The 67,657-nt window shown below is 50.6% G+C and overlaps 5 protein-coding genes across 13 annotated transcripts; 3 read left to right on the top strand and 2 right to left on the bottom strand.

Moving 5' to 3' along the window:
* Positions 1 to 10,022: 10,022 nt before the first annotated feature.
* Positions 10,023 to 17,210, bottom strand: FSCN3 (fascin actin-bundling protein 3). Its single transcript, XM_035127214.2, has 6 exons — positions 17,112 to 17,210; positions 15,454 to 16,150; positions 12,735 to 12,853; positions 12,370 to 12,529; positions 11,025 to 11,195; positions 10,023 to 10,228 (listed from the first exon to the last, which is right to left on the bottom strand). Exons 1-6 carry the CDS (start codon positions 17,208 to 17,210, stop codon positions 10,023 to 10,025), a joined length of 1,452 nt encoding a protein of 483 aa, XP_034983105.2.
* A 1,681-nt stretch (positions 17,211 to 18,891) lies between these two features.
* Positions 18,892 to 25,014, top strand: GCC1 (GRIP and coiled-coil domain containing 1). Of its 2 annotated transcripts, none has more exons than XM_035127196.2 (3): positions 18,892 to 18,980; positions 21,320 to 22,392; positions 23,361 to 25,014. In XM_035127196.2, the coding sequence occupies exons 2-3, from the start codon at positions 21,349 to 21,351 to the stop codon at positions 24,678 to 24,680; spliced, it is 2,364 nt and encodes a 787-aa protein (XP_034983087.2). In that variant the 5' UTR covers positions 18,892 to 18,980; positions 21,320 to 21,348; the 3' UTR covers positions 24,681 to 25,014. The 2 variants fall into 2 exon arrangements, with proteins under 2 accessions (XP_034983087.2, XP_034983086.2); XM_035127195.2 differs by lacking the exon at positions 18,892 to 18,980 and adding an exon at positions 19,067 to 19,327.
* A 1,804-nt stretch (positions 25,015 to 26,818) lies between these two features.
* LOC118090886 (uncharacterized) lies at positions 26,819 to 34,531 on the top strand. Of its 3 annotated transcripts, none has more exons than XM_035127218.2 (12): positions 26,819 to 27,207; positions 27,843 to 27,886; positions 28,431 to 28,494; positions 28,972 to 29,112; positions 29,534 to 29,635; positions 30,197 to 30,255; positions 30,414 to 30,554; positions 30,658 to 30,700; positions 31,349 to 31,429; positions 31,908 to 32,067; positions 32,664 to 32,734; positions 33,542 to 34,531. In XM_035127218.2, exons 1-12 carry the CDS (start codon positions 27,130 to 27,132, stop codon positions 33,701 to 33,703), a joined length of 1,146 nt encoding a protein of 381 aa, XP_034983109.2. In that variant the 5' UTR covers positions 26,819 to 27,129; the 3' UTR covers positions 33,704 to 34,531. The 3 variants fall into 3 exon arrangements, with proteins under 3 accessions (XP_034983109.2, XP_060135336.1, XP_060135337.1); XM_060279353.1 differs by having other exon boundaries at positions 30,384 to 30,554; XM_060279354.1 differs by lacking the exons at positions 27,843 to 27,886; positions 28,431 to 28,494 and having other exon boundaries at positions 30,384 to 30,554.
* Positions 34,532 to 40,783: 6,252 nt separating this feature from the next.
* On the bottom strand, positions 40,784 to 52,923 carry LOC118090887 (zinc finger protein 883-like). 4 transcript variants are annotated; one of them, XM_060279348.1, is made up of 6 exons: positions 52,665 to 52,923; positions 47,470 to 47,962; positions 47,207 to 47,288; positions 45,915 to 45,997; positions 44,481 to 44,607; positions 40,784 to 43,175 (listed from the first exon to the last, which is right to left on the bottom strand). In XM_060279348.1, exons 2-6 carry the CDS (start codon positions 47,911 to 47,913, stop codon positions 42,073 to 42,075), a joined length of 1,839 nt encoding a protein of 612 aa, XP_060135331.1. In that variant the 5' UTR covers positions 47,914 to 47,962; positions 52,665 to 52,923; the 3' UTR covers positions 40,784 to 42,072. The 4 variants fall into 4 exon arrangements, with proteins under 4 accessions (XP_060135331.1, XP_060135334.1, XP_060135332.1 ...); XM_060279351.1 differs by having other exon boundaries at positions 47,470 to 47,934; XM_060279349.1 differs by lacking the exon at positions 52,665 to 52,923 and adding an exon at positions 49,819 to 50,279.
* A 4,206-nt stretch (positions 52,924 to 57,129) lies between these two features.
* On the top strand, positions 57,130 to 65,540 carry LOC118090875 (oocyte zinc finger protein XlCOF6-like). Of its 3 annotated transcripts, none has more exons than XR_009558236.1 (4): positions 57,130 to 57,353; positions 58,161 to 58,320; positions 60,821 to 60,965; positions 61,195 to 61,594. XR_009558236.1 is itself a non-coding variant. In XM_060279345.1 (4 exons), the coding sequence occupies exon 4, from the start codon at positions 62,630 to 62,632 to the stop codon at positions 64,613 to 64,615; it is 1,986 nt and encodes a 661-aa protein (XP_060135328.1). In that variant the 5' UTR covers positions 57,130 to 57,353; positions 58,161 to 58,320; positions 60,821 to 60,965; positions 62,526 to 62,629; the 3' UTR covers positions 64,616 to 65,540. The 3 variants fall into 3 exon arrangements, 2 of the variants coding, with proteins under 2 accessions (XP_060135328.1, XP_060135329.1); XM_060279345.1 differs by lacking the exon at positions 61,195 to 61,594 and adding an exon at positions 62,526 to 65,540; XM_060279346.1 differs by lacking the exons at positions 57,130 to 57,353; positions 58,161 to 58,320; positions 61,195 to 61,594 and adding exons at positions 58,344 to 59,089; positions 62,526 to 65,540.
* Positions 65,541 to 67,657: the final 2,117 nt, after the last annotated feature.

Here is a 67,657-nt window from a genome sequence, read left to right as displayed (position 1 = left end):
GCATGCACGGCTTTCCTCCCTCCCCCCCCCCACACCTCATTTAATCCCAACAATAGCCCTGTGAGGTAGGTTAGGCTGAGAGGCAGTGACGGTCCCTCAAGGCCACACCTAGTGGGCTTCATGGCTGAGCAGAGGATTCCATCCCCGGTTTCTGCCAGGTCCTAATCTGATATTCTAACCACCACACCACCTCGGGCTCTGCAGTGTGATCCTCCTAAATGTGTCAGAAGAAAACCACACTGAGTTGAGGGCTTATATCAGGATCAGAAGCTGGACCTGCCAGAAGAGGCCTTTGAGGCCCCTTCCAGCCACCGTCTGTTTTCTCCTTCCCTCCCTCCCTCTCCAGGTGTCCTCCATCAACCGAATCCTAAGAAGTCTACCAGTGGGGATGCCCTTCGCAGAGCAGGCTGCGTTCCTCAAGCCTCTGCAATCAGGTGAGAGATGTTGTGTAAAGGCTCCAGGACATGGGTAGGCAAATTAAGGCCTGGGGGGCAGATTAGACCCAATCGCCTAATCAATCTGGCCCACGGACGGTCCGGGAATCAGCATGTTTTTACATGAGTAGAAGGTGTGCTTTTGTTTAAAATGCATCTCTGGGTTATTTGTGGGGCATAGGAATTCATTCATTATTATTTTTTCCAAAATATACTCTGGGGACAAGGTCTGAGGGACAGTGGACCGGCCCCCTGCTGAAAAAGTTTGCTGACCCCTGCTCTAGGAGCGTCTCCAGGTGTCAGGATCTCTCCCCGTTTTGAGCTACTAAGAAGGGTTTATGTGGGGTTGTTTCTCAGCTCCTATCATGTGCCTATCTAGCAAAACATGAATTGTTGGTTTGGCTGCATTTAAATATCCCACACTTTCCTCATTCCTGGATTAATCAGACTTCTTATAGCTGCTATGAGAAAATGCCCACTTCATGGCCGTGCAAGGCACTGGGATTTTCATCCAAAGAGGCTTTATTATTATTATTTTTTAAGTAAACAGTGACATTGCCAGCAGCATTCTGAATTCCCCACTTATTTCTGCAAATGCACTTGTGATTCCTGCATTGCAGGGGGTTGGATTAGATGTCCCTTGGGGGTCCCTTCCAACTCTACCACTCTACGATTGTAGGATTCTGTGACTTGCTTTGGGGTCCCTGCTTCCAAGGATCTCACTGCACAGACACCCACACTTGGTTTGCACTCCCACTCTTCTGTAGGTCTCACCTTGCCTTCGGAGAGGAGCCCCCAGGGTTCAGGGGGGAGGACAGAGGCCCCGGCTCCCCCCGAGGAGCTGCAGGAGGTGGCGAGGCCCCCCAAAGCAGGCAAGGAAGGCCGGAACAGGAGCCGGACCGTCTTCTCCAAGCAGCAGCTGGAGGTCTTGGAACAAGGTGAGTTCCTGGGACTGTGCAAGATCTTGGGAACTGGAGGGGCTTTGCAAGGCAGCCTGCCTCCTCTTGGGTGCTTCTGAGGGGAGGCAGAGAGTCTACGGCAGGCATGTTCAAAGTCCAGCCTGTGGGCCTAATCTGGCCCACCAGTCAGTTTAATCTGGCCCACAGGCGCTGCGGCTTGCTCACCTGCCCGTCGGTCAGCTCTTGCAGCCACTCGCCGTGTGGCTCCTGGGACCGCCCACTTGTCTGCTCACACATGCGCCCGGCTCTCTGTTGGGCGACTCGCGCATGCGCCCTGAGTGCAGCTCTAGGACCTGTCCACCGGCTACCTCGCACATGGTGAGCAACTTTGTGCTGATTAATCCTAAAATGGTCCACAATTTTGGGATTAAATCACATAAAAAGGTCATAAACTTCAATCCTAAAAAAAGGGTCAACAGCTTTGGTCAGCCCTCATGCATGTTCACTTCATCAGAGAGCCAGTGTGGTGTAGTGGTTAAGAGCGGTAGACTCGTAATCTGGGGAACTGGGTTCGCGTCTCCGCTCCTCCACATGCAGCTGCTGGGTGACCTTGGGCTAGTCACACTTCTCTGAAGTCTCTCAGCCTCACTCACCTCGCAGAGTGTTTGTTGTGGAGGAGGAAGGGAAAGGAGAATGTTAGCCGCTTTGAGACTCCTTAGGGTTCTGATAAAGCGGGATATCAAATCCAAACTCTTCTTCTTCTTCCTCTTCATCAAATCTGGCCCTCTTTGTAAAAAGTTTGGACACCCCTGGTCTAGGGTCATCATCACAGCAGCATCTCCACCTGAGGGGTCCTGTCAATCACATTGTGGTGCTTTGGGAGCTGGGCAAGGGGGGCAAGTGGATGTAATTCCCAAACTCCCTTCCAGCATTCCAGAGAGGGCAGTATCCAGAGACGGCTGCCCGAGAGGAGCTGGCTTCTGCTACCGGGCTCCCTGCCGACACCATCAGAGTAAGTGAAGCTCCTCCTGCGGCCTCCTCCCTCACAAAGGCTTTTCTCCCACAAGCACCACTGTGCAAAGCAACCTCAAGGCCACAGGATCCTCCCCCAGCCACTGAAAACATAAGAACATGCTGTTATAAGGGGGGGGAGACCCACAACTGCTCCTTTTCCCTTATGGGGTACCCAAGAACCCGTATAGAGTCCTTAAGTAGGTTCCCTATCGGTAGGAGAAAATAACAGAGGCCAGCCAGAGAATATTGAGAAGCAAAGCTGCTAGTGAGCCTGGTCTTTATTAAACTGTTGCAACAGGGTCCCCCACTCCCCCCACGCAGGAGGGAGGAGAGGAACCCAGAACATTGGACACGGAGCAATGGATTCAAACTACAAGAAAGAAGATTCCACCTCAACATTAGGAAGAACTTCCTGACAGTAAGAGCTGTTCGACAGTGGAATTTGCTGCCAAGGAGTGTGGTGGAGTCTCCTTCTTTGGAGGTCTTTAAACGGAAGCTTGACAGGCATATGTCAAGAATGCTTTGATGGTGTTTCCTGCTTGGCAGGGGGTTGGACTGGATGGCCCTTGTGGTCTCTTCCAACTCTATGGTGTGCAAGCCCTTATATAGACTTTCGAAATTTCCTCCCCTGTAGCTCGAGACCACCCCCCAAAACATCATTCATACATCACAGAAGGAAGCGGTCTCCAACAGAAATACATCACAGGAGGGTGCCTGCCACAGAAATTCTGTTTGTCAGGATACAATGGTCACTGATTGCATTCCTTTTGAGATGCTAAATATTTAGTTCCGGAATCCAGGTCCCAGGCTCACCCTATTCATACACAAATACCGTACACCCTTGAGACAGGATTTGAGCAAAGGGACAATGGGAGGCTTCTCCATTTCCTTCCTCACGGCAGAGAATATTTGAGGTCACTGGAAGAGTCCAAATGGCTTCAAGGTGGCTATCCTGCACTGTTTCAGACACGTGGTTTATATACTTTTTGTATGTGTTTGCCTTGTACATCTATGAACGTATGATTTTTATATGTGAGACCTTAGAATTCCTATAACAATGCAAAGAGGCCGCTGGATCAGGCCAATGGCCTCTCTGGTCCAGCATCCTGTTCTCTCGGTGGCCAAACAGATGCCCTTTATGGGAAGCCTTGCAAGCAGGATCCAAGCACAAGGGCAACTCTCCCCTCCTGCAGTTTCCAGCAACCGGCATTCAGAAGCGTTGCTGCCTCCAGCTGTGGAGGGCAGAGCAGAGCCATTCACCGCCCTCTCCTCCTCCTTGAATTTGCCCAATCCTCTTTCAGAGACATCCGATTGGTGGCCATCCCTGCTTCCTGTGGCAGTGAGTTCCATAGCTGAACCCTGTGCTGCATCTTCTGACGTTCCGCTTCATGGGATTTCCGGGAGTTCTGGGGCAGGGTGTGGCCCCAACCCAGACCGCCTGTGACTTTGTCTTCGTTCCCACTAGGTTTGGTTCTCAAATCGGAGAGCGAGGCAGCAGCGAGAGGCCAAGGCCACGCTGGACCCGGGACACGCAGGTTCTGGCCTGACCCCCTCCCCAATTCCAGGTGTTCTCGTCCTGCCCTAAGGGAAATGTAGGGGGGCTTCAAAAAAAAGTCTGTGTGCTGACTTCTCACAAGGCTCCCCCCCCCAAAAGAAAACCATGAGTCCGTGGCTCCTGTGTCTTCCCTGCACCCTTTTTCTCTTAGGGCATTTTGGGAGGGAAAATGAGCTGTGGGGCAGGACCCCTAGGGTAGCAGGCAGCTGCTCTCCCAGTTTCCCCTGGCAGCTGTGGGGAGAGCAAGTGGAACAAACCCTCCTGGGGCAAATGGCAAACAGCTCTCCCTCTCTGTCTCCTTCCTAGGACCCCTGTGGGAGTGCTGCCCCCCTCCTGCAGCACCAGCCCCCCAAGGCTTTGCTGCAGCCGACTCTGATGCACCAACAGCCACTGCCCTCTGCCACCAGGTAGGTGGGCGCCCAGAAGTCTCAAGACCGGACTCTCCTTCCTTGGAGGTTTTCAAGCAGAGGTTGGATGGCCTCTGCCAGGGGTTCTGTCAGGGACCGTGCTGTGGAAGGCTGCACTGAGGAGGAATAGTGGGAGCCTCCCCCTGATCCGGATCCGGATCCTGAATCTCCCAAGAGAAGGAGTATAGATTGGAACAGTGGTTTGCAGAGGGGCATAGTTCAGAAGGCAGAAGCTGGGAAATACTGGATGGGGAACAGCTAGGAGAAGAAACACTGGGAGGGAGAGGGTTAACAGATTCACTATCTCTGGAAAGCATTCCTCCCCTCTCCCCAAGGTGAAGAAGAGCTCAAAGTCTTAGAACAAAATGCACACAAAGCACAAACTCAGATTGCAAGACATAGGAGTGACGTAGATTAATAGGGACAGAAGGAGGTGGAATCCTTATTTGGGAGCACCGCCATTCCTAGGAGATGGGCTCTTTGTTCTCTCACTGTGATTCTTAAAGTTTCTAACTGGTAAGATAAAAAAATTCCTTCAGTAGCACCTTAACTGGTAAGAAGTCCCTTTCTTTCATCTTCTTATCTACTGCCACGGGGGGGGGGGGGAGGAAGCCATTTCCCCGAAGTCTGACAAATTCTTTAGTTGTGATTCCTGCATTGCAGGGGGTTGGACTAGAGGACCCTCAGGGTTCCCTTCCAACTCCACAACTTTAAGAAAGGCGACAGCAGGATGGGCCAGGGAGCGGTGCAGGGGGTTGGGCTGGATGACCCTTGGGGGTCCCTTCCAACCCTATGTTTCCATGATTCCTCTTGCCTCCACAGCTTTCCCCTCCCAGCCTTGCCCCTCGCCTCAAGGTCAGCGGCTGCAAAACCTTTTTGCCCCACCTGCATCCACCTGGCCCCCCACCCTGTGCCTGGACAGAGGGGCCCTTCTGTGGTAAGAGAGGTCTCCAGCTGGTTTGGCTCCTCATGGGATAGGAGGAGGGCATCACCAGCCAGGGGGTCAGGGTAGAGCCAGTTGCCCTTCGAGCGCCCCTTCCTTTTGGAGTGGGGTTTTGGGCATCCAAAGCAGGAGGGGCGCACTCTTCACAAGGGCCCTTAACCTTTGCCTGACCCCTGGCTCTTTCTCTGCAGGGCTGGGGTCTGGAGGGGCTACTCCTGCCCCACCCTGGAGCCCAGACTTGCCTTCTTTTGTGGGGCTCCCGCCATCCTCAGCCGTCGGGGGCCCTGGAAGACCCTTCTCCCCCGCCAGCCCTGGGCCGCTGCCAGTGCCTCCTCCTCAAGGACCAGGGAGCCTGATTCTGGGGGGCTGCCCAGACCCAAAGAGACCACTGGGAATATCTGCTCTTGAAGAGACGCCGCCGTGGGGTGTGCCCACACCTGCTGCTCTTTGGGCCTCCCTGAGGACTCCAGGGTCGGGATTCTCCACTCCATGTTGACTTCCTCCAAAAAGACCTTGCTTGGACTGGACTGAGGCATTCTGCTAGCACAGAAGACCTGGAGAAGAACCAGCTGGATCAGGCCCAAGGAGGGTCTACCGAGTCCGGCAGCCTGTTCTTCTCCTAGTGGCCAATGATGGGAAACCAGCAAGCAGGATCCGAGCCCAAGAGGGCAAAGCAGAGCCCTCCTGGCTAGTAAGTCATCGATAGCCCTCTCTTCCATGAATTCGTCTAATCCTTCCAGAACCTTTTCGCTGGGCCAACAGCAAAATCCTTTGGGATAATGTGTGCATGTATTGAGGGGGTGTGATTTGGAGAAGAGCAAGACAGCAACATGAAGAAAGAGACGGGGGAGGCGATGGCTGGCTGTGCGGAGCCTCCTGCCCATGGCATGGCTATAAGGACCATTCCTAGCACTCCCACCCCACAAGTGTTGCTGCTTCAGCTGTGGCCCTCTCTTCTGTGCCCCTCTCTTCCGTGGACCTCCACCCCACCCCTCTTTCCTTGCATGCCTTGCCTGGGGGGGGGGTGGAAGCTGCAGGAAGTTTGGGGGTGGCTGCCTGCCGTAGCCCCAAATCAGGTGCCCACCTCAGCCCCACCCTCCTTTCTGTGGGTGCTTCGGGAACAGACTCAGAGGACCTCAGCCTTGCAATGCCTTCCCAGGCTTCCTCCTCCTTTCCCCTCAGCCTCTCTTGCACTCATCCAGTAGACCAAAAGCAGAATCTGGAGACTTCCAAGGAGGGCAGGATGTTCCACGGGGACCTCTTGGATTTGAGCTATGGGACAGAGGGAGCGTTTTCTAATCGTGTGTGATTCTGCAATATATTTCTGCCATGCTAATTGGTCTGCCATTCATTACAAGAGACGGCGCCTTTCTCTCTGCAAGAACCTCAGGAGATACATGCCCAAGACCTAGCAAGGCATCCCTGGCAAGGCAGGGGGAGCAGGGAAAGGAAGATCCCTCCCAGTCCCAGGCCAGGGCCCTCAAATGCCTAGGAGGCTCTTGAGAGTTTCCCCAAAAGGAGGCAAATTACAGTACAAAAGGGGAGGGATTAATTTTATAAAACAAAACCTCACTTTCCAACTGCCCATCTAGTGCAGCCTCCTGTTCTCACAGTGGTCAACCAGGTGCCCCAACGGGAAACCCGTAAGCAGGATCTGTGCGCAAGAGCAACTCTCCCCTCCCGCGGTTTCCAGCAACTGGCATTCAGAAACATGGCGGCCTCCGACTGGGGAGGCAGAGCAGAGCCATCCATATCCCTTTCCTCCTTTGTGGATTTGCCCAATCCCCTTTTATAGCCACCCAAGTTGGTGCCCATCCCTGTCTCCAGTGGGAGGGAGTTCCGTAGCTCGGCTGCCTCCATCCCCGGGAGTTTTTGGGAAAGGGCCACTGGGGGAGGTGAGGGGAGGAGAGGAGCCCATGCTTAGGGTATAGCCCTGGGGCTGAAGAGGCTGGGCTGGGTGCCCTTCTCCCCATCCAGTGGCGAAGCTGCATGCTCTGGCACTGGGGGGGGGCAGATAGCAGGTGGGGGCATGGCTGGCACACGTCCGGGGGCATGGTACACCGCCTGGCACGGTGAGGGGTGCATGGCGCGTGTCCGGGGGGTGTGTGGCCGCGATGGTACCCCCCTCCCTGATGGTGCCGGGGGCTGCGCGCTCCCCCTGCCGCCCCTGTTCTTCCGCTAGTGTCCCCACCCGAAGTTGGTGGTGGAGGGGCGGGTGGTTGTAGCTACTTCTTGAAGCCAGACATACACCCTGCACATGCCCAGAGGCACCTCTGTTGGCATCTGGGCTCAGGGATTTGTACTTGGCCCAAATAAATTCTGGGGGCACCCCGCCCGCCCACCCACCCTTCTTCCCCCCTTCCTGACCTTCTGGAGCCCACGGTCATCCCCCCCCATTGAAACAGGCAGAGGCCGGGGGCTTTTTGCTTTAAAGAACGGCTCCTTTTTAGAAGACATGAGTGGTCCTGTGGGGGGGGTGGACACACCCCTGCCCCAAATCCTCCTCCGGCGTCATCTGCCCCTTCACCTCAATGGGGGAGAACGGCAGCGGGTGAGACCCCCCTTTGTGGGTGGGAGGGAGGGAAGAGCCCCCCTCCTCCTTTTCCTCTGCTGCTGCTTTCAGGCCTCTTGCTGATGTGTCCGGATGAGGCCGTGGAGAGAAGGCCAAGGCACTCGGACATCTTGGGCGGCCCAACAAGGGCTCTGCTGGGTTTCTGGGTCCTCCTCTCCTGCAGAGACCTGTGAACAATGACCTCCTGGTTAGCCCTCCCAGAGTCACTGGGGGCCAGAATCCTGCCTGGTTTAGTTCATAAAATCATAGACTCACAGATTGGGTTGGCACCTTGAGGCTCATCTAGTCCAGCCCCCAGAAATTCCTTTGTTTCATAAAATTTATACACTACTTGGATGTAAAACACACACACACACACACACACACACACACACACACACACCTCAAAACAACTTACAAAAAGGATAAAACAATAATATTGTCAGTAAGCACAACTCTTCAATACGCTTGCAGGATGACACCAGCAATAAACTAAAAACAGATGAAGAAACACGCCCACATTTCACAGGCCTGGTTAGAAATGTTTTTAGCAGGTGCCAGGAAAAATGCAGTTGAAGGTGCCAGCCTGATTTCAATAGGCAGGGAGTTCCAAAGTGCTCTCAAAATGATTTGGGTTCTTACCAATGAGAAACAGGTATTATGTGTCCCCCATGGGAGCACCAGTTCCATCTGAAGGCAGCCCTGTTTAGGGAAGCTTTTAATGTTTAATTCTGTATTGTATTTTTAATTTTTGGTTGGGAGATGCCCAGAGTGCCTGGGGAAACCCAGCCAAATGGGCAGGGTATAAATAATAAATTCTTATTCTTATTCTCCCCAATCAATGGGGTCAAGTGGAGCCAGGCCACCTCACAGGGAAACTGGTCCCAAGTTTTTCTGAGCTTTATTGTACAGTGGAACCTCAGTTTTTGAGCATCTCTGAAGCCAAACGTTTCAGCTTTTGAATGCCGAAAACCCGAAAGTTTCTCCTGTCCCTATCAATAATTGCTTCCATTTACGAACGCGCCTTGGAAGTCGAACGGCTTCCGCTGCATGTTTTCCAGTCTTCACCATTGAAATTGACACTCTCCCTTTGCGCCTCGGTTTTCAAATGTTTTGGAAGATGAACAGTCTTCCAGAACAGATTACGTTCGAAAACCGAGGTACCACTGTATAGCCTAGCAAAATACTAATACAAATGACACTGATAACACATTGTGTATACAGTGGAACCTCCGGCCGCAAACGGGATCCGTTCCGGAGTCCCGTTCACAATGTGAAAAGCCTGCAGCCTGAAAATGAATAAATGCTAGGATCAAAGCACAAGCTGAGGGGGGATTCCTGTGTTCCTGGCCATCAAGGAACACTAAGGAGCAAGTGAGGGACATTAAGATTACAGGAGAGCTGCGTGCCCCCCTTGCCCTGAGGGGTGAACAGAGACAGGGGTTTGAAAGGCTGTCGGGGTAACTGTGCCGGAGGTGACAGCAAAAGGGGGTCAGGCAGGAAGGGTTGCTGAGAAGAAGCAGGAAGAGGAGCTGAGAGAGCCCCATAAACTCTGCTCTGCTTTGGGGAACAAGCTGTAAGTTCTGGACTCCCTCCATGCAGACTGAAGGTGTAAACAGGTGAATAAACCATATATCTTAAAGCCACGACAGTCTCCGCTGCATCTTCTATTCCTCTAGATGAGCACAGACCCCAGGTGGGTGCCTGGGACCCCAAGGGCTTTTGCCACTGCTTGGCAGAGAGGGGAGCAGGCACCCCCACTTTTGTTAACAAGACTAAAAGTAACACCTTGAACATGGCCCAGTAGCAAATCAGGAACCAGTTCGGATCTCGGATCTCTGTTCACTGGCGGAGGAAGGGGTGGTGCAGGGGGTGCGTTCTGCCCTGGGTGTCACCCCCCACCCCACCCCCTGGCTCTGCTTCTGTCTCTGTTGACACGCAGTGGGTGGTCCTGGAGCCTTTGGTGGCAGAGAGACCTCCAGGGGAGTCCGAACTGCATCTGGGGATCTGCAAGCCAAAAACGTCACACACCCCTCCAGGTGCCACAGCGGGGTCTGGGGTCTGTGCTGGTGGCTGAGTGAGCAAGGAGCGTTGGACGTCTCTCGGGCGTGGGGAGGGGCCCATATCTCTCTGCCCTCCCATCTCTGCCGGGCTCCTTGCCTCTTCCACTCCCAACCCTGCCAAGGTGACTGCCCCCCTTCTTCTCACCTGCCTGAGACCTAGAACTCCCAGAGGCACTCGTAGGTCACCTCCTCGCTGTCGGCCACGAGGCAGCCCTCCCTGTCCGCACGCAGGAAGTACCCGTTGGGGCCCAGCACGGCCAGGAGGTTGTTCCCTCGGATCTCGACGCAGAAATTCAAGGCAAACTTCCCCCAGGGGCTGAAGGTCCCTTCCGAAGTCAGGCACCAAAAGCTCTTGCCGCGGCCTGGAAAGCGAAATGACGGCGGGAAAGTGGTGGGCATCCAACAACAACAGACGTTGGGAGATTCAAGACAGGTGAAAGAAATGGCTTTTTCGCGCAGTGCAGACTGTGGAACTCCCTGCCACGGGAGGCAACAATGGCCCCCAACTGGGATGGCTCAAGAACAGAATTAGAGGAACTCACAGGGGAGAGGGTTATCAATGGCTAGTAAAGGTAAAGGACCCCTGGACGGTTAAATCCAGTCAAAGGCGACGATGGGGTTGTGGTGCTCATCTCACTTTCAGGCTGAGGGAGCCAGCGTTTGTCCACAGACAGCTTTCTGGGCCATGTGGCCAGCAGGACTAAACTGCTTCTGGCACAACGGAACACCGTGACAGAAACCAGAGCACACGGAAATGCCGTTTACCTTCCCGTCACAGTGGTACCTATTTATCTACTTGCACTAGTGTGCTTTCGAACTGCTAGGCTGGCAGGAGCTGAGACAGAGCAACGGGAGCTCACCCTGTCACGGGGATTCAAACCGCCAACCTTCTTATCGGCAAGCTCAAGAGTCTCAGTGGTTTAGACCACAGCGTCACCCGGATCCCTCAGTGGCTAGTAGCCAGGATGGCTCTGCTCTGCCACTACGGTCGGAGGCAGCAATGCTTCGTAATACCAGTTTCTGGAAACAGCAGGAGGGGAGAGCTGCCCTTGTGCTCAAATCCTGTTTGTGGGTCTCCCTTTGGAGCAATAGGATGCTGGAGCAGATGGGCCCTGGGCCTGACCCCCTGGCATGTCCCCCCTCCCCCCCTTCACCTACTCTGGAAGTGGTAGATGCCCTCCTTGCAGGGCAGCAGCTCGATGCAGTCAGGCTCCAGGAGGTTGCACTGCAAGGCCTCGTGGCAGGAGGAGCTCCCCACATAGCCGTAGCAGCCACGCAGCAGCAGGAAGGAGCGGTTAGCCAGGCGCAGGCCAAACTCCTCGTGGGGCCCTGCAATGCAAGCGGGGCAGGAGGTCAGCTGGGAGCTGGCAAGGAGATTGAGATCCCTGAGGCATCGGCAGACCTTTGGTCCTGGCCTCTCTTTGCAGCCAGCCTGGGCGAGGATGGGGGCTGCTCTCGTTCCTTTGAGGTCTGGGGGTGGAGGAGGACCCCTTTTCCAAAAGAGCCAGAAGGGGAGGGATGCGTGGGATATTTGAAGTGCAGTCCAAACCAACAATTCAAGTTTTGCAAGATAGGAGTTGAAGCTCACAGAGCTTTCCTGTTTGTTTGCTAGAAAGAAACTCTGCGAGAGATGCTCCCTACACTGTGCCCTGGCAGGCAGAGGAGGGCATAGCAATATATTCTCTTACCTGCCTGGGCACACCCTTTCCCCATCTCTTTATGATCTGCCAGCAAAAGGGTAACATTTGCTAAGTCGGAGCTCCAACGCTCAGGCACCATTTTAAGCTAGACCTCGGTATGTCTTTACCACTGAATCGCCATTTCAAGCCTGCCTGTCTCTATTAATCTTCTGTTACTCTGCTGTATCTGTTACTCTCCAACAAGTATTCTGAGTACAGTAAGTGCTATTTTCAAGAGTGTTAGTGTGATGATTGTTTTAAGGGGGGATTTTGCATCCCCCAAATCCATCTTTTCTATTATCTTCTTCATAAAGGCCCATGAAATATTATCAAAAGCCTTTTCAGCAAGTATAAATATTAAAGCAGCTTATTTATCATTTCTGACCTCCAGATATTCTAGCACATCAATTATATTTCTTATATTATCCTTCATCTGGTATCCTGGTAGGAAAACAGCCTGATCATGATGAATTCTTTCTACCAAAACTCCTTTCATTTGGTTGGCCAGTATATTGGCAAATAGCTTATAATCATTGTTTAAACACTTCCCTTTTAAGCTGCAAAGGGATGACAAAAATGTGAGGAAGGATAATTTCTAATAAATATATCCTCTCCTAGCATCTGTTCACATTTCTACAGGGTTTGTGTCCCCAGGCCAGACTCCTCACCCTCCAGCAGGGGCAGGTGAGACATCACATAAGGTCAGGGGGTTTCCTTGGGATCCCAGGAGAGATGCTTCCTTCCTGTCCCACCTCCCCCAGCCAGAGACCCTCCTTGTTCCAGGGAGTGGCTCATCCTCTCTTCCCCCTCCCCCTCCTCCTCACCAGGATGCATGGCTCTGGCAACCACCAGCCCGACAGGGAGGGTGCCCAGGTAGCGGCCGTTGAGCGCCCTCAGGAAGATTTTCCCATAATGCCACAAGATGCTGAACTGGGTCTCGGGTTCTTTGCTGCAGCCGTCAGCCATCACACTCTGGAACTCCCTCTGGGGAGAGAAGACCCAGGTCAGCAGTGGGGGGGGGATAAAACCAGCTACTCTGCCCCATGGGAATGAAAGCCCCCCCCCCGATATAGCAGGTGGTAATGCTCTTTGGGACAAGACCAACATGGCCCCTCCACTGTGGGACTGGGCACCCCACCTCCTGGCCCTCACAGGGACCCTTTTTTGGAGGGAGGAGCCCCTAACTTACCTGCGCCAGGTACTTGTGGTTGATGTCTTTCAGCTGCACGGTTTGGGCATCGGGACTGACATGAAAGAGGAACGTGGACATGGGGGTCGGCTTTTTGGAGCCTGCGTAGACCTCAGAGTCTGAGGGGAGAGAGGAGAAGCTCAGCAGGGGCAGCACGGGGAGCTGCTGCCTGCCTTGCACTGAGTCGGCTTCATCTAGCTCAGAACACTGACTGGCAGCAGCGTCTCTCCAAGATTTTGCGGGATGTAATCCATTGGAGCAGTCAAGTACAACATTCCTTGTTTGCCTAGAGTGGACATGCAGGGGGATGTTGATCCAGCCAGTTGAACTTCCTGTTCCACCTGGTCTGGAGCATCCTCCCCCTGCGTGTGGCCAGGTAGATGGGCGTGACCCTGGCAGACCCCACAGTAGGCCCAGTCACGCAGCCATCTCCCTCCTTCCATTTTCTTCTCTTGGACTGCACTGCTGGCTCTCAGCCAGCAGCATATGGGATGAAGAGTTTCCCCTATGGGATGAGCTCAAACCCTCTTCTGTAACTCTAAGCGAAAGCCTGCCTTCAGGGATCCAACTGTGAGCTGAATGTGAATAAACTTCTTGCTACTATACTTTTAAAAGAAGCTTATTGTGTCTTTATTCTTTTTAGGAGGGATGAAAGGGGCCTTACCAGGAACATACTCCAATCTGAAGAAAGCCAGATTGGATTGTATAAAGAGATTCAAATTAATCTACCAACTAGCTTCCTGCTATATATTGGGGAATGTTGCTCTGCTGCTTGTGGGATGTGATACATACATGGCAGTCAAATACAACATTCCTTGTTTTCCTAGAGTGGACATGCAAGGGGATGTTTGCTCCAGCCAGTTGGAAATTCCTGTTTCCTCCTGGGCTGGGACAAACTTCCTTTAGCATGTGGCTAGAGGTGGGCGTGACCTTACCTGTGCAGGTAACAAAAGCACAGGGCACGCAGCACCCCCCTCTCTTTCTCCATCTTCCTTTTGTTGTGTGAGCTGCAGTGACTGCCAGTGTGCGGTCACTGGGATTAACCCCCCCATATGGGGTAGATCCACATGTACATATTTGTAACTAAGTCTGCCTTCAGTGAATTTGAAGTGAATGTGTGAGTAAACTTGTTTTATATACTTTAAACAAGATTGTGTCGTGTCTATTCTTTTAAAGAGGGATATAAGGGAACTTACCAGGAATCTTACATTGAGAAGCTTAACCACTGTGTGTTTAAAAGGGGAATGCAAAACTCTGCTAAGTTACAGAACTTGCTAGCGCAAGTTAGGAAGGATATTAATAAACAATATATCCTCTCCTGCCTCCCTGAACGTTCCCACACTGCTGACTCACAAGCATGAGTGAGGAAGGATACTATTAAATCAATATATCCATATACCCACCCCTAAAACAACATTCCCAGAGATTTCAGGCAAGGCTCATTCCCAGCCAGACCCAGAGATGCTGCTGGAGATGGAACCGGGGACCTTCTCCATGCAGGGCAAGTGCTCTACCCACTAGGCTACAACCCTTTTTTTCTGCCAGGGGAGCGGGAGCCATTTCCAAAGAGGGGGTGACAAATGGCAGAAACACCTGGATCATGTTCACCCCATGAATTGAAGCTCACCAATTCCTTTTAATTAGAACTGCCTCTTGCCAAAAAGAGTTCCGTGCTGTTGGCGTTTGTTTCCCAAAACCGTTCTCTCCCACCGAAGGCATCTCTTTGAGCAGAAAACCACTGCCCTTCTTCCTAACAATTTCATAAATAACAGGATTTAAATATGACCGTGGTAGGAGAAATCAAGAGCTACAATCATTAAGTCAGGTGGTAAATAGCTGGAATTGTCTTTAGGATTGAACATGTTCTGAAGCAACAAGTGGGAGGTGGGGGATCTGGGACTCCCAGATGAAAATGGCCAAGTGGCCACTGGGACCACATAACACCGGTCCTGAAAGACCTACATTGACTCCCAGGACATTTCCAAGCACAATTCAAAGTGTTGGTGTTGACCTTTAAAGCCCTAAACAACCTCAGCCCTGAAACCTGAAGGAGCGTCTCCAACCCCATCGTTCTGCCTGGACACTGAGGTCCAGCTCCAAGGGCGGTTCCCTCCCTGCGAGAAGCCAAGTTATAGGGAACCAGGCAGAGGGCCTTCTCGGTGGTGGCGCCTGCCCTGTGGTACGCCCTTCCACCAGAGGTCAAGGAGATAAAGAATTATCTGATGTTTAGAAGACATCTGAAGCCAGCCCTGTTTAGGGAAGTTTTTTAATGTTTGATGTTTTATTGCGTTTTTAATATTTTGTTGGAAGCCTCCCAGAGTGGCTGGGGAAACCCAGTAAGATGAGCGGGGTATGTATTTATAAATAAATAAACATCCCCCAGCCCCCTCTGTAGGCAGAGGGTCCACGCAGCTTCTTAGCGAAGGGCCAGAGCCCAGAGGGGGAGCACCCCCTTGCATGCAGAAGCTCCCAGGCTCAATCCCTACGGGCAGCATCTCCCGGAAGGCCAGGGACGGACCCTGACTGAAACCCTGGAGAGCCACGGCTGCCAGCCAGGGTTGACAATAGTGAGCTAGATGGAACCAGAGAACTGTGGAAGGGACCTCCAGGGGTCATCAAGCCCCACCCCCCGAATCTGAACTGAATCACCCCGGACATGAGTCAAAGGGGCCCTGGGCCCCTGGCCTGGCCCCTGCTGCTCCCCCCGGGGTTTACTTGCCACAGAGGATGCCCAGGTATTTCTTGGCCCTGGTTCTCAGGCTGACCCACTGCGGGCACCTCTTGATGACAAACCACTCCTCGTTGTCTTCGGGGCAGTCTCCGAGGCACAGGAGCCCCCGGCTGCCCTGCGGGTACAGGATGCGCCCCTCCCTGTCGGTCAGGAAGGCCAGGCAGCCGGGCCTCAGGTTCAGGTGGAAGGCCGTCTCGTCCGAGGGCTTCTTGGCCAGCTTCTCCAGCCGGGAGACGAACTTGTGGTTGGAGGTCTCCAGGTGGCAGACGCCACACCGGAGCCTCAGAACGAAGCCACACTCCTCGCAGTAAGGCACCGGCGTGTCCACCCAGACGCGGTTCAGCTCGGGGTCGGCCCGCGCGTACAGCCGGCTGCTGGGGTTGAAGAGGACCACGTGGGCATGCATGGCCAGGTGAGGCATCCACATGTTGCGCCCTGTCAGGTCTTTGCAGGTGCAGAAGACGTCCTCCCCGTCCGACTCCAGGAACTTCTTGCTCTCCAGATGCTGGAGGCTCCAGGCCCCGCTGGAGTGCACCTCCAGCAGAAACTGGCTCTGCCGCCCTGAGGTCGGGTGACCACACCGGACGGTGCCATCTGCGTCCACCAGGAGGCACCGCCCTTGCTGGCCCTTCAGGACGGCCACCGTCAACTTCCCTGGCCTCGTGGTCACCTGCAGCTCCCAGGTCTACAGGGGGCGAGAGGGGCAAGTCAACAGGGATCCCAAAGGAATGTCCCTGAGTATTTCTCTGGACTGATTAGATGGATCATATTTCTGCACCATTTGCACGAATCACAAAGTGGCTTACTGTACAAGCAATAAATCACACATATGACACAAATCATGCAGAATAATTAACAAATCATCGGCAAAACAATCGATGAAATGCTACTAACAAAGCAACTAAAAAAATAAGCTAAACAGCACAGATACAACAAAAGTCAGAAGTGCTACAGCACTCATCATCTATAGAACAATATTACAACATTAACAAAATTTAGAAAACATCTGAAGGCAGCCCTGTTTAGGGAAGCTTTTAATGTTTGATGTTCTGCTGTGTTTTTAATTCTGTTGGGAGCTGCCCAGAGTGGCTGGGGAAACCGAGCCAGATGGGTAGGGTATAAATAATAAATTATTATTAAATAATTACTATAAAATAGCAACTAAAAAGGAAACTAAGCACTGCTTTTTGATGGTATTAATATAGATAAGAAAGATAGTCAGAAGAAGCGGTCATGCATGATAGCCAGCATAGATAGCCATTAGCAGGGGTGTCCAAACTATTTTCAATGAGGGCCAGATTTGATGAAGTGAACATGTGTGAGGGCCGACCAAAGTGGTTGACCTTTTTTTTAGGATTGAAGTTGTTGAGCTTTCTTGGGGGGTGAAGTACTGGAGCTTGTTTTTGGGATTGGAGTTGTTGAGGGTTTTTTTTAGGATTTTACTCCCTGGAAATAAACTGCCACAGGGACCAGACTAAACCGACTGGCGGGCTGGATTGGGCCCCCAAAAAGAACTTTGGACATGCCTGGCCATTGCAATTCAGTGGAAATTAGCACCAAATCTGACACTGGCTGATAGCACTCATTCTGGAACAGAACTCTAATAAGAGAAAATTAGGCATCATTTGAGGTTTCCGGGAGAATACCTGTTTCTTCCCCAGTGTGTTTCCCAAGACGCTGACGCCGTCGCCGTAGCATTCCCCAGTCAGATACCCGCCTGTCCAGTTTACCAGCCCAATCTGCATGGCTGCGCAGGAGGGGCGGAGCTACCGAGGGCATCAGCAACAGGCAGGCCCCTGCGTTGGACCTTGCGCTGCCCACCGACTGGCCGGCTGTGCCATGGGAGAGGCTTCTGAGGGCGCCGGGGGGGGGGGGAGAGGAAGTTCTTCTTCCTGCGGGAGACGCTGGCCCAGGATTCCAAGGGAAGAAGCTCCATGGCAAGTCTGACCTTTATGACCTCAGAAAGGATCAAGGGGTCTTGGTGGACCACAGGCTGAACACGAGCCTACAGTGTGATGCAGCGGCTAAAAAGGCTAATGCTATTCTAGGCTGTATCCACAGAAGTCGAGTGTCCAGGTCAAGGGAAGTCATAGTCCCACTCTCTTCTGCCTTGGTCAGACCACAGCTGGAATACTGTGTCCAGTTCTGGGTGCAATAATTTAAGAAGGATGTTGACAATGCCATTGGGGGGGGTCTTGTCATCTGGGCAGCCAATCAGGATGCCTGACAATACCTGACAATTGCTCTTCTTGTGCTGACTGAAACATCCTTTTGAAAAGCTTCACACTTTGGCTCCAGAATCCATTGTCACAGGCCTGTTTCATTCACACACAGATACCTGCTCTCTTTTGACCAGTCTGCTGGGGTAGTAATCAATAGTTTGGGGCTCACCAGAAAAATTTCCGGCTACGTGCCAAGATTTGAGGAATGAGATGATCACCCTCTTTTATTGTCCATTCCGGGTCGCCCAGCCACTGCGCCAGTGTCCTTTCTCTTGGCAGATAAAGAGGAGCAGGGGACAGCAAAGGCGGCAAGGTTTTTTAGCTGGGGCAATCAGAATAAGGTCCACTATTTGACTACTGATTCAAAACCCTAAAAGGTATTTTATATAATTGACTTTTTATTTCCTTCCTTCCTTCCTTCCCGGAGGAGTGATGGACATCTTCCGAGCTGGGCTGAGCGCTTCGGCAGGACGCCTCTGCCCAAGGAGCGCCTGCAGGGGGCGCTGTCTGGCCAGGAATTGGCCCCTTGGAACTCGCGGAGCCACAAGGCGGCGCTGCTCCGTCTTCGGAGGCGAACACGTGTCTCGAGACGCGCATCCCGGGAGCATCCATGTGCAGGGGCCCCGCAGGGGGGGGGGGCTTTGCTAGCAGCCCAGAGTAGCTGGGGTATGAATTATTAATAATTTTATTAATATTACAATTACAATTATTATTACAGGCAGGTTGCCGTGTTGGTCTGAGTCGAAACAAAATAAAAAAATTTCCTTCAGTAGCACCTTAAAGACCAACTAAGTTTTTATTTTGGTATGAGCTTTCGTGTGCATGCACACTTCGTCAGATAACTGAAACAGATTATTATTATTATTAGTATTATTATTATCCTTTAAGAAGAGAAATTTAAGAAACAACGAAACTATAACGTGCTAAGTGCCCCCCGCCCCCAAATGCATGGGGGAGGAGTGCCGATGGCCCCCGGGTCCCCACCCCACCCCCTCTCCTCCCGGGCTCCTGCGAGGCAATCCAAACCAACCCTCCCCGGCTCTCAAGACGCAGACGCAGCCTGGGGAGCGGAGGCGACACAGGGACCCCGGAAGCTGCTAGTGCCAGCGTGAGTCTACCCGACGTGAACAAGTCTATGGCGGCGCTCTCGCTGCGCAGGCGCGGCGCGTCCTCCCGGGCATGCGCGGACGGGCGGCGTCGGGAGAAGCGGAGCGGCCCGCGCAGGCGCAGTGCCGGCTGCTGCCTGCTGCTGGGCGAGGGGCTTTTGGCCGGGGCCGCGCGGCGGCCGGAGAGGTGAGCCCCGCCCCCTCCGAAGCCCCGCCCCCTTGGCCCTCCGGGGCGACGCCCCCTCGGACCCCCCGCGAGACCCCCGGCCGGCAGCGGCGCCTCCTCCTCCTGCTGCTGCCAGCCCGTGCCAGGCCGCCCCCTCCGCGTCCCGGGTCCTCCGAGAGGGGCCTCTCCTGCCCCCCGCCCCCCGCCCCATCTGGGGCACCCAACCGGGTCCTTTTCCAAGCGCCCCCCCCCGGCTCGACCCCCCCCCATCCCCATTGGCACCTGACCCTGTAACGTGGGGGGCGGGGGGCGAGGGGCAATAGGAGCAGGGCCGGATTGAGGTTGGATGAGGCCCTCAGCTCCTGAAGGTAATGGGGCCCTTTGGAAGTCCAGTTGTCCTTTGTCAACAACAAATGGTCACTGTTTTTTGTGTTGAATATATGCTATGTGGTAATTTATGGATCTAATATGTATCTAAAGCCATTTGCATATAACAAAATATGTATTTTACCAAATGCAATTAGGATGAAGGATATTAATAGTGAAATAATTATCAAGCTCTAACTTTAAATGACTTTTTATTCATAAGAAACTGAATAATGCAAATCCATTGGCATTGAGCAATAACAAAAGTTCCTTTAGTAACACAGTTTACAAAGTCTCATAATCTAGTCTCTAGAACTTGCTATAACGTGGAATAATAAGAGCTGTAATTATAGGTGAAACTCGGAAAATTAGAATATCGTCGAAAAGTGCATTTATTTCAGTAATGCAACGTATTATTTTTTCTTTTTCTTTTAATTTTGACAAATGCTTTCTTTTGGAAATTCCACAGTAACAAAACAAACAGTTACAATAATACAAAAATAAACATCGCTATTACATTTCATTAATTACATTGCACTTATAATTGACCTGCCTAACGACAAATAATTACAATTACAACAAATAAAGGCTTGACATATCTTGCTTTGCATGTCATGCATCTATCTCATATATTGGTTTCACCTTTTAAGTACCATTACTGAAATAAATGAACTTTTCAACGATATTCTAATTTTCAGAGTTTCACCTGTATATGATGCAAATAATTATAAAGAGCAGAATGTAGGCACCCTATATGTAGAAATGAGCAAACCAGTGATATTTTAGGGAGCAGGCTAGCAGGCGGGGCCCTTGACTTACATCACAGGAGCCTACACAACACAAAACACTTGCTGGATGTAGGTTTTATTTTTTATGTTTTAATCTTATATTTTGGAAATGTACATCCAGTTTTGTTCCTTTAATTGGGGGGGGCAAGAGAGTGGGGCCCTAAACTATAGCTTGTTTAGCTTATACGTAAATCTGGCACTGCATGGAGGGGGAGTGGCGGCAATAGGAGGCAGGGTAGGGCTTACAGATTCTCTCCCCGTCCAAAGCGTGGGTGCTGCTGCAGAAAGCACCTTATGCCCCCCTCTCCGAGTTGGGGGAGAGCCCTGTAGCAAAAGCCTCTGGTGTTCAGGTCAGACGCCGAGAGACCAGGCAGTTGCATGTGTGTGCAAGGTCCCCCCCAAAAAAGGGAGGGAGGGTTTTCTCTTTTAAGTGCCCTGGTGGCGCTGGAATGGCTTCCCAAACTGTCATTGTTTGGCTGGCATTTGTGCTGCGTTTGGGGTCCTCAGGGTCCCCATGAGGTCCAGCAGCCCTTCCTTGCCTGCTCCTGCCTCGGAACTGTTCCTCCAGAATGTGGGAGAGCACCTGCCTGGCATGCAGGAAGTCCCGGCTTCGACCCCCGGCAGAATATCCAGGAAAACCTGGGACAGAACCTGCCCTGAAATCCTGGAGAGACACGACCATCCATCAGTGTGGGCAGTATTGAGCTAGATGGCCTAATTGTGCTTGTTTATTTTCCCAAAGTTATGCACCACTTGAGTGTAGGAAACACACACACAAACACAAACACACACCAGGGTTTCACCGAAAGAGAAGACAGGAAAATTTGACGACCAAATGTCATGCATGTTTTAACTGAGATTCCTGCATCTCATGGGGTTGGACTGGATGACCCTTGGGGGTCCCTTCCAACTCTACAGCTCTGTGGTAGAAAAAGTTAAAATACTGAACCAGGTTAAAATTCACATCAACTTTCTAAGCACCTTGGGCAGCCTTGTCTGCTTGAGCTCAATAGGCAGGGAGTTCCAAAGTGTACTGAAGGTCTGACTTGGTACAGGAAGGCTCTTTTGCTCTTGTTATGAACCCTGCCTGCTAGCCTCCCGTCGGGGCACCTGGTGGGCCTCTGTGGGGACAGGATCCTGGACGAGGCGGGTGGTCAGCCTGAACCAGCTGCATGGCTCTTCTCACGCCCTGGTGTTCCCTTGCAGCTCTCAGAGCCAGCCCAGCCCCCGGGGCCATGGAGAAGTTTGGCATGAACTTTGGGGGCGGCCCCAGCAAGAAGGACCTGCAGGAGACCATCGAGGTGCAGAAGAAGCAACTGTTGCAGTACCAGGGGCGCCTGAAGGACGTGGTGAGAGCCTACAAGAGCCTTCTCAAGGAGAAGGAGGCGCTGGAGGCCAGCTTGAAGGTCCTGTCGGTCTCCCACGAGGTGGATGCCGGCCTGGGCAGCGAGGTGGCCCAGCCCCCGGGGGTGGCCGGCTCCTCCAGCCCGGACCTGAGCGAGGACCAGAGCTCGGTCCACAGCGAGGACAGTCATGGGACGGCTGCCAGCCTGGCCAGCGTGAGGGGGGACCTGGTGGGCACAGAAGACGGGGCGGCGCCAGTGGGGACTGCAGCCTCTCCCTCGAAGCTGGAGGAGACCAGCAGCTCCGAGAGCAGTGGCGTGAGCTCCGGCAGCGGGGAGCTGGTTGCGGGGGGCGCTGGCGAGTCGGACAGGAGGGTCCTGCAGCTGAAGACTCAGCTGGCCACGCTGACCAGCGCCCTGGCCACCGTCACGCAGGAGAAGTCTCGGATGGAGGCCTCCTACCAGGCCGACAAGAAGAAGGCCAAGCAGGAAATGGAGAGCGCCAACCGCAGAGCCGAGGAGGAGAGGAGCCGGCTGGAGGCCGAGGTCAAGGAGGCGCAGGAGCAGCTGGCCGAGGTCAAGGCGCGCCTCATTGCGCAGCAGCACGACCGGGCGCAGGAGCAGGGCGACCATGCCGTCATGCTGCGGGAGCTGCAGCGCCTGCTCCAGAGTGAGCGTGCCCTGCGCCAGGAGGCGGAGCTGGGCCTGGAGGAAGCCCGCGAGGCCCTGGCCGGGAAGGCGGGCATGGCAGACCGGGCGGAGGCGGCTGAGCACCAGGCCCGGCAGCTGGGCTGCGAGGTGGAGGAGCTGAGGCGGGAGCTAAGGGCCCTGCGGGAGGAGAGCTCCCAGCCGGACCCGCAGGTGCAGGAGCTGCAGGCCGAGGCGGCCAGCTTGAGGAGCCACTTCCAGGCGCAGCTGATGCAGGAGATGCGGAAGGTGAGCACAGGGCGGGGAGCGGAAGGGGCTGGATTTGGCTTCCTTGGAGAGCTTGGAGGCCCATCTGCCAGGGATTCTTGCACTGTGATTCTTGCACTACAGAGGTTTGGATTACATGACTTGGGGGTCCCTTCCAGTTCTAGAAGTCTGTGATTCCCTCCTGAGCGGAGCCCCAAAGCAGGCACATTCCTTTACCTACATGGTCCCTTTATTTCTCCAGCTCACCACAGGGTGGGGGTCAGTCTTACTGGCCGGACTGCACCCCCTCCATGGAGGTGTTTGCTGAGGCCTGTGGACGCCATGCCAGCGTGGAGACTTTGGAGGGGAGGAGCAGCCTTCGTCAGCCTGGTGGCCTCTAGATATTTTGGATAGTAGCTCCCGTCCTCTGTGAGGGCAGCAGGTTGGCCCAGGCTGGTGGCGTGACTCCCTGGCAGAGCCAAGCGATGCTCCTTCCCCACTTCCTGGCCAGACTGGAGATTCTCTCAGGCAGGCGGAGAAAGCCTTTGATAGTATTTCTTGGTCATTCTTGATTAAGGTATTTGAGAAAATGGAAATAGGTCATTCTTTCCTGGCTGGAATTGAAGAGATCTATACTGATCAATCCTCAGATATTTTAATAAATAATATTCTTTCGGACAAATGCCAAATAGAAAAAGGAACAAGACGAGGTTGTCCCTTATCTCCATTGTTGTTTGTTATGGCATTAGAAATTGTGCTTCAGAATATAAGGAGAAACAGGGAACTTAAAGAGATTGAGGTGGGACGTAGAGTCCATAAAATCATGGTGTTTGCTGATGGTCCGGTGTTGACATTGGAGCAGCCTTGGGTAGAGTGTTCCGAAAGCATGAGAAGAAATCAAAAGCTTTGGAGAAGTGGCAGGTTTTAAAATAAAACCAGGCTGGGTGGATTCCCACTGGCCTCGTCCAGCAGCCTCTTCTCATGTCCTTCTGTTTCTCCTCCCCCCGCAGACGGCTCAAGCGGAGGATCGGATCCAGTTGGAGGAGCAGCGGGTGGCCGGCTTGGAGGCCCAGATCTCGGAGGTCTCTGAGCTCCTGGGCACCTACGAGAAAGCCAAACAGAAGGACCAGCTGGCCATCCAGAAGCTGAAGGACCGCATCGCCCAGCTGGACCTGGAGAACAAGACCCTGGCCATGGCTGCCTCTGGCCGCTCCCCTCTGGACGTCGTGGCCTTTGAGGGGAGCAGCCTGGACGTCAACGTCCTGAAGGACCGCATGGAGAAGCTGAAGGAGATGCTGCAGGAGGCCACCAAGGACAGCCCGGCGTCCGCCCGGGAGATCGAAGCCTTCTGCAGGCTGGAGCCTCCCAAGGGCGGCACGGAGACGGGGGACGGCGAGAAGGCCACGGCGGCCTACTACCAGCAGGAGCTGAAGCAGCTGAAGGAGGAGTTTGAGAGGTACAAGCAGAGGGCCCAGGTGGTCCTCAAGAACAAGTCGGCCAAGGACGGGAGCTTGGCCAAGGAGCTGGAGGCGGCGCAGGAGCAGCTGGCCGAGCTGAAGGAGAAGCACGTCTCCGTGCGGCTCTCCTGCGAGGAGGGCGCCCGGCAGCGTCAGCAGGAGGCAGAGGCCTGGCGCCAGGAGGCGGCCCGCCTGCAGCAGCAGCACCGGCAGGAGCTGGAGAGGAGCCAGCTGGGCTTCCAGGAGAAGGTCCTGCGCCTGGAGGAGGAGATGCACAAGCAGCGCGACCGGGCGCTGGCCGTCCTGGCCGAGAAGGACCAGGAGCTGGAGCAGTTGAGGGCCCTGGTGCTGCCTTACTACGGGCTCCAGGGGCCCAAGCAGGGCCTGGCCCAAGCGGGAGGGCCCCGGAGCGGGGACCCGAAGGGGGACGAGGGCGGCGACGTCTCCCTGGAGACCCTCACGCAGGCTTTGCACCTGGCCGCGCCCAAGGAGCCGGCCTTCCTGCTGTACACGGAGCAGTTGGCCAGGAAGGAGGTGGAGGCCTCGGCCCTGAAGAAGCAGAAGCGCAGCCTGGAGGCGGCTGTACGGCAGCTGCAGGAGAGGCTCCTGGAGGAGGCCGAGCGGCACCGGGAGGAGGTCTCCGGCCTGCAGGGCCGCCTGCAGAAGAGCGCTCGCGACCAGGGTAGGGAAGGCGCCAACCTGGAGTACCTCAAGAACATTTTCTACCGCTTCCTGACACTGACGGACTTGCTGGGGCGGCAGCAGACGCTGACGGCCATCTTGACTATCTTGCATTTCAGCCCGGAGGAGAAGCAGGCCGTGCTCAGCCACGCGGGGGGTGCAGGCAGCTGGTGGCCCTCGGGGAAGAGGTGAGCCCCCTGGGCTGCAGTGGGGCTGGCTGCTTTGCCCAGAGGGTGCCCCTGTGCCAAGGAGGAGGAGGAGGAGGGAGCGGGGCTGGCAGTTCCTCTTCCCGCACCTGTGGGCTCTTGGCGCCTTTCTGCTGCCAGGATCCGCCCAAGAGCCATTTCTTAAAAGGGACCACGATCTGGGAGATGGGGATTTTTAATCAAATGGGGTTTTTTTGGGGGGGTGTCTTCTTTTGCCAAATGGGGGAATTGTTGAAGGCTGCCTTTGGGGTTTCCTTCTTCCTGCCTCTAAAGCTTCAACTTGGTTTGTGATCTGCAAATAAAAAGGACCAGCAACCAGAGACTGTGCTGTGGGCAAATGCCTCTTGGTGTTTGGGGGCATGATGCGGCACGGTGTGGCACCCAGGGGTGGAGCTGAGGGGGGCAGAGGAAGAGGGCCCCTCTCCAGGGCAAAGGGGCTTCATCTCCTTGGGAGCTGGGTGAACTCAGGGAGAGGAGGCCGGGACTTGCCAGCCACTCCACATCCTTGGGGGGAAGGGGCGTGTGGCATCGACAATGCTGACCAGGCTGGCCCCCATTGCAGGAGGGTGGGGGGGCAGAGCACCCCGCGGATTTGCCTGATGAGGGCTCAGCGCTCCACATCCCCAACTAGAGAGGGCCGGGGTGTGTGTGTGTGTGTCAGGGGCTGGGAAGAGCTCCTCCCTGCCTGAGGTCCTGGGCCAGGGGGGGCAGAGAGTTGGGCAATGTCCCGGGATCTGAATCTCATGCAGAACCCTCCAGGGTTTAGGCAGTGGAAGCTGGCATTCCTGCATTGCAGGGGGTTGGGCTAGATGACCGCACGGGTACCTTTCTAAAGTTCTATGAATCTTTGAGCATCTTGCAGGGGACAAGCTCCAGTGGCCATACTCTGGCTGAACGCCCATCCCTGGGATTGGGAAGGCCTCGTTGCGGGTGCCACCCCATAGCCAGGCCTGCTGCTCTGTGGGTCCAGGGTGGGGGGCTGCGCTCTGCCGCCTGACGCTGGTGGCCTGGCTTTGTCAAGCAGGGAAGAAACGGAAAGGAAACATTGCCAGCTCTTGGATTTGCGAGGGAGGTGAAAGAAAGGGGCTCGAAAACACACACCAGCCACTTGAGGGCAGTTTTGAAATGCGCTTTGTCCCTATTGCACTTTTGCAAAACAGCTGTGATTCCCGCACTGCAGGGGTTGGGCTACATGACTCGGGGGGGGGTCCTTTCTGCCTCTGTGATTCTGCAATCCCCTGTAACCTCCCAGTTGCATGATGCCTCTCCCTGGCTTCAGGCCAAGGTTTTTCTGCAGCGCTCAGGGCACCTGTGGAACTCCCTGCTACTAGATGCCCAGAAGCTCAGCAGCGTTATCTGGCTTCCAGAAAGGCAAGGCCTCCCTCCTGCCCCCTGAGTAGCCGCTGCCTCATGCTCCTCAAACCCGCAGCAAGAGCTGTGACGGGTAGCTGCCCCCATACACACATGAGCATGGCTAAAGGGGCCTCTTTCCATGGGTCAACTGTGGGGTTGGGCTGGAGCCCAAGAGATCCTCATCCTTCACCCCTCTGCAGGCCCCTGGCTGACGTCCTGCAATCCTTTGGGATTCGCCTCCTCTGGGGAATCTGAGGACCCACCCTGACCATTGGCTGGCCTGCCGTGATGTCACGAGGTGTTCCCCTGCGCAGGATCGGACCTGGGGAGGTTGCCGCCGGGTGCCCACAGAGCTGCAGCAGGAAAAGGCAGTTTGGCCTGAGGAGAGGGGGGAGCCCAGGGATTGCTGGCCTGCTCCCCGCTTGGAGACAGCGAGCAGGGGTGTCTGGGCAGGGGGCTAAGCAGGACCCCTCTTCCTTGGCAGGCTGGCGGGCCCACTTCTGGCACGCGAAAAAGTCTTTATTCTGTGGGTGGGCCGGCAATTTGTTGCACGGGGCCTGCTCCCCGGAAGACCTGTCCAGCAGCCCTACACAGCAGGGCAGGGAGGCGGTTGGGGGGCTTGGCAGGACGTGCCAGGTAAGGCTTTCAGTCTCTGGGCAACCTTTGCCCTTCCCAAAACCCTCCACTGCTTCAGGTTTGGTCTGAAGCATTCTGTGCCTTGATTGCTCTCAAGGGGAAACGGAGGCAGGGCTGCTGCTAGCGGGGGGGGGGGGGAGAGCTGCCAGCTGTTCTTTCTCCCCACAGGAAGGTGAAGGTGGGTTTTTTTGTGGCCCCAGGGGGGCACTGCAGCTCTGCCCTGGCAGGAAGAGGGGTGGCTGGCGCAGCCTTAACTCTGCTGCTGCTTTTGGGGTGCAGGAAGAGTGCCAGACTCCTCCTCCTCCTCCTCCTCCTCTACTTGGGCATGAAGTGGCGCATCTCCTGCTTGGCTCCCTCCTCCTCCTGAGCCCAAGGAAAACACCTTGTGCAAACAAAGTCAGCTGAGCGGCTGGCGGGGAGGAGCCCAGAGGGAGGGAGGGCAGGCGATGCTCTGTGGCCCCTCCAGCTGTAGCCCCACCATGGCCGAGCGAGGCAGGAGTGGAACTGCCCTTCCAGACGAAAAGGTACCCCCCCATTCAACCCCCACCCACCCCGGGCAATTCTCCTGCTCCTCCGCCCACCCTTGGCTTGGGAGGAATCCGCCTGACGTGCCTTAGCCTGCCTGGCTCCAGCTGGGAAAGGCAGCCCCATAGCCTGGGGGGGGCAAGGTGGGTCCTCCAGCAGGTGGGCCCAGAGGTGTCCAGTGGGGGATCGGGGGGGGGAAGCATACCTGGTTTAGCCACTCTGGTGTCTCCCTGCTGGGGGAAATGAAATCTGTTAGCCGCAGGGACTTCCTGTGTTTCTGCTCTTGGCCTGACCTAAGCAGTTTCCCAGGGCAAGAGCGGGCAGGAGCTGTGGGGGGGGGCACCACCCCCACCCCATTTGTGTCTTCCTCTGGCTTGGCATCTCTTGGCACGTGGAAACAGGCAGAGGCGAGAGACCGGATGCTGTGGGGCTGAGGTGGCCTCAGGGCTTGGCCCCCATCCTGGTGGGACCCCCACCCCACCCTGGGGCCCTCATCAGGGATATCTGGTGACTTACAGGGAACAGCAAACTGGAAAGGGGGGGAGACTCTCAGCCGTCTACTCTAGACACACCTTGACTGGTGGGCTTGTGTGGGGGCACCTCCTAACCAAGACCTCTTGCCTGCAACCTCTAGGTCTTGGCCTTGGCGTGGGTCTACCTGGTTGCCCTGGCTCTCAGGTGAGTGGCCAAAGACCACCTTTCCCTCCCACCTTCCCTCCAGCAAGTCCTCTTCTTTCTCCGCCCTCCAAGAACAAGGGGAGCAGCCTGACCCTGTTGCCCTCCTCCTGGCGGGATCTCCAGTCCCACACTCTGTGGGTTGCAGGGAATCCAGGCAGCTTTCGGGGGGTGGGGGCTTTGATGGCAGGGGGTGAGCAAGGGCACCTACCCCACCCACCCCCAGGCTGTGCCCTTTGCCTGGGTGGGTCCCGGCTACTCGCCTGCAGAGTCTCTGCTTGCCTTGGCACCCACCCTCACCCGCCTTCCCTGGAGGCACCCGAGGGTGTCGGGCGCATCTGACAGCTGCAGTTGAGGGCAGAGCATAGGACTCCAAGCAGCTCCTCTCCAAATCCAAATTTGGAGGAAAGGGGGAGCAGACGGCCTCCCTCCCCAGGACGTGACAGGCCAGGCGATGGGAAGCCCATGGCAGGGGGAGCTGGGGGGTGTGGGGTGTGGTGGGGGTCCCCCTCTCCTAAGCTGACTGCTGGCCACCTTTGTCTTGCAGCCTCCTGGGCAGCGGTTCCATTGTGGCTGCCTCCCTCCTCCGAAGGCGATGCTGTCAGGAGCAGGTCTGCCAGGGTGGGGTTTCTGACAATCCTTGGGTTTGAAAGCAAGCAGCCCCCCCCCATGCTCCGCCCCCCCACCCCCGGGCATCCTTCTACAGGAGCCCCCTGGGAGCACTTGAGAACAGCCTCCAAGAGGGTTGGCTCAGAGCAATCTGGGAGTCGTCCCCCCCCCCAGCTCTCCATCCTGCTCAACTCGGGGGGGGGGGAGCCTTTGAAGGGTTAGGGTTGCCGTATTTCAAAAAGTGAAAATCCGGACAGAGAAGTTGTCGAGCTTTTCCCCAGATGTCTGGATTGTGCAGAGGCTGAGCTCTGAGAACGGGGTGCATTGTGTTCTGAGAAGAGAAGCGGGGGCTCCCTGGCCTCCCTGGCCTTTGAGCCCCCTTGATTATCCAGAGGGTGCGCTCTGGGTGCCAGGGGGCAGAGGGGTCCTGCTGGTTGCTGGTTTGGGGTGCTAACCCTGACCCCTCGCTCTCCCCCCAGCTCTGCCCGCTCTTCCTCCTCTCCCTGGCGGATCTCCTGGGTGCCTCGGCCCTCCTCTCCGCAGCTGCCATCCAGCTCCTTCCGCAGCGTCTCTTCGTCTCGGCCTACCAAGCCTGTCCCTACCTGCTGATGCTGGGTCTGGTAAGGCAGCCGTCGTTCTGCCCGGCCTCCATGGCAGAGCTGGCAGGGGCACGTGGGTGGCATGGAATGCAGCCAGCTGCCTTGCACTGAGCCAACTCAGAATTACCTGCCCTGACTGGCAGCCATGGCTCCCCAGGATTTGAACCCAGGACCTTCTGCTTGCAAGGCAGGTGCTCTGCCACCCCTTCCTGGGGTCTCATGGCTGCCCCCCTTGCCAAGAGCTTGACCCAAGTGAGTCCTGCCAGTTCCTGCGCAGATGGACAGATGGAGGGGGCAGCCTCCTGGCTCTGGAACCAGCTCAAGCAGCCCTGCCCAGGTCAGGGCACCCCCTGCCTTGTGCCAGAGCTAGCTTGGCCCCCTCTGTCCCCTGCCAGGCACCTCTCGGCGCTCACCTGCCCTTGCTTTGCCTCCCTCTCCCCAGATGTTCTACGCCATTTCTCTGCTGGTGGTCGTCGTCTATGCCTACGAAGTGAAGCGAACTCTGGGGGGCTGGAGGGAGGCCCCTTCCTCTGCCCTGCTGGAGGTAGGAAGAGCTCAGGGTCCCTGCCTGGCCTCTGAGAGCTTAGAAGGGACCCCAAGAGTCACCTAGCCCAGCCCCTTGCAATGCCTCAATCACAGCTAAGGGGGCGGAGGGTCTCCTCACCAACTGTGAGGCTTCTTCTACCCATTGACAATGAGAGTTCCTGGACTTCAGCTGGGGCCCTCCAGGTTTTTTGAGCCACAGGCACCCTGCCGGCTGGCGCTGATGGGAGTTGTAGTCCAACTTGCCTGGGGGGCACCAGCCTGGGCAAGGCTGTACCCGTGGGGTGCTGACCAGCCTTGGAGAGGGGGGGGGGTCTGCAAGGACTTGGGCTGTTCCTTCTAGGGCCTGGCTCCATAGAGGGGGGCTTCTCAGGACTCCCCCCATGGGTGCCCAAGGTGCTCTGGCTGGGAAAGGCTCTGGCAGAGGCCCCAGCCCAGTTGGGGGAGGCGCAAGCGGCTGGGGGGCACCTGGGGGAGACACAAGCAGGGGAAAGGAGGACGTCACACGGGCGATTTCCGATGGGTGTTTGCCTCTCACCTGCCGTCTCTGTTTCCCTCCAAGGAGGAGAGCGGCAGGTTCAACGAGAGACTCCAAACAAATCTGCCCCGTCTCTTGGCCTGGTAGGTGCAACTGTCCTGCCACACTTTCCTCCCTGATGTATGGGGGGGGGCCTCTTGGCCCTTGGAGGCCACACAAGGGGAAGCCGCCTCTCAGCCCCAGTGGCTCTGAGCCATCTGCTTCCACCCAGTGTCTTCTCCCTGCCCCCAACGCAATCAAGGCTGCTCCCTTTCCTGGTCTTTGTGGTCCTGCTGGTGATGCGAGGCTCGTCCCTGAGAGATGTGGCACCCTGGACCATCCCCCCGGTGGCGTTACAGGCTGGCAACCGCTCACAAGGGTCCTACGGCCTCTACTGCTCCAGGTAGAACCTCCCCCTCTTCCTCTCCCTTGGGCTGGTGTAGGATTTTGAAACGGAGGGTGGTCTTTTGTGTCCAGCTAGCCAAACCCTCCCACTTTCCTTCCAGCTGCCTGGTCCTCATCCATCACTCGCAAGACACCTGCTACAAGGTACTGCGCCCCCCCCCCAGTGCTTCCTCCATCAGCTGCTTCCTCTCCCTGTTGCTCTGGGGTGGCCCTTTCTTGGACCCCATCCCCATCCTTTAGGGGCACAAGGTGCCTTAGTTCTGGGCGAAGGGCCCCACAGCAACAGCAGGTTTGTGGTGTTGTAAAACCAGCTGCCCCCTCAGCTCCCCTGGAGGACCAGACGGCCGCCCCAAACTCTGCCTCCTTCACCTCCTGCTCAGGTGGTGATATTGCCCAGATATTGGCATGGCGCTAGTCTCAAGGGATCCCAAGGATCATCCAATCTAACCCCAAGATCCCTGAAACTCTGGTTGAACTGGGGGAGGTTTGTTCCTCTTCCATTTCCAGCCTCTTCCCAGCATCCCTCCTACCAGCATCTCTCCTGTCACAGGAGAGCAGGAACTCGCTGCCCCCCAAAATAGAGGGTGATGTGATTTTGGGAGACCCTCCTGTCTGCCTGGGCAGGTGAGCCCCAATGGGGGTCGGCAAAGTGCCCCCGTGGGCTTCAGAGGTTCTTCCCTGAACACCTGCAGAAGGGCCACGGGGCCTGTTACCATGGGGAGCTGACCCTTGGACCCCACCGTGCCAGTGTTGAGGAGCTCCTTACTGAGGAGCTTCCCCCCCTCCTCCTAGTACACAGGCAGGAAGGACTCTGGCAAAGAAGGCAAGATCTTCTTCCTCGTCTTCATCTCTCTGGTTGTTTTCTGCTGCACAGTAAGTATGTGTCCGTCTGTCCGTCCGTCTTAGTGTGGGCATCCACTGTGGCCTGTTTATTTTATTATTTATTATTTTATTATGTATTGAATTTATATACAGCCCTTTACCCAGGAGTCTCAGGGCGGTTCACAGAATAAAATCAAGATATAAAATCACAAAATACACAATGAAGATAAAAACAACAACCCAATAGCCCCCCCCCGTTGTGGTCTGCTGACCTTTCCCCTCTTTGTCCCTTTTGCTAGGAATAAGCTGCACATTTTAGTAAAAACAAAAATGGTTTACTTACATTTCAATGCAGGCAGCAAATACGTCAAAAGTATTTTACTCGGCTAAAAAAGGAGCCCGGTCTGAGGGCCATTCACTGGCTGACCAAATGACCTGCTGTCATTGGCCGGGCGAATGGGCATTCCAATGGTCTGAGTCCTGCCCCTTTCCTAGCACCTAATGGCTGCCTCCCGCTGCCCCTGGCCAGGTCCTCTACTGCAGGGTGAAGTGCTGGTGCCGCCGCAGGCAGAGAGGTGGCCCCCCTCTGAACCTGCCAGCTCCGGAGAGTGACGGCTGTGCCGGCAGAACCCGCACCACCCGCAGCGCCTGCTTCTTCCAGCTGGTCTTCCTGGTCTGCTGGATGCCAGGTGAGTGGCCTAGGAACCTTGCCTCCTCCTCTAGCTTCTGCCTCCCCTGCGAGGTAGGTCTGCCCAGGGACTGCTTTGGGGTCCCTTGCCTCCTACGTTGCAATGCTTGGGTCTGAAGACGTGGAAATCCAGACTCAAGGCATCTTGGAGAGAAAAAAGGCAGACCAAAGGATGAAGAACCCCCCCCCCCCAAGTTAAGCCTCATCACTTACCTCCAGGTTTATTGAATGAGTCGAGAAGAATCAAGACCCATTGTCTAACAACCAATCCCCACCCTTGGGGTGGATCCCCAAATCAGATACAGACGCAATAAGCAATTATTTTACTTTTAGAAGACAACTGAAGGCGGCCCTGTTTAGGGAAGTTTTTAATGTTTGATGCTGTACTGGTTTTAAACATTTGGTTGGAAGCCACCCAGAGTGGCTGGGGAAACCCAGCCAGATGGGCGGGGTATGAATAATAAATTATTACTATTATTATTATTATTCTTTGGGCTGCCGGGGGTGGGGAGAGGCTCTGATCCCTCAGGCGGCAGCCTGGTGACCTTGGCCAGGAAAAGTGATGGGGGCTCTCCTCCTGCTCTCCTTCCCCCTCAGCCTTCTCCCTGTGCCTGCTCTCCTTCACCAGCCTCCAGCCGACCTCCCTCTTCCCTCTCTACGTGGCTATGGTGAGTGACCGGGGGGGGGGCGTGTCTTGGAGGGCCTGAAGCAAATGCACTGGTCTTGCACCGGCTCCTGGACTTCAGTGCTGGCGAAGGGAGGGGCTCCCAGTTATGTCGCCCCTTTCCTGCAGAGCTGGCAGCCCCTCACCTTTTTCAAACAGCCTCCCTTGTGGCATGTTCCCTCAGCCTCCCCCCCCCCCTCTGGGCAGTCGAAGCTGCCGCCCCTGGTCTCTGAGCTGCCCCCTCCTGCCCCAATAAGAGGTGTCTCCTCACACTACCCCATAGGGGCCTGGGATGCAGCCCCTGGCCAGCCCTAGAGGCACCCTTCGCCTGCGGAGCTTATAGCCAGGGCTGCTGCAACAAACAACTGTGCAAGACTTTGGCAGGCAGAGACGTGAGAGGGCATCAGAGGAGGGAGGGAAGGGGAGAAGGAGAGAGGCCAGTGCTGCCCGCAGCACCCCTGCCCATCATTCAAGGCGCCCCAGGGTGCCACGGCACACTGGTTGAAAACCACTGATCTAGCCAAACCGAGCCATGCGGTGGTCAGCCACAGACATGCAAGCAGCTGTACCCACCTCTTCAATCTGCTGAAGCTGAGCAATCCACCAGAGGAGGCCTTGGACACTTTGAGCGATTGCAGGATTGCAAGTGGGGTCTCAACTCTCTGGATCTTGGGGCCCTGTGGAGTTTTTTCCCTCCCCAGCCTCCCCTTGCTCTGCCAGAGCACACCCGTCTCCCCTTGAGATGCTGAAGCGGCTGGATTTCGCGTCCCCCCCCCGTAAGCGTAATGCCCCCTCTTCTCCCTTTCTGCAGGCCCTGACCATCTCCCTGCAAGGCTTCTTGCACAGCCTGGTCTACGGATGGCTCCGGCAGAACTTCCGCCGGGAGGTGACCGGGGAGCAGATGCCCCTCCTGGGCCACCTGGACCAGAAAGCCTTTTACGAGGACTCCCTGGCCATTTGCAGGGAGGGCTGACGAAAGAGGGGAAGGCGGGGTCTCCCAAGAACAGAGTGCTGCAAAACTGCATTACAAGTCCCTCCACCTCTGGTTTTTTTGTAAGGGTATTTTGCTCAGGACTTCTGTCAGTGACCGGATTAGCCCAGCAGCCAGCAGGATCACGTGTATGACGTGTATGAGCCGTGCGCTCTACATGCTACAGGGGCTTGCAAGTGTCGTGGGAAAATCAGGAGATTGTTGTCGCGGGACCCCCCCCCCCTTGCTCTGGGGTCTCACGATCCCCTGGGGGCCACGTGACGGTCAGAGCAAAGCCAGAAAATGCAACCAGGTATATGAAAAGCAAGGCGACTAGGAGGCCCAATCTTTATTTTTGTCACAGCGAGCGTCCTACTTCTGGAACAGCAAAAGAAGAAGCAGCCTCCAACAAAGTTTGCCTTTTGCCCAGAGATCCACTCCCAAAAAGCACTGTCCAAATGTTGCAACGCATCACAGGTCCTTGCCTTGTCTCCAAGAGATCTGTGGGTGGCAAGTCTCCCCTCTCCTCTGCTCATCTGTCATCCTTTGGGCAAACATGAGCACATCCCTTTGGCGTCACAAATAACCTTCACCCCAATCCAGTCACTTAGTCTCCTGCTCAAGGGTTTCTTCCTGGGCTGATAAGGATCCTTCCCTCCATTGTCAGCCCATTGTATTATTGCCCATTGAGAGTTTGTGTTCTGTCCCAGGACTCTGGGATTACGGCTGCAGCCATGAAGCGCTCAGACACTGTTACTCAGAACCGCTTTGAATCACTCTGTGTATGATTCTGTGACCTTTGGCTTGAGTTCTATTCATTAATAAACTATTTTATTTAAATATCTACAGTTTTCCCATTCATAAAACAGGATTTATGAGTGCTAATTAATAAATGCCATAAAGCATTGGGGGGGGGAGTTGGGGAGGGGCAGTAACTCTGGTGGGGGGGACACACCGTGTTCCTGGGGCAGTTTGTCTCACTTTGGTCCCCCGTCTGCCCTCTGCTCTCACCTGGGGCTCCTCTGCTCTCACCTGGGGCTGAGATTTCCTTAGGGGATTCCCAAGGCTGAAACAGGCCTGGCCACAGTCTGGAGGGGCCAGCCAGCCAGCCAGGCTCCGCTCTGCTCCCTCGAGAAGAGAGCCCTGATCTGAGCACCTTCCACCCATCAGGCACAACTCACTTGGGAGCATCCTGCTTACCAGCTTCTCCTGGAGCTTCAGGACCAGGTCGACCACCTCAACCTCAGACTTGTCCTTCACCCAGGACCGGATGTTCTGTGGGAAAAGCAGCTGACTCAGCTGGGAAGACACCTCCTTGCTTGCTCTCCCCCCCCCCGAGCAGGGCTGGGCAACGGCGGCCCTGATTCTGGCGCCACTTTCTGGCGCACCTGCTAGGAATCTTGCAAAATGCGAAGTTGTACAAGAATATATCACCAAGGGCAGCCGCTCCACAACAAGGAGTCTAAACAAGCAAACTGAGAAATCTCATTTTCTTTTTCTTTGCAATCACTCATGTATTTGATAGAAGCAATGTCAACTCATGAGTCAACCCCTGGACACTTTTCCGGTACAATCAGCGTTTCTTCCCACAAAGGGTATTAATCATTGAGCTGATGCAATAAAAACAAGATTATAGTAAACATCTATTTCCATATGGAATGGTTGAATTTGTTGGGTCAGCCGGGGGCAAGAACGATCCCCAGGCATAATGCAGGAACGAATCCAGCCCATCTCTCCCGTCAGCGTCCAGCGTGCAGCTCTAGGGAGTTCCGACAGCCCTTTCCCGACGATTTATTATGACCCATGTCTTGGAGACACTGAGTGCATATTCAGAGTCCAGCAGAGATAAAACGCAGACGGATCCAGGCTGAGGTTGTGTACTAAAAACTACTTTATTAAGCGTAAGGCAGAACGAAAGAAAACATGTCTCCTCTCGCTGAGAGAAGTCCGAAGAAAAACAAACAAATGGAAACAGAATACAGCAAACATCCGCTCCCGTGAGTGAGAGGAATAGAAACCTAACCTCCTCCCCCTTTCTATATATATATATATATATATCACTGGGCAGTGTGTTAGTACAGTCCCAGTTTCTGTACATAGGTACAGTGTCGTTCCCTGGGAACGATCTTGGACAACAAATCAGCAGGCATCTCAGCTCCTGGCATATAGGACACTGTTACGAGTCCGTTCTGAACAGATTCCCTTGCATGTCGTAATTTTATTTTTATATTTTTTTATTTTTCAAATAATATTTATTGATTTTCAAACATTTCAACATAAAAACAAAAACAAAAAGCAAAAATAAAACATAATCAAAAAAGAAAAAGAAAAAACATATCAATTCATTACATTAACTTGACATTGTGGACTTCCTTGAGTCCCCCCACACTGGGTCCATTTATTCAATCTAAATAAAGCAATTTTACTTTATCATCTTAAATCATTCTAACACATTTTTTCCATTATTTCACAACCAATTCTAATCTACACAAAGAAAGAAAAAACATCAACTATCCTCACCATTAATTCATTAATTAATCCAAATCTAAATTTATTTTCCCATCCATCTCTAATTCTTCCTTTAGCCTCACAATTTATACCCCAAATTTTCCCCCATACATTCAAATACTATTTCTTCTATCATAATAACCTTTAACCACATTTATCTAATTCTATCCCCCTTCCCCTGGACTCCGGATCTCCCAGATGTATCAACCAGCTCCATAAAAAGTTCCAGTTTCGGATCATCTTAATCAATCAGAAAATTACCCATTGTTGCTCCTCACCCTATTCCCACTCTTTCGCCACCTATCCACTGTTAGGATTTATTGATGGAGACAGACACGTTTGGTCTTGCTTCCGAGATGCTTTAGAATAAACGCTTGTATATATGCAAGAACTTCTCTGACTTTTCTCTGATGCTGCTTGCTGCTGCCAAACCACGCTAACGCTGGAGATGAACTCTGAAGATAATGTGTCCAGACTCCAAGGAGCCTGGATCGTGTTACAGCTGGCTACCGCAGGAGAGAAGACACCCAGCAGAGGCTTGCCCTGGGCTTGGTGGCCCAGGTCTTCTGCGGTTTTGCCAACAAAGGGTTATGGGCCCAGTAATGGAATGGCTAATTGCCTAGAAGGTTGCAGAACTGGCTGGTGTTCTGACCCAGGCAGCAGAAAGGCAGCAGCGTGTTCAGAATGCAGCTACAGGATGCTGGATAACGTCGGACAAAGAGGAGAGGAGGTATGTGGAAAAGCGAAAGGCTTTTTACTTGCCGCGGCAAGAGACTTTGATCTGCGCAGCCTGAAGTTTTATGGCGGGCAGTAATACTTTCACAGTGATTAATGACTGTGAGGACAGTGGACAGTGAGAAGAGCTGCAGCATTTTCCCAGTTTCCCAGGGAAAATGGAGTTTTTGCACAGCTCTGAACAGATAATTTTCCTTCAAGGAGAAAATTATCAGAAATGGGCAAAGTGTATACAGAAGAGGCTGCAGGATGCAGGAGTGTGGTACACAATTGCCGCAAAGAGGGGGAGGGCTAATTCCCCAGACCTTACCAGCTGGAGGGAAGATGATTCTTTCACTAGAGGAATGATTATCCTAAGTTTGTGTCCGGGACAATTGATTTACGTCGGTGCATGCAATTCGGCTTGCAAGATGTGGGAAACATTGAAGCTAGCTCTTGGAGGGGGAGGAAGCTGTGATGGCGATTCCCCAAATGATTGCTGGAGTGCTGGGGCACCCGGTTGCAAACCACAGGAAGAGCTGGCTGTGATGTCAGACCTGGTGGGGGTGCAGTCTCCAGTGAATGCAAGAGCTGAGGGCGCCACTTAGGAATTGCAGCAGGAGCTGGCTGTCGCGTCAGACCTGGAACAAGTGGCTGCACAGAATGCTTCAATGGAAATGGCTGAGGGCGCCAGTTGCAGATCTCAGGGGGAGATGGCGTCATCATCCCACACAGCCGTGCAGTCCCGTGGGAACCAAGGTCAGTCTTCAAAGTCTTTCCAGAAGCTGAGATGTAAACACAAGCCTGCAGGTGCAGCTTTGTCGCGAAGGAGGGGCAAGGAGATGCCCACAAAAGTGAAGCTTGTTGACAAGACCCAGCCGAAGGGGGGAGAATTGCAGCCCACAACAGTGTCACAAGGCAAGGAGAAGGGGGGCGGCCAGGAGCAGAAGCCCACACAGCAGCAAAACGGGACTTTGCTGGCACGAAAAGTTCAATGCAAGTTTTTTGTCAGTTCCACAATTCAGAAGCACGTTTGCAGTGACAGACGTTTGTTTACTTGCTTTTCTTCACAGAATGGTTTCGTGAAGTCTAGTGAAGGACTTTTAAATGTGCAGGGAGCTGGAGATGTTCACATAGGAGGACTGAACTTGACACTATGTGATGTTTTGTATGTGCAAGATGCACAAATTAATTTGCTTTCCATTTCACAGATGTCTGAAGAAGGGTATGGAGTTTCTTTCGAAAATGGAAGCTGTCTCATCAAGAAAGGCGATGAGGAATTTCTGAATGCTCCAAGAGTTGATAATCAATATGTGTTTACTTTTGATTATGTTGATGAAAATGTGGTTGATATGCCTGAAGTTGCCTGTGATGCTAACACTAATCAGCTTCTTCTTACAGGTGGTTTTGATCACACCAATGGTCACCTGGGTTTGCAGGAGGTGTCCAAGGAGGAGCATGGAGAGGGTTTAAAGGTTCAACCCTGTGATTCTTTTGCTGATTGCAATGATGTAATTGCTGATGATGGGCATAGCTGCCAAGTTTTCCCTTTTCTCGCGAGGAAGCCTATTCAGCATAAGGGAAAATCCCTTAAAAAAGGGGATAACTTGGCAGCTATGATGATGGGAAGCTTTCTAGCAGACAGACTTCCACACCCTGTGAAGTGATTCATATTGATCTAGCTGATCAAATGACACTTTCAGTGGATGAAGTTGCAAATGACCAAGATGGTCAACTGAATCCCTCGGAGTGTGAGGGGGGGGGGGTACATCAGGAGTGATGATAGTGCCGATCCCATTGGAGTGAAATGCTCCTGTCCCAGTAAAGGTGAATTCACTTCTCAGGAGCTAGATGCTTTCCTGGATGAGAAGCGAATTCAAAAGGATCTCTCACGTCCCAACAGTTCTTGGGAGGGTGGTTTGTGTGAGGGAGCTGGGAATTCTTGAAAATCAATGCAGCAGGGACTTACACCCTTGTTGCACAGTGCCAATCCAGAGAAGATGCAAAAGGAAGGTATTTCCATGGTTCACCCAGATGGTGATGTCAATCCCAAGGGGGTGGTAAAGGAGGAAATTTCCCTGGTTCACCTAGGTGGTGCTACCAATCCCAAGTGGGAGGAAGGTGGGGGAATTTTCCTGGTTCATGCAAATGATGTGATTCACCCAAGTGAGGATGTAATTCATCCAGGTGATGATGATCAGGGTGGTTCTAATTCAGTGGGAGGTAGTGGTACTGCTGTGGCTGGTGATACAGCAGGCTACGAAGGTGTTGAAACCTCACTCAGACCTGCAGTTGAGTCCGACACTGAATTGGGAGAACCACTGCTCACCATTGGTCATTTTTCTCCAGAGAAAGAGGAAATGAGTGTTTGCAAATCTGAAGGGGCCACAACAGGCAAACAGCCTGAGAGATTTGCTGATGAGTTTGCTAAAACTGCTGATGCTGTTCTTAGTAGCTCAGAAAAGGTTTTTGAACCTGCAAGCTTCAAGGAGGTTCAGGAAATGACCTCAAAAGATGCTCAACCATGGCTAACTGCCATGAAAACAGAGATTGATTCCTTAGATAGGAATCCGACCTGGGAACTGGTCAAAATGGTCCCAGGAATGAAGCTGGTAAACAGCAGGTGGGTCTTTAAGGCCGAAACTGACCAACATGGCAAGGTAGTGAGGCACACAGCCAAACTGGTCGCAACAGGTTTTTCACAGGTTCAAGGTGAAAACAACATTGAGACTATTGCACCCGATGTGAAGTATGAATGCTTAAAGCTTTTGCTCAAGATTGCTTCGGAGGAGAAAATGCATGTATCACATATTGTATTGGATGCTAATGATGCAAATGTTTTGACTGGGATTTTGCAGGAGGATCTGTTTTTACTTCCACCTGCAGGAATGCACGTACCACAAGGGATGGTCTGCAAGTTGAAGAAATCCCTGTTTGGTCTCAAGAAGAGTGCCAGGTGTTGGGATACAACACTAACAGAGATGTTGCTTTCTCTAGGTTTTCACCAAATTATTGCTGATTCATGTGTGTTTGTCAAGGAAGAGGGGGAGCACAAACTGTATTGCTTTTGTTATGATGCTGAAATGCTTATCTTCTGGAAACACAGGGATTTGTACCAGCGTACACTTGCTAAGTTGCAGGAACACTACACCATGGTGGATCTTGGTGAAGTTTCCAACCATCTTTCTCTGGAAGTTGAGAAAGACAAAGAAGGTAGTTTTCTGGTGCACCAGACCCAGGAAATTACAGAGGTGTTGAACAGGATGGATTTGGATGATGGAAATCCTGTAGACACACCTATGGTGCCAGGTTATCAGGGAGATGATAACGCAGAAGCATTTTCTGACACCACTTTGTATAGATGTGTTCTAGGCAAGCTATGCTTCATTGCAAAATGTTCAAGACCTGACATTGCTGCAAGCTGTGATTTGCTTGGCAGGCATGCAAACAATCCTACTGTTAAGGATTGGCAAGATCTGCAGCGCATAGGTTGCTATCTTCGAAGCACTATACACTACAGGCTGAAGTTGACAGGTCAAAAGACTGGAGGTCTTGAGATTTTTGCAGATGCAAGTTTCGGAGGTGATGCCACAGGTGGCACAAGCTCTTCTGGCGTTTGCTACTTGTACAACCACTGTCTGGTTGGCTGGATGTGCAAGGAGCAAACAATAGTGAGTCTGAGTTCCTATGCAGCGGAACTCAACACTCTCTCATTCTCGCTCACAGATTGCGAGTGGTTGATGCAACTGTTTCAGGATGTCAAAGTCAAGGTGACTTGTCCAGTACAGGTGTATCAGGACAACATTTCCTGTTTGGATTTGCTAGCTTCAGAGGGTTGCAAGCAAAGGTCCAGGTTCTTGCAGATGAGGTTACGTCATGCAAGAGAGTGTATTAGGAAGGGACCAGGTCAAGTGTTCTACATGCCAGGTAATGATTTGGGGTTCTTCTGGGGGGCCGCATTGCTCTTGCGGCTCCCCCACCCCACCCTCACAGCGCCAGGAACCTCGGAGCTTGCGGATTCCTCACCGATCAGCACTGGCGGTAGACTGGAAGTCCTTGTGTGTCGTAATTTTAACTGCAAGTGCTTTGTTCTTTGCTTACAACTCTCAGAAGAGCCAGTGTGGTGTAGTGGTTAAGAGCGGTAGACTCCGCTCCTGCACATGCAGCTGCTGGGTGACCTTGGGCTAGTCACACTTCTCTGAAGTCTCTCAGCCCCACCCACCTCACAGGGTGTCTGTTGTGGGGGAGGAGGGGAAAGGAGATTGTTAGCCGCTTTGAGACTCCTTCGGGTAGTGATAAAGCGGGATATCAAATCCAAACTCTTCTTCTTCTTCTCTTCAGAAGTTAGCAAAGCCAAACATGCTTTGTTGTCCTGATAAACCTGTATAGGACACTCTACATGAATTCTCATGTCTTTACACAATTGCAACAACCATTCGCAATCCATAAGTGAATATGACAGAGCATTGAGTTCAGCTTCACAATAACTTAGGCTCACTGTTTGCTTCTTGCACGACCAGTCAAACAGACTCTGGTTGTACATGTAGCAAACTCCAGATGTGCGTTTACCATCTGTGGTGTCACTTCCAAAACCTGCATCTGCAAATATTTCAAGACCTCCAGACTTTTGATCAATGTATCTTAGTCTGTAGTGCATAGTACCTTTCAGGTAACGTGCTATGCGCTTCAGTGCTTTCCAATCCTTAACTGTAGGATTGTAAGGGTGTCTGCTAAGTAGATTAGTGCTGACTGCAATATCGGGTCTTGAACATCTGGCAATGAAGTTTAGTTTGCCTAGAACACTTCTGTACTGTGTAATATCAGAAAGTGCTTCATTGGTATCTTCCACCTGAAAACCTGTTACCATTGGTAACAAAAAAAGCTCAACCTGACTGGCATAAGATACGAGAGCTACAGGTTGCCTTTGTTGGTGGGATAGATTTCAGTGCCTCACTGGTCAGCTACTGCCTGCCTTAAGCCGGGTAGCCCCTGTTCAATAAAGCGTTGACCTGCTACCATCCACCCGCTACTGTGCTTGGACCTCAGAGTACCACTCAACACATGGACTGAAATTCTGCACTAGGCAAGAGCTCTTTGACAGAGGAACAGACTCCCTCAGGAGGTGGTGGACTCTCCTTCCTTGGAGGTTCTTAAGCAGAGGTCGTCTGGTCGTCTGTCAGGGATGCTTTAGCTGAGATTCCTGCATTGCAAGGGGTTGGACTAGATGACTCATGGGGTCCCTTTGAACTCAGCAATTCTATAATTCTATTATTCTCCCTGCTGTGAATTTTTTGATGGGTAGCGAGATTGCCTCTCCTGCTGAAGCTGTTTCCACATTCCAGGCACTGATATGGTTTCTCCCCTGTATGAATGCTTTGATGGGAAGTGAGATGGGAGTTCCGACTGAAGCTCTTTCCGCATTCCAAGCACTGGTAGGGTTTCTGCCCTGAATGAATGCTTTGATGGGAAGCGAGACTTTCCTTCCTACTAAAGCCCTTTCCACACTCTTGGCACTGAAATGGTTTCTCTCCACTGTGAATACTTTGATGTCGACGGATGTTTGCACTTGTAGTAAAGGTCTTCCCACATTCCATACACTGGTAGGGTTTCTCCCCTGTATGAATTCTTTGATGGTACGTGAGACTTTCCTTCCAAGGGAAGCTCTTTCCACATTCCAAGCACTGATAGGGTTTCTCCTCTCTATGAATTCTTTGATGGGAAGTGAGATGGGAGTTCCGACCAAAGCTCTTTCCGCATTCCAAGCACTTGTAAGGTTTCTCTCCTGTATGAATACTTTGATGGGAAGTGAGATTGGAGCTCTTATTAAAGCTCTTTCCACATTCCAAGCACTGATACGGTTTCTCCCCACTGTGAATTATCTGATGTCGACGGACGTTTGTGTGTATATTAAAACACTTCCCACATTCCAAGCACTGATAGGGTTTCTTTCCTGTATGAATGGTTTGATGAGAACTGAGACTTCTCTTCCGAATGAATCTCTTTCCACATTCCAAGCAGTGATAAGGTTTTTCTCCCGTATGAAGTCTCTGATGGGAAGTGAGACTTTCCCTCCGACTGAAGCTCTTTCCACATTCCAAGCACTGATAAGGTTTGTTCCCAATGGGATTTCTTTGATGGGAAGAGGAACGGGAGCTCTGGCTGAAGCTCTCTCCATGCTCCAAATATTGATACGGCTTCTCCAGTGTGTGAATTATGTCATGGTCTCCCTTCTTAATTTCCCATTCATCACCACCTGAAATGAAGAAAAAGATGGATTAGAGTCTCAGGAAGAAATGGGAGTTCCCAATTATGGAGCAATACTCATTAACACTTGTGATACAGGGACTTAGATGGGAAATCTTATTCCAGGGTTCACAGCCTTTGATTACTAGCATTAACAGAAATACCTATGAGAACCTGAGATTCAAATAGCCTGTCTCTCTCCTGGGATAGGTATTGATTAGCCCAATCATGGAATCTGCTCCACCTCCAATAGCTGTCATCTCTTTAGTCAATCAAAAACAGACAGAAGCAAAGAAGAAAAAAGGAGTTCATGTCCCCAAGTGAGAGACTTCTGGGAAAGGATTTATAATGAATTGAAAAAAGTGCTGAAAAGCACCTTTGTTAAGAAACCAGAGGCCTTTCTACTTGGGATAACAGGGGATGACATCCCCAAGAAATATGTTGTTTTCTTTTTGTATGCCACAACAGCTGCAAGAATCCTATTGGCAAAGAATTGGAAGAATGAAGAATTACCAACTGTGGATGAATGGCAGAAGAAATTGATAGAATTTATGGAACTGTCTGAGTTGACGGGGAGACTTCGGGACCAGAGCGAAGAAGCAGCGGAAGAAGATTGGAAGAAATTTAGAAATTATTTGAAAAATAAGCATGTAATAGATTGATTTAATGGTAGTGAGGGAGACATAAGGATGTTGTAGACTATATAAGGGTTTGAAAATAAGTAGTTTTAGAAGATTGGGATATTAGAATTAAGATGAAAGATATAGACTGAGTGTTTAAAAGATAAGAAATAATAATTATAATATGGTAATATGGATGATAATTTAGAATTTGTACTAGATTTAGAATTTACTAAATATGAAATGTAACGAAGCGCAGCAGGAGGAGGGAGAGGAAGTCACTAGATTAGAAATAAGGTTTATAAATAAGAAGTTTTAGTTTTTGCAATTTTTTCTTTTTGTGTGTTTTTGGGTTTTTTGTATTATGTATTTTTTGTATACGTTTATTGTGTTTTGTATTTTTGCATGTGTGGAAAATCTTTAATAAATATATTTTTAAAAAGAAAAGAAAAAAAGCAGTTCAGACCAGCCTGATAAGTGTCTAAAAGGAAATAACAGGAAACAACAGGAGGAACGATATTAACAGACAAAATAAGCAATAGCCCCCCATGGAAGGTGAGTTGTGGAGGTGTTAGCATTGCACCCCAGATGCTGCAAGTGGCCCTGTTGAGTTCCATCAAAATCAGGGAAGCTTATCACAGAGAGATATGTGTGGAATTTCCAAACAGAGATTATCATCCACAAAGGAGCCTTACTGAGAGAGGCCACGATCCCACGATTCTCCTCCATGACTTCCTTATGCAGAGCTCTCTGGTCAAGATCCAGCAACGCCCACTCCTCGTCTGTGAAATGAACAGTGACATCTTCAAAGCACACGGGACCCTAAGAGAGAAAGAGAAAGGCCCTCCTCTCAGTCAGAATGAAGATGATCTACTATACATTGCTCTGTTGCTTTCTGCTGTGTTGTTTTAATGGGATCGTTTTGCTGCACATTTTAATTGTGAGTGTTTCTTTAAACATCTTAATGGAATTCTTTTATTGTGCATTTTAATGCTGGACATAAATGGGAGGACTCCACAATGTGTTCCTGAAATCACTCTGTCTGCGCCAGCATTCCCGCTTACCAGACGGAAGGATTCCTGCTCTCCTTTCCCTGTGTGCTGTTTTGGAAGAACCTGATACCCTGAAGTCAACTTTAAGAGAAACATGGGGGCACAGGAAGGGGGAGGAGATTGGGGAGAAAGCCCCATTCCGTAACTCTTGGGGCTGGTTAGCTGAATCCTGGCCACTTTGTGGGATGTAATCCACCGGGAGCAGTCAAGTACAACATTCCTTGTTTTCCTAGAGTGGACATGCAAGGGGATGTTGGGGATGTTTGGTCCAGTCAGTTGAACTTCCTGTTCCTCCTGGCCTGGAGCATCCTTCCTTTTGCATGTGACTAGTGGGTGAGTGTGACTTTTCCAGACCTGGTAAAAGGCCAAGTCATGCAGCCACTCTCTCTCTTTTTCATCTTCCTTTCATCCTGCAAACTTCCTGGACTGACCTGCTGGCTGCCAGCCAAGCAGTCCCCCAGGTCATCTCCCTTACGAGGTAAACCTGTTTTTATACATTTGCAACTTTCAGCCTTAAGCCTGCCTTCAGGGATCACACTGTGCTCTGCCTGATTGTCAGTAAACTTTCTTTTTATTGCTTATGAATAAGACTGTGGTGTCTTTATTCTTTTAGGAGGGATTCAAGGGGTCTTACCAGGAAAATATTAGAACACATTTCAATCTGGACAAGCCAGATTAAATTGCGTATTGTCTTAAGAAACTCACACGGGTTTGCAACTAATTTTCTGCTGTGTAAAGAGGGAATGCACTCTGCTTGCTAGCGCAAGTTAGGAAGGATATGAATAAACAATATATACTCTCCTGCCACCCTGAACATTCCCACACACTTTTGTATGGTGTGTAAACTGCTCAGACGCCTGTCTTAGCATTCAGTAAATCTAGAAATAAAACTGCAAACGACTGGTGAATCATATTAGCAACATTCAGAAGGCGAGTTAAGGTGAGATGGCTGTTCCTTATTCTCAGCACACAGTAAGTCTTCTAAAATAGTATTTTCAGCCTTTGTTCCTTGGGTCTGGAGGGACCCTGGCTGCCCCTCCCCTCTGCCTCCTTCCCCCCAATGCTCTTTTCCCCTACCCCATCTGGTTCCGCAGCCGTTGCTTCTCCTTCACCACCATGAATAGATGGAAGAGGAGATCTTGCTGACATAATCCTGTCACCTGCAAGAGACAGAGGTAAGTGGGAAGCCAGGAGTAGATGCTTTTCTCAGAGGTGAAACACTACATATCTACAAATGGGCCTTTGAAAAAGTCTTGCCTGCTGAATGGATTATGACATTTGCACCCATTTCATATTTTAGTTAAATTGGGAAAGGAGTACGACAAGGTTGTATATTTGTCTCCCTGCTTATTTAACTTATATGCAGAATTCATCATGCGAAAGGCTGGACTAGATGAATCCCAAGCCGGAATTAAGATTGCCGGAAGAAATATCAACAAGCTCAGATATGCAGATGACACAACCTTGATGGCAGAAAGTGAGGAGGAATTACAGAACCTTTTAATGAGGGTGAAGAGGAGAGCGCAAAATATGGTCTGAAGCTCAACATCAAAAAAACCAAGATCATGGCCACTGGTCCCATCACCTCCTGGCAAATAGAAGGGGAAGAAATGGAGGCAGTGAGAGATTTTACTTTCTTGGGCTCCTTGATCACTGCAGATGGTGACAGCAGTCACGAAATTAAAGGACGCCTGCTTCTTGGGAGAAAAGCAATGACAAACCTAGACAGCATCTTAAAAAGCAGAGACATCACCTCGCCGACAAAGGTCCGTATAGTTAAAGCTATGGTTTTCCCAGTAGTGATGTATGGAAGTGAGAGCTGGACCATAAAGAAGGCTGATCGCCGAAGAATTGATGCTTTTGAATTATGGTGCTGGAGGAGACTCTTGAGAGTCCCATGGACTGCAAGAAGATCAAACCTATCCATTCTGAAGGAAATCAGCCCTGAGTGCTCACTGGAAGGACAGATCGTGAAGCTGAGGCTCCAATACTTTGGCCACCTCATGAGAAGAGAAGACTCCCTGGAAAAGACCCTGATGTTGGGAAAGATTGAGGGCACTAGGAGAAGGGGACGTCAGAGGACGAGATGGTTGGACAGTGTTCTCGAAGCTACGAACATGAGTTTGACCAAACTGCGGGAGGCAGTGGAAGACAGGAGTGCCTGGCGTGCTCTGGTCTATGGGGTCACGAAGAGTCGGACACGACTAAACAACTAAACAATAACAACATATTTTAGTTGTGTTAAAAATATATCTTCCCTCCTTGGGGGCTCTTGGACCATATTCCCCCAAAAGATAAAAATAATCCTTGTGTCAGTTTCGAAATCCACAGAATGTAACCAAACAGAGAAAAATCTTATTCCTCCTTACCCAGCGGCTTCTCTCTGGTGTCCAACAGAGTCCTTTCAGTCCTAAAGGAATCCAGACCCATTTCTGCAAACAGATCCTGTCTCTGAAATAGCAACAAGGATTCAAAACAGAAAATGGGGAGAAAGATTAGCAATGGCAGAGGCGAAAACCTGAGGGTTATTCAATCTCATTCCTTGGGTGCTTTCCAAAAAGGAATGGGCCATTAGTAGAAAATTTAGGGAGACTCTCCCTCATGTTCTGAGCCAGAGGAAAGTCTCTCTCACCTGCTTTCTCTCCTCTGCCTGACTCAGGAGGAAACCTTCGGCCAGGGCCACCGCCTGGGAACTGGTCTCGGCTCCACATTCCCTCACCCAGCTCTCCATCTCCGGTGGAAGGGCAGCCAGGAACTGCTCCAAGATCACCAGGTCCAGCATCTCAGCTTTCGTGTGCCTTTCTGGCTTCAGCCATTGCCGGCAAAGGTTGTAGAGTCGGCTGCAAACTTCTCGAGGTCCTTTGGCCTCCTGGCAGCAGAACTGCCGGAACTGCTGGCTCTGCACATCTGAGCGGAGAGTGTCCCCCTCACCCAGGATCTTCTGCACAGCGTTTTCCCAGAATCCCCCACTGCTCCCAGTTCTGACGGCATGGCCTCTTCCTCCTTCAGGGCCAGCTGAGTCTTCCTCATCTATCTGTGCTCTCAGGAAGACTCCAAGGGAGATGAAGGAACCCATTGATCTTCTGCCAAGTTCTGTCTGTTCGAATTAGACGTGTTAGCAAATTCTACAAAGCAAGCACATTATTCTGATATAAAACTGACTGCTAGGAGGAAAGAGGAGAAGATATACCTGCAAATTTATTGTGCTATTTTTGTGTTATACCTCTGACGTGAGAAGACTGTCAGTATTTATTTAATATTATTTGCTTAATTAAAAAGAATTTGGTGGCTCCCTAGAGGCAAACAGAGTGAGCACAGTCTCTGGTAAGAGAGAGGTGCAGCAGTCTAAAAACTTACAAAGCATTGGATAACATTAACAAATATGGATATTCTAGACCTGGAGGGTCATGATAACAGGTTTAGTTGGCACGCATATTTATGGTATGAGAAGGCAGAAGAACATAAAGGTTTCTTGAATCATCTTGAAATATAAAAATATATAAATTTATTAGAACAGAAAACACCCTGGTGGCTTTCCCCACTAGAAGCGATATCCTTGAAAAAATTAAATACGAGAAACGATTGGGCAACATATAAAGAGCTGTTAACGGAAGTAGAACCACAATTGAAATTGCAAAATTTTGAGGACATAAGAAATTTAGTTACAGGTAGGTAGCCGTGTTGGTCTGACGTAGTCGAAACAAAATAAAAAAATTCCTTCCAGCAGCACCTTCAAGACCAACTAAGTTTTTTATTTTGGTATGAGCTTTCGTGTGCATGCACACGAAAGCTCATACCAAAATAAAAAACTTAGTTGGTCTTTAAGGTGCTGCCGGAAGGAATTTTTTTAATAAGAAATTTATTAACTGATTGGTTACAATATCACCAACTAGATGGTATATTTAAGATGGATAAAAAGAATGGATTTAGTAATGAAATCTCAAGGTTTGAAAAAGAATTGTTAGAGAATAATTTAAAAATTACTTTCTAAAATGTCCAAACTAATTTTAGAATGGTATACAAAAGCTGAAGAAGTTAAATCTGTAATGAAACAATGGGCGAAAGATTTTGGGTACAATGTACAGATTTCATCATGGGAGACGTTATGTAAAGATGATCTGAAATTTACAGCATGTTGTATGTTGAAAGAAAAATATATGATAATGGTGTACCATTGGTATCTAACTCCCAGTAAGATAGCAAAGATGTTTAAGACAGCTACAAATATCTGTTGGAAGTGTAAGGAAAAAGAAGGCCCTTTTTATCATATGTGGTGGACAGGCAAGGTAACAAAAGCATTCTGGGAAATGTTTAAAATAACTTTTATTTTAAAAGCCAGAAGTTTTTATTTTAGGAATTATAGGTGCTAAAATTCCAAGGGAACAGAAACTATTGTTTATGGATGTGACGACAGCGGTGCGGATGCTATTTGCCCAGAGATGGAAAGAAGCCAAAGGCCCTTCCAGAGAAGAATGGCAGAAAAGTTGGTGGACTATGATGAAATGGCAAAAATGACCGGAAAAATAAGAAATCAAGAAGACCCAAATTTTAATAAGGAAAGGGGGGAAATTATAACTTATCTTAAAAAACCATTGTAAACAGTGTGATTGCAATAACACTTGTAATGTAACGAGACCTATGGATATAATAGAGATACAAAAATTCTGAATTATTGCAAAAGATACAGTAGGAAAAGTTTAACAATAAGGCCTACAAAGGGGAGGAGGGAAGCGCAGGGGATTTCATGGGAATCCTGTGTTTCGTTATATAACATGTCGTGGTGTGAGTGTAAATTTCTATATCAAAAATTAAATAAATCTGAAAAAAAATACAAAACATGCAAAGGAATGAAGCACCAGGATATGGGCTATGAGACATTTTTCAACATCATTTTGCTACCAGAGCTTCCCCTTTCTACCCCTCTGGGCTCTGGCATAGAACAGACCACATACTTTGGTAAATGAAGGTGGTTTTTACTTACAAACTTTCCAAGTTCAGATTCATGCATTTCTCCATACAGCAGCAAGAAAACACAGGCAGAAATCTTGGGTTACGAAACGGAATAAACGGTTTCTGAACGCGTGGCCAGACCTTAAAGAGATCAGGTATGTCCTATCTGGTCAAGTTCGCATGGTAAAAGAGGCCAAACAGCAGAAGGCAAGGCAGCAAAGACTTTTCCTGGCTTCATCAGCAAAGGTCTCCCCGCAACTGGGACTCCAAAGCCTTGCAGCCTCCGACGGCGGAGACAGAGCAGAAGAGCCCCGCATCGCCCTCTCCTCCTCCACCAACTGGCCTCGTCCTCTTTCAAAGCCATCTCGGTGAAGTATCTGGGTGTGAATATGACTGCAAAAAATTTAAATTTGTATAAAGATAATTATGATAAGTTATTGAATGAAATTAAGAGAGATTTGGATTATCTGGATGAATCTAAAGTTATCTATGTTGGGCCGAATTTCAGCTGCGAAGATGAATGTATTGCCAAAAATGTTATTTTTATTTCAAGCACTTCCTATTATTGACAAGATGAATTGTTTTAAGGAACGGCAAAAGGTCTTGTCTAAATTTATCTGGCAGGGGGGGAAACCCAGAATTAAGTTTAAGTTATTAACGGACTTGAAGGAGAGAGGGGGATTCTCCCTGCCAGATTTAAAGATATATTTTGAAGCTGCAGCCTTTTGCTGGTTGAAAGATTGGTTTTTGTTGGAAAATACTGATGTGTTAGATCTGGAAGGCTTTGACAATGTATTTGGTTGGCAAGCATATCTTCAGTAACACAAGATTAAGGTCCATAAAGGTTTTTAAAATCAGATAATTAAAAAATCATTATATAATGTTTGGATTAGATATAAGGATTTGTTATAAAGGATAACACCCAGCTGGATTCCACCATTGGAAGCTAAGACTCATAAAAGGTTGAATATGGAAACCAAGGGGCTGAAGTATAAAGATATATTGATGGAAGCAGGAGATCAATTTAAGTTAAGATCTTATGAACAGTTGAAAGATAATGTGGATGATTGGTTTCAATATTATCAGATAAATGAAGTGCTTAAAATGGATAAGAAAAATATAAGTTTTCAATCAGAGAAATCCAAACTGGAAATGGAATTGTTAGAGCCAAAAACTAAAAAAATCTTTCTAAGATGTACAATTTATTACTGGAGTGGCATACGAAAGATGAACAGGTGAAATCTGTAATGACTGATTGGGCTAAAGATGTGGGGCACAATATTATGTTGGAGGATTGGGAGAAGATGTGGGAAAAGGGTATCAAGTTTACAGCATCTAATATTTTGAGAGAGAATATGATGAAAATGATGTATAGATGGTATTTAACACGGGTTAAGTTAGCTAAAATTTATCATACACATGATAATAAATGCTAGAAATGTAAAGATGTGGAAGGAACCTTTTACCATAGGTGGTGGAAATGCCCCAAAGTAAGAGACTTCTGGGGAAAGATTTATAATGAATTGAAAAAGGTGTTGAAAAACACATTTATTAAGAAACCAGAAGCCTTTTTACTTGGTATAGTAGGGGAGGAAATCCCAAAAAAAGATGTTACTTTTTTCTGTACGCCACAACAGCAGCAATAATATCGGTAGCCAAGAATTGGAAGACACACAAATTACCAACAGTGGAAGATTGGCAAATGAAGATGATGGACTTTAAGGAACTAGCCGAACTGACGGGGAGACTACGTGACCAGGGAGAAGAGTCGGTGGAAGAAGATTGGAAGAAATTTAAAATTTATTTTAAAAAATATTGCAATATTTGATAATTTGGAAAATATTTGGAAGTTGTTATACGCTGCAGGTGTAAAACTAGTGGTTAGTATTTAAGAATTTACATAGTAATGAAATTAAGTAAATAATGAGAGAAAATTATAGTTACAGGTAGGTTGGTCTGACGTAGTTGAAACAAAATATTTTTTTTTTCTTCCAGCAGCACCTTAAAGACCAACTAAGTTTTGATTTTGGTATGAGCTTTCGTGTGCATGCACACTTCTTCAGATACACTGAAGCAGAGAAAATTATGTAAGGATAAGAAAAACAATGTGGTTGAAATTATGATTTAAAAATGGCTAAAGTTGATATGTAATGAAGCTCAGATAGGGGGACTTAAAAAGTTAAAGATATGAGATTTAGAAGTGTGAATTTTTTGTATTTTTTGTAATTTCTTTCCCATTTTTTCCCTATGTGGTATTTTCCCCCATTGTATTGTTGTGTAATGTTTTATTTGTTTGTTGTATGTTATTGTGATAAAATGAATAAAATGTTTAAAAACAAAACAAAACAAAGCCATCTCGGTTGCAGAGGTTTCAGCGCACGTTGCACGACGGAAGGACTTTCCTTGAGGATACCCTCCATCTGTCAACATCCACCACTCTTTCTTTCTTTCTTTCTTTCTTTCTTGCACAGGGTTTCGTTTCATGTCGGGATCTTTCCGTGCGGCTGCAGCCTCCGTTCACAAACGTGACCGATCCCTCCATCTGACCGGGGTTGATTCCCATGCCTTTCCCGCGCCGCCCCCCCCCCCCTTTGACCCAAAGACCCTCCCCAAAGGGGCCAGCAGCGCCTCCATGCCAGCCAAAGAAAGCGCAGAGCTGCCCCCCTGGCAGGACCCTCCGCTCCTTGACTTGGGGGTCCCGTCCCCCCCCCACATGCACGCTCCCCTGCAGCCCTGGGACCCCCCCCCCGGGCCAATGCACCCTCTGGGGAGAGAGAGAGAGAGAGAGAGAGAGGAGAGAAGAGAGAGAGAGAGAGAGAGAGAGAGAGAGAGAGAGAGAGAGAGAGAGAGAGAGAGAGAGAGAGAGCGAAGACTCACCGGATCCCAGCCTGCGCCACCGGGGCAGCATTTGCAGGGAGAGACAAAAGCAACCCCGTTTTTTGCCGGGAAAGTCTGGGGAGGGGCTTTTGCTCCGGAGGACCTGCCCTCCCCAGTCTTTCTTTCCTGTCCTCTCTAGGAATCCAGCTCGTTTATGTTTAACCCTTGGCAAGCCGAGCGCACCCAGCTCCCTCTTCTCTCTCTCTCTGGAGAGCAGGAGCCCAGGAGGAGCCACGTGCGTCGCGCGCAAAGCGTCCAGACTCCAGAGGTGCTTTATTTTGGGGACCCTCCTGTCTGGGGGCTGAGCTTCCCCCTCCCTGGCCTAGAAACCGGAGCAGGGAAAATGCTCTACAATAAGTGATCCCCCCAGAGGCAGAGGAAGGCAAGCAGAGGCTTGACAGGCATATGTCCAGAATGCTTTAGAGGAGGGAGAAAGGGAGAAGCGGACACGGAGCAATGTATTCAAACTACAAGAAAGAAGATTCCACCTAAACATTAGGAAGAACTTCCTGACAGTACGAGCTGTTCAACAGTGGAATTTGCTGCCAAGGAGTGTGGTGGAATCTCCTTCTTTGGAGGTCTTTAAGCAGAGGCTTGACAGGTATATGTCAGGAATGCTTGCTTTGATGGTGTTTCCTGCTTGGCAGGGGGTTGGACTGGATGGCCCTTGTGGTCTCTTCCAACTCGATGATTCTACCACCTGCTTCCTCACATCTCCAACAGATATATGTCGTGTATTTATACATTTCAGAAAGCTTATGCGCCCTGCCAAAAATGTTGCAGTTTCTGCTTTCTCCTGGTCTCATTGATCTCCCAGAATCTATGATTCTATGAAAAAAAAAGGCTCAACAGCTACGCCCATGGGTGCCAGTGGCCAGGCCAGACCCATTTCTGCCCCATCTTCTTTTGAAAAAATCATCTTTATTTCTTATTAAAAATTCACAAATCAACACAACAGCACAACACAATATAACACAACATAATCAAATCAGCACAAATTACACCAATTATATACGGAAAGAGAAAAAGAAAGCCAAAAAAAGAACGAAAAAAGAAAAAAAATACAGATTAAAATTTAACTTCCAAACATTTTAATATCGGTTCCCTTCTCATGTGAAATTTCTACCAGGCTTCTCCCTTATCAGCTGAATATCCTATACCATATCTTATTTTCCTTTATCAACTTGTGCATTTTAATCCAAACAAATCACCCACTTCGAACTTATACCTTCTTTATAAAAACAATCCTCCACATAACTCCACTCTCTTTTAATTTTTTGTTTGGGGACTCTCCTAATTATCACCGTCAACCTTGCTAAATTCATATATTCCACCAGTTGAATATACCATTCCTGTATAGATGGAACTTTATCTCCTTTCCAGTTCTGGGCTACCAACATTCTGGCCGCTCCACACGCATATAAAATGATATTTCTTCTATCGTTCGGCACACTTTCCGGAATTAAACTTAATAATAAAATTTATGGGGTTTTTTTCCCAAACATACATTTTAACATCTTTTTCCATTCATCATATAAAGGTAAAGGGACCCCTGACCATTAGGTCCAGTCGTGACCGACTCTGGGGTTGTGTGCTCATCTCAGTCTTGCATTGAACCTGTTGCGCAGTAATAAAACTTTGCTCCGGATTGTGGCTGGACGCCTTCCTTTACACTCCGCAGCGACCGCAGGCCCTTGCCTGACGAGCTGGGCAGCTGAGCAACCTCGCACCCAGAATTTTGCCCTAACACGAAGTTAAACAACAGATCAATAGAGCCAGACAGATACCTAGAGAGAACCTGCTGCAAGACAGACCCAAAAAAGAAAATAACAGAACACCACTAGTCATCACATACAGCTCCCAAGCTAAAACAGTACAACGCATCATCAGAGATCTACAGCCTCTCCTGGACAATGACAGCTCCCTTTCTCAAGCTCTGGGAGGAAGACCTTTCATTGCCTACAGACAGCCACCCAATCTTAAACAACTCCTCACCCACAATAATACAACCACCAGACTTAACATGGACACTGGTACCAGAGCCTGCAATAAACCCAGATGCCAACTTTGCTGCCACATACACCCAGACAACACCATTACTGGCCCCAACAACATCCAACATACCATCTCAGGACTATTTAATTGCTCATCTTCTAACATTGTGTATGCCATCAAATGCCAACAGTGCCCTTCAGCTCTCTATATTGGACAAACAGGCCAAACCCTACGCCAAAGGATAAATGGACATAAATCTGACATCAGGAACCAGAAGACAGAAAAACCAGTAGGAGAACACTTCAATCTCCCAGGACATTCTATACAAGATCTCAAAGTAGCTGTCTTACTACAAAAGAATTTCAGAAATAGACTGGAAAGAGAAGTTGCTGAATTGCAACTTATCACCAAGCTCAAAACCATGGAGGGACCTGGTTTGAACAGAGATATCGGATTCTTATCTCATTATACATGATAAGCGATCTTCAGCCATCTCAACCCTTGCTTTTTCATGCAAAACCATTTGCAGTCGTTTGCGGTCATCAACAGCTATCAGTCAGTCAATCACCCATTTCCACCACCCTTCTGAGTGATCCCCCCTCCCCATCCCCACCCCTCCCCACCCCTTCTCTACATAAGTGCCTGGAAACTTCCATTTCACTGTATCTGAAGAAGTGTGCATGCACACGAAAGCTCATACCAAAATAAAAACTTAGTTGGTCTTTAAGGTGCTACTGAAGGAATTTTTTTTATTTTACTTCGATCCAGACCAACACGGCTACCTACCTGTAACCACATCTTTATCCCCGAAAGGTACCAGGTGGGGTTACACGATCCCACCAATGAGAACACCAGATCAATTAACTTTTACCAATGGCCTTAGATGTAGCCCATCCATTTTCAGCTGTCTTAACTTTATTCTCTAATTGTATATTGGCAGGTGGTAAAGATATTTCCCGCATTCCTTCTTAATTTCGTAGAGGGCGAGTCGACCTCAGGTGGAAGGGATTATTTAATTTGGCCTTTCATTCCCCTCCCCCTTACATACCACAAGGTAATAGGTATCACCCGGGCTTCTTCCTGCCAAAGGGCAATTAACACATTCCTTTGCAGACAGCTAATTGGGAAGCAGAGAGAGACAGGGCCAGGGCTGTTAAAGACCCAGACTGCCCTGTTGCCTCTCCCAGCATACATTGCTTTAAACCAAGGATTCAGAGTTGTCCTATATTACAATTTCCATTCCATGTTCCATGACAGAGATTTTGGAATTCATTATTTGTACCCCGCCCATCCGGCTGGGTTTCCCCAGCCACTCTGGGCAGCTTCTACAAAGATTAAATTTCATTAAAATGTCACACATTAAAAACTTCCCTAAACAGAGCTGCCTTCAGATGTTTTCTAAATGTCAGGTAGTTGTTTCTCTCTCTGACCTCTGATGGGAGGGCGTTCCACAGGGCAGGCCCAACTACCGAGAAGGCTCTCTGCCTGGTTCCCTGTAAACACTGTGGGGGGGGGGGACTCAACTTTGCAGCTGGATTGCCGGGATCAGCCTGTGTCAATAGTCATTGTCCTGGCCTTAGTTAGACGCTGTGTGGGGAACTTGGGATTTTTTTAGGGGGGGGGCTTCCTCTAACTGCCCCCCTCCCTGGTTTGAACAGTACCAACACCCACAACACAGATGGATCTAATCTCATGGCGTGGGGTGGGGGAGGGAAATATTTTGCAATGTAAACATTTAGGCTTGCCAGACTGAATAGAGGACAGGACTTGTTGTTGTTGTTTAGTCGTTTAGTCGTGTCCGACTCTTCGTGACCCCATGGACCAGAGCACGCCAGGCACTCCTGTCTTGCACTGCCTCCCGCATTTCGGTCAAACTCATGTTCGTAGCTTCGAGAACACTGTCCAACCATCTCGTCCTCTGTCGTCCTCTTCTCTTTCTGCCCTCCATCTTTCCCAACATCAGGGTCTTTTCCAGGGAGTCTTCTCTTCTCAAGAGGTAGCCAAAGTATTGGAGCCTCAGCTTCAGGATCTGTCCTTCCAGTGGGCACTCAGGGCTGATTTCCTTCAGAATGGATAGGTTTGATCTTCTTGCAGTCCATGGGACTCTCAAGAGTCTCCTCCAGCACCATAATTCAAAAGCATCAATTGCATCAATTGCAGACCCTTTGCTTGGAAATTAAACACAGGGTCTGCTGGTTTCTCTCTAAGGTTTCCAGACTCAAAAGAGAGCAGGGCAATTAAAGGCACAGAAGTCCTGGCCTCTATTCAGCCTGGCAACCCTAGAAACATTGTGGGGGGGACACACCCCACTTTGCTGCTGGATTGCCGGGATCAGCCCCTCCCCCGCTCTCCTGATCCACAGAAGGAAGAGGGGAGGGGGGAAACCTTCCTGTCCTGCCCCCCCTTCAAACCTTCCCCTCCCCTCCCAGCCCATCCTTCTCTCATGCCACCCCCACTACCCCAAATCCCCCCACCATACGTTGCCCCTCTTCCTCCTCCTCTTCCTCGCTGTTTCCGGAATGAGGGGGAGAGCCCCCTCCCAACCTGCCTGCTTCTCCCGGAAGTGGAGCTCCTACGCCGGATCGCTACTCTGCACCGTTGCTCTAGGGGCGCGCGCATTTACAAAGGGGAGGAGGGGCGGCAGGGAAACCCCCCCCCCTTGTGGGAAAGAGGATCGCGAGCGAGGGCAAAGAGGTAAGGGGGCTGCGGGGGGGGGGTAGAAAAAAGGACCCAGAGATCCCCGCCAGCTCCCCAAAGCACCTTCCCTGGGCCCCACCGGGAGGGTCTGGATCCCTGCACGGTGCTGCGAAGGGGGGTTTCCTTGCAGAGAGAGGTGGGCCACGAAAGGATGAAGGGGCACGAGGGATAGAGACCCCCCCTGTCCCCCCCCTGCTTGACTTGGGGCGGTCCCTCCGGATGGAGAGATGGGGGCGCAGGGGAGACTCTGGGAGAGAGGAAGGGGGCAGGGAAGGGCAGCATTGGCGGGAGGGGGGGAGATAGGAAGACCATTCTATAGGGGGACGTCTCCATCGTGGATTCTCCGGTGGGACAGCTTTGGCCTCTCTCTGCCGCCCAGGAATGGGCCACCCCTTCAAGGGGACCAGAGAGGGATCCCTGGAAGGGGGGGGGTCCAGTTTCCCCACCTCTTCCTTCCTGCAAGCTCTGTCTTCTTCCCACCCCATAAGCCCCTCCCCTGTCCAGACTCAGCGGTTCTGCCCAGTCCAACCATTGGCCCCCCTGGAGAGGAGAGGAAATCCCGAGAGGAAGAGGGGAGGAAAGCGGCTCTTTGTTTCCACAATCCCACCCAGGAAGCAGCCATAAATCTTTCCCTCTCTCTCAGGCTTCCATCTTTAAGTGTCTTTCCCACTGCCTGGTTCATTCAGGATGAGGATAATGTACACCTGTCATCAGAAACAGGGATGCAGAGTCCGTGGAAAGACTCTCAGGATTGATATGGAAGTTGCACCTCAAAAGCATTTCTGTTCCTCTTATTCTTTGTAGGCAATGTCAGAGTGACTGACAAGCTGAGATACCACCCATCAGCATCGAAAGCAACTGTCCCAGTCGAAGGACCCATTTTCATGATAGACAGTGCCTGTGGCTGGAGGCTCTACACACAGGGTGTGCCTATGCGGGCCAAAGATTGCCAGTATTAGCACAGGTGAGGCGTGTGACCTTCCCAAATTTATAGACTGTATGTGAATGAGAAGTCATGGGTGGGATTATATTTTACAGCAACCCATAACATTTCATGAGCTGATATAGCAGTACGAACTCCAAATTAACTAAAAAACAACAACCACAAGATCATCATCAGTATTTATACCCCCGGGGCCTAGTTTGCCTGCCCATGATCTAGAGAAAACACCACCATTGAATCATACAGAGTAAAACTATCAGAACCTTCTTGAACCAATAGGTTAGGAATTATCACCATACATTAGATCTGTACTTTTCTATGCCTGAAAAATGCAACCATGACAATGTGGGAATGTTTGGGGATGCAGGAGAGGATATATTGTTTGATTACCAGTACAGTATATCCTTTCCAACTTGTGTTAACAAGTTGTACAATTTAGCTGAGTAACATTTCCCTTTTTAAACTTCCACAGCGGATGCATTTGCTCAGACTCGCGAAAGCCTCTAAAATAAGTTTCCTTGCTAATTTCCCCTTGGTAATTTATTTCATAAAAAGATAGACACGACACAGTCTTCTATAAAAATATTAAAAGGATTTACTCACACATTCTGTTCACAAATGGATCCCAGAAGGCAGACAACTTACAAATGTAATATACACCTGGAAACTCTCCCATAAGGAGATAGCGCCTTTGTCCTCTCTTGGTCGGAAGCTGGAAGCCAAGAGAGCATCTTAAGCTAAGCAGAGAGAGAGATGGCTGACCAGTCCTGCTCTTCTGTCACCTGGGCAGGTGAGGTCACGCCCACCTCTAGCCACATGCAGAGGAAGTCTGTCCCAGCCTAGGAGAAACAGGAAGTTCTGACTGGCTGCTCCAGACATCCCCTTTTATGTCCACTCTAGGGATGTTGTACTTGACTGCTCTTGTCTTTCACATCCCACAGATGCTTTAAAGGTCAGCACCAGCAGTTTGAATTGTTCTCGGAAATGCACTGTGAGTCAGGGAAGATCCTTTAGGAATAGTGTTATGTGGTCTCAGTGGCTGCTCCCAGTAACTCTCCCAGTAACTAGTCAAGCTGCCCCATTCTGGATTCGTTGGAGTTTCATAGTCACCTTCAAAGGGAGCTCCATGTAGAGCAGGTGGGCAATAGACCAAACAGGAGATAACCAGAGGATGCACCACTCTGGTGAGACAGTCTGCAGGCTAGTAAGGTCTCAGCCTGCGTACCAGATAGAGCTGATAGACAGCTGCTCTGGACACAGAAAAGACCTGTGCCTCCATGGACAGCTGTGAGTCCAAAATGACCCCCAGGCTGCACACCTGGTCCTTCAGGGGCATAGTTACCCCATTCAGGACCAGGGAGTCCTGCTCGCCTCCTGTCCCCCCCCCCAAACAGTACTTCTGTCTTGTCAGGGTTCAACCTCAATCTGTTAGCCGCCATCCATCCTCCAACCGCCTCCAGGCACTCACACAGGACCTTCACCGCCGTCACTGGCTCTGATTTAAAAGAGAGATAGAGCTAGGTATCACCCACATACTGATGAACACCCAGCCAACCCCCCTGATGATCTCTCCAAGTTGCTTCATATAGATATTAAAAAGCAGGGGGGAGAGGGGGGAGCCCTGACACACCCCACAAGTGCGGGCGCAGGGGTCTGAACACTCATCCCCCAACACCACTTTCTGGACATGGCCCAGGAGGAAGGAGGGGAACCACTGCATAACCGGGCCCCCAGCTCCCCTAGGGGGTCCAGAAGGATACCATGGTCAAAGGTCTGCAAAGCCGCTGAGAGATCCAGCAGAACCAGGAAACAGCTTCCCCCTCAGCCTCTAGCCCATCGGAGATGATCAAGCAGCTCAACCACGGCAGTTTCAGTCCCATGATGAGGTCTGAATCCCCGTTGGAAGCATCATGGTGGCAGGAGCTTTCCTGCTCCTCCAGCCCACAAAAGCTCCAGGCACAATACTTTCATTAGCTTTGAAGGTGCCATTGGATACTTGGTGGTCTTTTCTTCAAAAGACAAATATTTTGAATACTTTTACATTGACGTATGATGTAAATAGCGCTTCTGTTTCCCTTGTTCCACATCGGAGAGACTTTGATACACAGGTCTGAGCTCATTTCTCTGCCTGAAACTGCTGTGTTAGCAACAATGGAATCGTGGGCAGTGTGTTTGGGGCTCCTGGGCTGCCTAGAGAACAAGACCTCCTTCTCAGCCTGGCTGATATGGTGCCAAGGAAAGCAGAGCAGTAGGTTTGGCACCAGATTAGCTGCAGGAGTTGAATGAAGAAGGTGTGTAGGGCACATCCAACCCTCTTAGAGACTCCGCCCTGGATTTGTGTAGCTTTTCCTCCATAGCCTTTTCTTCTCCTGAAGATAACCCCCGAGGCAGCAGAGGTTTCGGACGAGAGTTTTCCTTCTCAATGTGCCCCATCTGCCCTTCACTTTCTTCTGCAGCAAGGACAGAATCTACCTTCTTAACTGTGGGATTCACTGTTGTTCTCATCCTCTCCATCCACCAGGGCCTGCCTTCACCTGCAGCAGAATTCCCCAACCCACCCAGGATTTGAGACCCAGCAGCTATCCTCACCTGGTTTAGCCGGCCGGTTGAAGCCATTCCTGGGATTGTGGCTCCTGTTACACACTGACAGCTTCTGGAAGCCACAGGTGAGAGCTGAGTGCAGACCAATGGTGGATAAATTAGTGCATGACATGTCCCCCACCAAAGGTACTACCGCTCCTCTAACACCCCAAGACATCCTATAATTACAATATTTAGGACGGATCAGGAATAAATTCATGGCTCCAGAAATAACACAATGAATATTGCATATTCAATGTTAAAGTTTCCACTATGTACAGTTATCCATTTGCCTTTAATATCTAGCTTTTTCAGTGCCAGTTTAGGATAGTCCTGCGTCAGAAGAGGGGCATGAGATCAGGCAGCACATCATTAATATAAAGAACAATGGAGGTGGGTGTTTCTGTCTGGGATTCCCATGCTCCAACTGCTTCTCCTTCTGCTCCTCCTACTCTCTCCATGCAATGTGAGACATGTAGACGGAGGTCCATCTCCAAGAACAGGAGCTTCCCTGAGCACCCATTCAGCTGGCCCCAAGCCCCAAGCCTTGTCACTAGTTCTCTGACTGACCCAGACCACAGTCGCTGGGAAAGACATAGCCCTGGGTGTCTCAGAATGGTCCACATGGGCCTCCTGAGGCCAATGGGACTGTGCAGGTGATTCATGAAGATCTAGAGGTGGAAACGGGGGGTGGGGGTGGATGGAGGATTATGATGCAGAGGGTGGGAAATGTCCAAAGGAACGAGGAGCCAGAGAAAGAGACAGAGAGCAGCTGCCTTTCCTGTGAGGAAACAATGGATTTGCAAAGGCTGTATTCCCAGATCATGCTGCTTTATTAACGACTAGTATATTTCAGCCCGTTTAATAACGGGCGCTAGAACATCCTGGGGTTCGGAGAAGCGCTTGTGCAGCGCTTCTCCGAACCCTGGGACCTGTCCTTGCTGTCGGCGGCAGGGGGACAGGAACGGAGGAGGAGAAAGCGCTGCGTTCTCCTCCGTTCCTCTCCCGCAGCCGCCGACAGGAAGAAGACATCCCAGGGTTCGGAGAAGCGCTTGCGCAGCGCTTCTCTGAACCCTGGGACCTGTCCTTGCTGTCGGCGGCAGGGGGACAGGAACGGAGGAGAAAGCACTGCGTTCTCCTCCTCCGTTCCTCTCCCCCAGCCGCTGACAGGAAAGACGCGCGCACTCTCCCCCCCCCTGCCTCCTCCAACCGCCGCTCCTCACGGCCAGGGAGGGTTGTGAGGAGGCCTTCGCCGGCCTCCACCCTCGCTTCCCTGACGTGCCCTGCAGTGAGGCAGCGTCCGGCGGGAGCGGCGGTTGGAGGAGGCAGAGGGGGGGGAAGAGTGCACGCGCGCAGTCTCTGCTGTCCAATCCCTGTATCCCTGGGGCACATGCGCAGTGACCCAGGGACACACGGGACAGCTTGGACGCAGGGACAACTTGGACATTATTATATAGGATGACTGAGGATTAGGAAAGGTTGCTGCTGCATTACTATCATTTGATATCATTGCATTTGCATTTCCTAAAAATTTCAGGGCATGGGTAGGAGGTGGGGGAATGTAGGAGATGTTGAAATAACAGAAGGTGCTAATGGCGGTTGATGTGATCTCTATTTCTCTGTTCTCTTCCTTAAAACCCGAACAGGATTTCCTTTCCTCCCACTCTGAAGAATGTGATGGAGAAAGACACCTTTTGTTTCATTAGGAATAGAAATTAAAATGTGTGAAATGTGGAATATGCTTCACTGAATGAGAACGCATAGTTCATATCAAGGAACTCAAACAGAGGAGAAACCATTTAAAGGTATGGAGAGTGGAAATAGTTTCACTGATAGTGGAAAACTTAGAACACATCAGCAGACTCACATGGGCAAGGAAGGATTCCAATGCAGGGACTGTGGGAAGAACTTCAGTCAGAGCGGATCCCTCAATATACACCAACGGATTCACACAGGGGAGAAACCTTTTAAATGCAGGGAGTGCGGAAAGAGCTTCAGTCAGAGTGGACACCTTAGAGGACATCAGCGGACTCACACAGGGGAGAAACCATATAAATGTATGGAATGCGGAAAGAGCTTTAGTGATAATGGATACCTCAGAATACATCAACGGACTCACACAGGGGAGAAACCATTTAAATGCATGGAGTGTGGAAAGAGCTTCAGTCAGAGTGGACACTTAAGTTCACATCACCTGACTCACACGGGTGAAAAACCATATAAATGTATGGAGTGCGGAAAGAGCTTTCGTGATAATGGAAACCTTAGAAAACATCAACGGACTCATTCAGGGGAAAAACCATGTAAGTGTATGGAGTGCGGAAAGAGCTTTAGTTGTAATGGAAGCCTTAGAAAACACCAACGGACTCACACAGGGGAAAAACCATTTAAATGCATGGAATGCGGAAAGAGCTTTAGTGATAATGGATACCTTAAAAAACATCAAGGGACTCACCCAGAGGAGAAACCATTTAAATGTATGGAGTGTGGAAAGAGCTTCAGTTTCAAAGCGAGTCTTACAGCACATCAACAGACTCACACAGGGAAGAAAAAATATAAATGTATGGAGTGTGGAAAGAGCTTCAGTCGGAGTGGAACCCTTAGAAGACATCAACGGACTCACACCGGAGAGAAACCATATAAATGTATGGAATGCGGAAAGAGCTTCAGTTTCAATTCAACCCTTAGAATACATCAATGGACTCACAGAGAGGAGAAACCATATAAATGTATGGAGTGTGGAAAGAGCTTCACTTGCAATGCAAATCTTATCAGTCATCAATATACTCATACAGAGGAGAAACCATTTAAATGTATGGAATGCGGAAAGAGCTTCTGTTTCAATGCAACCCTTAGAAGCCATCAACAGACTCACACAGGGGAGAAACCATTTAAATGTATGGAGTGCGGAAAAAGCTTCAGACAGAGTGGACACTTCAATATACATCAACGGACTCATACGGGGGAGAAACCATTTATATGTATGGAGTGCGGAAGGAGCTTTCGTGATAATGCAAACCTTAGACAACATCAACGGACTCACACAGGGGAGAAACCGTTTAAATGTATGGAGTGTGGGAAAAGCTTCAGTCAGAGTGGACAACTCAATATACATCAACAGACTCACACAGGGGAGAAACCATTTAAATGCATTGAGTGCGGAAAGCACTTCAGTCAGAATGTGAACCTTAAAATTCACCAGCGGATTCACACAGGGGAGAAGCCATTTAAATGTATGGAGTGCGGAAAGAGCTTCCGTTTCAGTGCAACTCTTAGAATCCATCAACAGAGTCACAAAGAGGAGAAACCATTTCAATGTATGGAGTGCGGAAAGAGCTTCACTCAGAGTGGACACTTCAATATACACCAACGGACTCACACAGGGGAGAAACCATTTAAATGTATGGAGTGCGGAAAGAGCTTCAGTCATAATACAAGCCTTAGAAAACATCAACGGACGCACACAGGGGAGAAACCATTTAAATGTATTGAGTGCGGAAAGAGCTTTAGTGATAATGGATACCTTAGAAAACATCAATGGACTCATATAGAGGAGAAACCATTTAAATGCTTGGAGTGCGGAAATAACTTCAGTCAGAACGGAGACCTTAAATTACACCAGCAGACTCACTCCAGTGAAAAACCCTATGAATGTATGGAGTGCGGAAAGAGCTTCAGTCAGAGTGGACACCTCAGAAGACATCAACTGACTCACACAGGGGAGAGATCATTTTAATGTATGGAGTGTGGGAAAAGCTTCAGTCAGAGTTAAAATGGTTGAGGAAGACATCCGCGGACACAGAGGGGGAGAAAGCGTTTAATTGTATGGCTTCAGTCAGAGTGGAAGTCCCACATCAACAGACTGATGGACAGGAAGAACTTTTAGACTTGAAACCGTACAAACCAACAACAAACTCAAAGAGGATAAGCAATTTAAAAGGAAAGATTGCAGAAAGTTATTTAGTTATAATGGAATGCTTTAAGGAACATCTAGGGAGTCTCACAGGGGAGGACCCATTTAGATGTATGGAGTGCGGAACGTGTTCCTCTCAGAGTCCACTCTTTTCTTTTTCTCAGCAGGAAATCAGTCTTAAACACATGATTTTCTATGTGAAGTTCTGGTGTTTATTTGTAACATTGTATAGCGATGAAATTTTGAAGGCAATGTCAAACAATGTGATTATAACTTAAGATTTAAAGGACCTTTTCATAGAGAAGGAGCGAGGGTGGATCTGGATTGCTGGTGGTAAGGATTAGGGCTGGGCAATATATTGATATCTCTTCTAGACCACATCACGATAACCTTTGAAAAACAATTGATATGGCAATAAACCACGAATCACAGCGTGTGTTTCTGGGATGTGCCTGGAAGCAGCCGGCAGAAAACTTTGCTTCGTGAAGCCCCTGCAGATGCCCAGTTGCTGACTTCCCTCCCAGACGACAGGAAGCGAAACACACACCTCCATTGCCCTGTGTCGTTCCAGCCTCTTTCCTCCCTTGCTCCCTTCTGCCGGTGTGTGTGCCTGACTTAGATATCTTGTGGGGTGTATTTTTTTAGTGCTGAAACTGGATTTGCTCTCAGGAGCTAGGTTTTGTGCCTGACTGGGGACCCAGTGAGAATGGTATGCTTTGAAAGCTCAGTAAACTCTTACTGAAGACGTCCTGCTGCCTCTGTGTGTGTTTTTGACCTCAGCGTGGGAATTGCTCTATTGCAACCCCACAGCTACTGCTTATTCTGGGGTTTGAGGAAGATAGTATTTTTCCATAGTCCCAGAAGATTTTATTCAGTCATGCTACTCGGGAATTTTCCTACCATAGGATAGGACCACAGTGCGTATTACTATCATACTGATCTTACTGCCGTGGCTGCTGCTGGTGGCTGGGTTCAGGGGGGGGCACCAGCTGGGGGGCCCACAAGGGAAGAAGACTCGGAGCCCGGGGACTGGTGGTGGAATGATGATGAGCAGAAAGAGGGGGAAAAGGGAGCAGACTTGGGGGGGGGGGTTGGAAGCTGAGGAGAAAACGGGGTTTGGTGAGCAGGAAGAGGCTGGGGCAGAGGGAAGTTCACACTCAGAGGTAGGAGAGGAGGGGGGCCAGGAGAGGAGGCCTGGAGAGGAGGCTGGCTGCTGAAGAATCCAGAGAGACTCCCCCCTCCTGCTGCGACCAGCTTCCCCTCTCCCCTGGTCTCCTAGAGGACATAGAGAAATCCAGTTCAGACCCCATGAACCTATACATGATAGTAAGCGGGGGGACGCATCACTTTAATCTCATTGACAACAAACTCTTTTCTGCCCATTCACTCCCTTTGGAGAGCTCTTTTGGATCTCCTTGCAAATCTCTCTTTGTTTGAACAAGCCTGGACATTTTGCTGCCATCAGCAAACTTTGCCCCCTCCCTGCTCACTCCTAACTCTAGAATATAGATCACTCCTAACTCCAGGAATCAGCAAGAAGGAGCTTCTGGAGCCTGTGCGGCCCCCTCCCCGCCTGCTCCCTCAAGCTCTCATGAGCCTCTCCCCTTTTCATTTCAAGGATTGGGGGATCCCGCACAGCCCTCAGGGCACCTCAGTATCTTGGGGTGTGTGTGTGGTATTTTGTTTGCTGAGGGAAGGAGTCACAATCCTGTCCCATTGCCTGGTGTCAGGCTTTTTGGTAAGAGGGTGAGACTCGGGTGGAAAAGCGTTGAGAAGGAAAATGTCCTGAGGTGCGGATTTACTCCACTTCCCAGCTGGTCAGGGCGCCACTCCCCGCGGATCCCTCCAGGGTCAGCAAAAGGAGGAGTCTCCAGCCACATTAAAGATGCAAAACAGCAGTCAGTAAACATGATATTTATTTGTTGCAACAAGGTTCAAACACACAAAGAGTAGGAATGGGGTTGTGTGGACTTTCAATACCTCTTCCCCCTTTCCCATAATACATTTTCCAACAGCATAATCAATACATGACAAAAATGCCATAAAGAGGGAGTGGTGGTCATGGGGTAACATGAGTCCCTCACCCACCCGTCAGTCACCCCAGTTCTGGGCATCACAGTTCAAGAAGGATACTGACAAGCTGGAACGTGTCCAGAAGAGGGCAACCAAAATGGTCAAAGGCCTGGAAACAATGCCTTATGACAGGGGTGTCAAACTCAAATTCATCGGGGGCCGCATCAGCAGTCTGGTCACCCTCAAAGGGCCGGTTGTGTCTGTAGGACTATGTGTCCACTCTTTATTATCATAAATTATTGTCACTGCATTCAATTATTACTGTTTTTTGTAATAATGTAAGCTCATTCCCGCCCCCACGCGGATCACATTCCTGCGTCGTGGCGCGTGTGTGGGAGGGGATGTAAACGAGGGAAATTTGAACAAAAGGTGGGGATCGATGGCTTCCGGAGGGGGGGGCTCAACTAAACGTTCGGCAGGAAGGAGAAAGCCACTGCTGGGATTAAAAACCTGCAGATGGAAAGAGGGCTTCCCTCTCCCGCCCTGTGCACACCCAAACCCCGCTAGGCAGGATGCCACACGCTGCAACCCACCCCATGCTTTGGAGAGGGGCAGGAACATGCGGTGCAGCGCCAACTCCCTGCTTTGCTTTTGCATCCTCCCTCCTCAGCGCCAGAGTCCCTTCCCCTCACGCTGAGGGAGGGCAGCGGATTTCCCGAGGAGGAAGGCGGCGGCAGCCCCAGCGGACGTGCATCTTCGCCTCAGAGCTGCTCTTCCCCCCACCCACGCTGTTGTCATCTTCGCCGCTGCCTCTCCCTACCGGGACTGCAGGCAGAGGAGGCTTGAAAACCT

This window comes from Zootoca vivipara, chromosome 10 (genome assembly GCF_963506605.1).
Source record: "Zootoca vivipara chromosome 10, rZooViv1.1, whole genome shotgun sequence".
NCBI lineage: Eukaryota > Metazoa > Chordata > Lepidosauria > Squamata > Lacertidae > Zootoca > Zootoca vivipara.
This window is presented reverse-complemented; position numbering and strand designations above follow the sequence as displayed.

Excerpts from the sequence above, each read along its gene's own strand:
- FSCN3 (XM_035127214.2), bottom strand. The coding sequence starts at position 17,210 with ATGCAGATTGGGCTGGTAAACTGGACAGGCGGGTATCTGACTGGGGAA. Across the intron at positions 16,151-17,111 it reads ACACACTGGGGAAGAAACAG|ACCTGGGAGCTGCAGGTGAC; the intron begins GTATTCTCCCGG and ends CGCCCCCTGTAG. Across the intron at positions 12,530-12,734 it reads ACCACAAGTACCTGGCGCAG|AGGGAGTTCCAGAGTGTGAT; the intron begins GTAAGTTAGGGG and ends TTCTCTCCCCAG.
- LOC118090887 (XM_060279348.1), bottom strand. The coding sequence starts at position 47,913 with ATGGGTTCCTTCATCTCCCTTGGAGTCTTCCTGAGAGCACAGATAGAT. Across the intron at positions 47,289-47,469 it reads AGGCAGAGGAGAGAAAGCAG|AGACAGGATCTGTTTGCAGA; the intron begins GTGAGAGAGACT and ends TTGCTATTTCAG. Across the intron at positions 43,176-44,480 it reads TGGGATCGTGGCCTCTCTCA|GTGGTGATGAATGGGAAATT; the intron begins GTAAGGCTCCTT and ends TCTTCATTTCAG.
- GCC1 (XM_035127195.2), top strand. The coding sequence starts at position 19,306 with ATGAGGCCCTCAGCTCCTGAAG. Across the intron at positions 19,328-21,319 it reads GAGGCCCTCAGCTCCTGAAG|CTCTCAGAGCCAGCCCAGCC; the intron begins GTAATGGGGCCC and ends GTTCCCTTGCAG. Across the intron at positions 22,393-23,360 it reads TGATGCAGGAGATGCGGAAG|ACGGCTCAAGCGGAGGATCG; the intron begins GTGAGCACAGGG and ends CTCCCCCCGCAG.
- LOC118090886 (XM_060279353.1), top strand. The coding sequence starts at position 27,130 with ATGCTCTGTGGCCCCTCCAGCTGTAGCCCCACCATGGCCGAGCGAGGC. Across the intron at positions 31,430-31,907 it reads TGGTTGTTTTCTGCTGCACA|GTCCTCTACTGCAGGGTGAA; the intron begins GTAAGTATGTGT and ends GCCCCTGGCCAG. Across the intron at positions 32,068-32,663 it reads CCTGGTCTGCTGGATGCCAG|CCTTCTCCCTGTGCCTGCTC; the intron begins GTGAGTGGCCTA and ends CTTCCCCCTCAG.
- LOC118090875 (XM_060279345.1), top strand. The coding sequence starts at position 62,630 with ATGAGAACGCATAGTTCATATCAAGGAACTCAAACAGAGGAGAAACCA.